This window comes from Chelonoidis abingdonii, chromosome 3, assembly GCF_003597395.2.
Source record: "Chelonoidis abingdonii isolate Lonesome George chromosome 3, CheloAbing_2.0, whole genome shotgun sequence".
NCBI lineage: Eukaryota > Metazoa > Chordata > Testudines > Testudinidae > Chelonoidis > Chelonoidis abingdonii.
This window is the reverse complement of record NC_133771.1, coordinates 165,578,855-165,650,943: the sequence shown is the minus strand read 5'-3', so window position 1 is coordinate 165,650,943 and position 72,089 is coordinate 165,578,855.

Below are 72,089 nucleotides of genomic sequence, written 5' to 3'. Positions count from 1 at the left end.
GTGCTGAAGCCATTTAAGAGGGTAGAGTTGGCAGAGTGGCATATAAAATGAGGAATAGGGATTAGAGTGCTGAGCTGTAGGGATGGATGGCAACATGTAGAGTCTTGAAAGTGAGGATGAGGAACTAAAATAAATTCAATGATAGAGACAATTGACATGGACAGCAAGGAAGAATAATTTAGCTGTAGCATATTGAATGGATTGGAGAAGGGAAAAGAGCAAGGCATAGAGCTAGAGAGGAGGAGATTGCTATATTACTTGCAAGAGAGATCCGGGTGCAGGCCAGAGTTCTTTAGTGAGGACAGGCAAAGGGGTAAACATCAACATATTTGACATCAGCTTGCGTCATGGCTGTTGTATTATATATGGACCAAATTCTGCCTGCAGATATGCTCAAGTTGAAATTAATAGAAGTTACTTGCATACTGGTATGGGCAGAAGTATATACAATATATTGAAGTATATATTTTTTCAAAATAATAAACACTATATTAGGATCACATCTCAGCCACAGGCTTCTTTTTTAAATTTAAAAAATAATCAGAATAGAAGCTATTCTGCTAATCATCATCACAAGTTTTATTTCTGTACAAAGAAGTCAGCAGATATGTCTAATTCTGCTATGTGCTCCTATTTTCAGATGCTGGAGTTCTAACAATTTGTTTTTATTGACTACATCACTGGTTTATATAATGATACTTCTATAAACTTTCCTCCCCAACTCATCTCCCTCCATTTCCCAAAAATTAATCCCCTCTGCTGACCATGAAGCTCACTGAGGAGAATCAAGGAACAAGAGATTTTTGGTCATTTTGGTTGTCCCCACCGCTGTTAGTCCATCTTCTTCTGCACTACTGTAAATCCACTCTGTCCCACATGAAGCTAAATTCTTCTCTCACATACACGGTTATGCTGTAATGCTAATTAACTTCAGTGGGGCTGCACCAATGTAACAAAGGGCAGATTGCAGCTTATAGTACAGGGGTCAGCAACCTTTCAGAGGCAGTGTGCCGAGTCTTCATTTAGTCACTTTAATTTAAGGTTTCACGTGCCGGTAATACATTTTAATGTTTTTAGAAGGTCTCTCTCTACAAGTCTATATATTATATAACTAAACTGTTATATTGTAAAATAAACAAGGTTTTCAAAATGTTTAAGAAGCTTCATTTAAAATTAAATTAAAACGTTGATCTTACACTGCCAGCCCGCTCAGCCCACTGCTGGTCTGGGTTCTGTTCATCTAGGCCAGCAGAGGGCTGAGCAGGGCCTGCGGCCGGGACCCCGGCTGGCAAGGGGCCAGTGGCCAGGACCCCAGACCAGCAGTAGGCTGAACGGCTCAGCCCGCTGCCGCTCAGGGGTTCCATCCATTGGCTCCTGCCAGCCAGGATCCCGGCTGCCAGACCCGCTTAACCCGCTGCCGGTCTGGGGTCCCGGCCCTGCCCAAATGCAGTGGATTCCTACCTTCTCCCTGGTTCTGGCCCATTTTCTTCCTCTCTTTGTGCACTGAGCTGAGGGTAGGAGTGCACTGAGCACAGGGCGGAGGGTGAAGGATCAGGCTAAGGGTTGGGGTGTAGGGTCTGGCCAGGAGCAGGGCCTCCCAGGGGGAGGCAATTTACCCTGGGCCCCACAAGGGCCGCATGAGCTGCTCCGGGTTTTCAGTGGCGGGCCCTTTACTCACTCTGGGTCTTCAGCGGCAGGTCCTACAGTGCAGCGGAAGACTCAGAGCGAGTGAAGAACCCGCCGCTGAAGTGCTGCTGAAGCCTCAGCGCGCCGCCCAGTGAGTACAAGTACCGCAAGCAGTGGGGGGAAAAAAGGGGAAAAAAAGCAATCGACGGCACTTAGGCTGCTCTACTGCCACTGCTTCATTCTGTGGTGGCAATTCGGCAGCGGGTCCTTCCCTCCAAGAGGGACCCGCCACTGAATTGCCGCTGAAGATCCGGCCCTGCCCCAGGCCCCCTGAATCCTCTGGGCAGCCCTGGCCAGGAGCTAGAATGAGGGAGGGGGCTCAGGGTTGGGACAGGAGGTTTGAGTGTGGAGTGCTTACCTGGGCAGCTCCCATTTGGTTCAAGGGGTGCAGATTGGAATATGGAGGGGCGTGCTGCAGGAGCTCCTGTCTGGTGCTCAGGGTGGGGGTGGGGATGTGGGGGATGCAAGAGTCAGGATGTGGGGGGGCTGGGTATGTGGGGGCATGCCAGAATCAGGGCTGGGGTCGTGGGGGGGTGAAGGAGTCAAGCAGAGGGCTGGATGTGTGTGAGGGGCATACAGGGCTCAGGGCAGGGGCCTGGGGTGTGTGCAGGGTGCGGGGCTCAGGGCACGGGCCTTGGGGGTGTGCGGGGCTGCAGGGCTCAGGACAGAGGACTGGATGTGTGAGGGGGAATCAGGGCAGAGTGCTGGGTGTGTGGGCTGGGGTCATGGGGTGCTCATGGCAGGGGGCTGGGTGTGTGTGAGGGGGTATCAAGGCAAGGGCTGGGGGTGTGGGCTGGGGTCGTGGGGTGCTCACGACAAGGGGCTGGGGATGTGTGAGGGGGGGTCAGGGCAGAGGGCTAGGGGTGTGGGCTGGGGTCGTGGGGTGCTCACAGCAAGGGGCTGGAGGGGATATGCCCCTATTCCACCATCTCCCTTCCCCAAGGCCCTGTCCCCACTTCTTCTCTGTCTCCTCCAGGAGCAGCGAGCATGCTGACTCCATTCCTCCCCAGCCCCTCCCTCGCAAGGGCCATCAGCTGAAGGGCTGGCAGGGAGGGAGGGACGGAGAGGAGAAGGAGGGGCAGGAACCCAGCACACTGTGGGAAGAGGCAGGGGAGCCGGCAGGACCAAGCTTCTGCCCCCTGCCCCTGTGGGAGGGGGCAGAGGGTGGAGAAGAGCGGGCCAGGGCAGGCTGGGCTGGGTGGGATTTTTAATGGAACGCTGCTGCCTGCCGAGACTCCATGCCATCTTTGGCACGCATGCCATAGGTTGCCGACCCCTGATATAGTACTTGCTTTTGCAATCTGAGTAGGGTATTGTTGGGTAGAATGGACAGAGTGCAGCGAATCAGGGAGATTAGTGGCAATATGGGTAGCAGCATGAGGATCTCTGTAAGTGACTTTGAGAAAGGCACTCAAGAGGATAGGAAAGAGAAGAATCAACATCTATTATAACTTTTCTAGTTATGGGAATTGCGCTGTCTCTCCCATCTCTTCTAGGTATGTTTCCCCCGGGCTAGCCCTTTCCCCTTACTTACCTACTGTAAATATTACTTGCCATGTGCAGCTGCTTTCTTACTGAAGTGAGCTTGTCTTTTTTGCTTCCCCAGACTTCAATGGTGTTCTTTAGGGAAGCTGTTGAACACACTACAAGGGCTGCTAGAGTCTTTCGGCAACCAGGCGGCCACATGATGCTAGTAAGAATATTCATTTTTTAACATTTACATAATTCTAAATTTAAAAAAATTAAGAATCCCAATGGAAGTGGGGTTTTATGCAGACTTTCAACTTGCTGTACTTACTAAGAAGATTCACCTAAACTGTATTAATTCCTAGCAAGATAAAATCAGAGCTAGCACTTGTATCTTTTGAGGTTACCATCTTTAGGAAAATAAGCTGGACTTTGTACTGTATTTTAAAATAAATTATTCTGGCACTGAATAATGTTATCCATCCATCCACGTTCCCTGTATGGCCATGGCATCCCAAAAGTCTCCAGGAATCTTTTACCTTGAGAAGTCTTTGTTGGAGGCAGTTGCCCCCTTCTCCTGTAAGTTTCTGGAAGAATCAGGTAGTCATTCCTCCAATCTTATATTTCGAGAAGGGCATACCTTATGTAGTTGTTGCACCCAGACATGTAAAGAACTTTGTGGAGGCAGCAGCTGGAAGCTACCAGTTCCCCTACTTGGCAGAAGCAGGGCACAAAAGCCTTCCACTTCCTATACAGCACTCTGTACATATGTGAGGGTCTCTGAGGTGTCTTTTAGGCCTCAGCTAATACCTCAGGAAGGCCATGAACATTTCCTGCTCTGGTTCTCCCTAACGAGCTGGACAGCCCCAGACCATACAGGCTCTTTCTTCTTTGAGTGGTTGTTCATGTCCATTCAAAACAGGTGTGTGTGCGCCGCGTGCACGCCAGCCGGAAGATTTTCCCCTAGCAACGCCCGTAGGGTCGGCCCTGGCGCCCCCTGGAGTGGCGCCACTACGGTGCCCTATAAAGGGGCCCGCCAACCCTCCGCCCCTTCAGTTCCTTCTTACTGCTGGTGACAGCTAGCTGGAACTTCGCTTGCTGATAGCAAGTTTAGCAGTGTCCATAAACCTCGTGTATATAGTTCGTGTATGTAGTTAGTCTATCTAGATTAGTTGTACATAGTTCTTTACTGTTGAGGGTTCCCCCCCTCACCTACTCGTCACCCCGCCGAGGCATGCCCAGGTCTCCTGGGTTTAAACTCTGTGAGAACTGCGGAAAGTTCATGCCAAAAAGTGACCCGCACTCTGCTTATCTGCGGTGCCTCGGGGAGAACCACCAAAGGGACCGGTGCACTATTTGCAGGGGCTTCTGTCCCAGAACTCTCAAAGACAGAGCACAAAGACTTAGAGCTCTTCTGATGGAGGCTGCCTTGCGGCCACCTTCGGACATGGAGCCAGCTGACGTGGTGTCCAGCACGTCATCATTGGTGCGGAGCACCCCGGCACCGGCGTCAGGACTTAGGGCCCAGCCAAAAGCCTCCAAAACCCAGCACTGGAGGGAGTCAGGTCATAAGAAGTCGGCCTCAGTGCGGCACTGCTTGCCCTCCCTGGTGCCCGCTAAGACGAAGAGGTCGGTGAGGGAGCAATCGCCCCGCCAGGACCTTCAGAGGCCGACGCCGTCTGCCAGTACAAGTGGACAGGCTGGGCTACAGCCCCTGGCTGCTCCATCGACTCCCACACAGGAGAGAGGGCGGTTGAGTCCAGAGCGACCAACATCCCTGGGCCTTAGCGGAGATGTGCTTCCCCCCTTGACGCCAGAGGCATTCGAGGTGGCCTCAGACCTGCTGAGACTGCCGGTACCGGCCTCCCTGCATCGTGGCAGGGAGTTGCCGATCATAGCTTGTCCCCTAGTACAGTCTAGGGGCAAGCCAGCCATACTGTCGCCTCCCTCTCCGTCCCACGCCACCTGAGTGGCAGCAGATCAGAGAGACAGCTCCCCACCTCCGCGCCGCTCTCCGGTGATGACGGGTGCCGCTCCCCTCAGGTCTTCTTATCCAGAGACCTCAGACTCAGAGGCAGACTCCTATCACTCCAGGTGGTCACGGAGCAGAAAGTCAACTTCGGGGGTGAGCCACCAGCGGTACCCACCACAGTGGCGGCAGCAATGGCAACCGCCCTCCCAGTGGCCGTTTTGGACCCTCTGGGCCTACCATCAGTCGGTGGGCCAGGCGTTTGATCCTCACTCCAGGTCAGCCTCGGTCTCCTCGGCATCGATGGCCCCGGCGCAGTTGCCTCCTCCACCGGCACCGTCGCCGGGCAGGGGTGTACCGCATCTAAGTTCAGTACCCCCTAGCTGGGCATCGGCACTGGCGGTGACCACGGCTCGGGCTCAACAGGTGCCGCCAGACACTCCAAGCCGTTCATTGGTGACCCCAGTACTGGCTGCGGTGCCGCATTTGGAATCGGCACTGGCCCCACAACTTCGGTACCGTGTGCCGCCGGACCCCGAAGGGCTGGAAACGGAGGATGGCCCGGTCCAAGTGATTTCCTCCTCTTCTTCCCCAGATGAGGCGGTCACGGGCATGGCCATGGCACTGGCCCTGGAAGACACTAGGATCCTTCAGCAACTGCTCAGGTCAGCGGCTCAGAGCCTCACAATCCAGGCTGAGGAAATTGAGGTGGTCGTAGATCCTGGCTCCATCGGGACCATCCAGGGTGGCCCTACCGTTGATCAAGACCATAGAGGACACGTCCAGGACCTTATGGCAAATGCCAGCATCATTGGCCCCTACTTCCAAGAAAACAGAAAGGCGTTATTTTGTGCCCTCTAAGGGGCATGAGCATTTGTATACCCACCCTTCCCCGGACTCCCTGGTGGTAGATGCGGCCAACCAAAGGGAGTGTCAAGGGTTTCAAGGGTTAACGCCAAAGAACAGGGACGCCAAAAGACTCGACCTCTTTGGTAGAAAGGTGTACTCCACGGCGGGCCTTCAACTACGAATAGCCAACCAACAGACTGTCATAAGCCGATATGGTCATAACACATATTCGACCATGTCAAAGTTTACCAAGCTCCTTCTCCAGGATTCAAGAGCAGAGTTTCTGGCCTTGGTGGAAGAGGGAAAGCTCATCTCCCGAGCCTCCCTTCTGGCTGCCCTAAATGCAGCGGACTCGGCCTCACGCTCCATGGCAACAGACCTGGTCATGAGGCGGAGAGCCTGGCTCCAGGTCTCGGGCCTCCCCTATGAGGTCCAGCAGACTATCCAGGACCTCCCCTTTGAAGGGCAGGTGCTGTTTTCGGACAAAATGGATAAGCGTCTGCATAGTCTAAAGGACTAAAGGACTATGCTTCGCTCACTGGGCCTGCATACCCCAGCAACCCAACGTAGACAGTTTAGGCCACAAGCGGCCCCGCGCCCTTACCAGCCTCAGAATCATCCAGAGGTTGGGCGCAGACAGGGCAGGAACGGCAGGAGGCGCCACCAACGCCACCCCTCTGACCAGGCATCCGGCCAACTGAGACCGATGTCGGGGCCTAGGCCCCCTATTTGATGGTACGGTCGAGGACAGCCTACCGATCAGGACTCTGGATCCTTCTTTTCCTACCTTTGGGTCATGTATGTCCCCCTTCTACCATGCCTGGTCCCGAATCACGTTGGACAGTTGAGTGCTTCGCACGGTAGAGAGGGGATATTCTATCCAGTTCTCCTCCCTCCTGCCCCACCAGCCCCGCTCCCCGTCCCTCTTCAGGGACCCCTCTCACAAGCAACTTCTAATTCAGGAAGTGCGGTCCCTCCTCACAGCGGGGGCGGTGGAGGAAGTTCCTCAGGAGCTCAGAGGCAGAGGCTTCTACTTCTGGTATTTTCTAATACCGAAGGCAAAAGGGGGCCTCAGACCCATCCTGGACTTGCGGCGATTGAACAAGTTTGTGAGAAAGGTCAGGTTCTGCATGGTCTCCCTGTCTTCAATCATTCCCTCCTTGGATCCAGGAGCTTGGTATGCCGCCCTCGACTTAAAGGACGCATATTTCCATATTGCCATAATCCCCCAACACCGTCAGTACCTCAGGTTTGTCATGGCCGACGCCCATCTGCAGTTCACTGTGCTCCCGTTTGGCCTGCTGGCGGCACCAAGGGTCTTCACGAAGTGCAAGGCAGTCGTGGCAGCCTTTCGGCACAGGCGGGGTATCCAGGTATTCCCCTACTTGGATGATTGACTTATAAAGGGTCACTCTAAGAAGCAGGTGGAAGCTCAGGTGCTTTTTGTCAGGCGGACCTTCCTCGAGCTCGGCCTCCTCTTAAACGAGGCCAAGTCCACGCTGTCTGCTACCCAAAGGATAGAATTTATAGGGGCAGTTCTGGACTCAACACACGTCAGAGCGTATCTTCCAGAGTCCAGGTTCTGGTCCATGTCCAAAATCATTCTTGGTCTGCAACGCACCCCGACCACCAGGGCAAGAAAGTGCCTCAAGCTGTTGGGCCACGTGGTGGCGTGCACCTATGTGGTGAGCCATGCCAGACTCCGGCTTCACCCACTACAATCCTGGTTGGTGACGGTATACTGCCCGGCCAGGGATCCCCTGGACTAAGTGGTAACTCTTCCCCAGCTGGTGCTGAGCTCTCTCCAATGGTGGCTCCATCCACTGAAGGTGTGCTTGGGTGTTCCCTTCGCCATCCCTCTCCCTGGTGACGGATGCCTCGCATCGGGGATGGGGAGCGCACTTGGGGGACCTCAAGACACAGGGCTTGTGGTCGCAGGAGTACCTCAAGTTACATATCAATGTCAGGGAGCTGAGAGCTGTTCGTCTGGCTTGTCTTACCTTCCAATCCCACTTGGCCGACAGATGTGTCTCAGTCCTCACGGACAACACATCAGTGGTCTTCTATATCAACAAACAGGGGTGTGCACTCTCCTCTCCCCTGTGCAGGGAAGCCCTCGTGCTGTGGGACTTTTGCGTTCAGAATGCTACCCACCTGATGGTGTTCTACCTCCTGGGGGAACAGAACGGCCTGGTGGACACCCTCAGCTGCTCTTTCCGGGGTCACAAATGGTCACTTCGTCAGGATGTAGTGCGCTCAATCTTCTGGCTCTGGGGTCGTCCCCAGTTAGACCTGTTTGCTTCAAGGGGAAACAGGAAGTGTCGGCGGTTTTGCTCCCTCCAGGGCCACAGCCCAGGGTCTCTGTTGGATGCCTTCCTCCTGTCGTGGAAAGAAGGGCTGCTCTACGCCTTTCCTCCAATTCCCTTGATACACAGGGTAATTCTGATAGCACCGGCGTGGCTGCATCAACATTGATACACGTCGCTCCTGCACATGTCCACCCAAGCGCCCCTGACACTGCCCCTGCTGCCAGACCTGATCACGCAGGACGAGGGCTGCCTCCGCCACCCGAACTTGCCATCACTCCCCTCACAGCCTGGATGCTCCATGGTTGAACCCGGTGGAGATGCAATGCTCCCAACAGGTCAGACAAGTGCTTCTCGGTAGTAGAAAAGCTTCGACCAGGGCCACTTACCTGGCCAAATGGAAACCCTTCTCCATCTGGTCCGGTCAGCGAGGGCAGGAAGAGTTGCGGGCCCCGATTCCCGTTATCTTAGACTATCTGCTCCACCTGAGACAGTTGGACCTTTCCCTCTCCTCGGTTCGAGTTCACTTAGCGGCCATCTCAGCTTTCCACCCGGGAGAAAGGGGCACCTCGGTGTTCTCAAATCCACTGGTTGGTCATTTCCTCAAGGGCATGGACAGGCTGTTTCCACATGTCCGTCAACCAGCTCCTACCTGGGACCTCAACCTGGTCCTCTCTCCTCTCACGGGGCCTCCCTTCGAGTCCCTGGCTTTATGCTCTCTGTTGTACCTGTCATACAAGGTCGCTTTTCTTGTAGAGATCACCTCGGCCAGGAGGGTATCGGAGCTCAGGGAGCTGACATCCGAACCCCCGTACACTGTCTTCTCTCAGGACAAGGTGCAACTTAGACCTCACCCGGCTTTCCTCCCCAAGGTCGTCTCCCAATTCCAAAAGGGGGTAGATATCTTCCTACCGGTGTTTTATCCAAAGCCACACTCTTCCGGTAAGGAGTGGAGGCTGCATTCCCTGGATGTCTGCAGGGCCCTAGCCTTTTATGTTGAACAAACAAAGCCGTTTAGACGGTTGACCCAGCTCTTCATCGCAGTGGTGAATAGAATGAAGGGGCTCCCGATCTCCTCTCCGAGGATTTCTTTGTGGATCGCAGCCTGCATAAGGGAATACTATCATATAGCTAGAGCCCCTATCCCTCTGGTTACGGCCCACTCTACCAGAGCGCAGGCCTCCTCTGCAGTGTTCCTGGCTCAGATCCCGACTCAGGAGATTTGTAGAGCTGCCACGTGGTGCTCCATCCACACGTTCATGTCGCACTATGCCATCACGCACGAGGCTAGGGGTGATGCCACCTTCAGTCGTGCAGTGCTTCAGTTGGCAGTGACCTCCGATCCCACCTCCTAAGGTTAGGCTTGTGAGTCACCTACTTTGAATGGACATGAACAACCACTTGAAGAAGAAAAAATGGTTACCCACCTTTTAGTAACTGTTGTTCTTTGAGATGTGTTGTTCATGTCCATTCCAATACCCATCCTCCTGCTCCTCTGTCGGAGTGCCGGCAAGAAGGAACTGAGGTGGTGGAGGGTCGGCGGGCACCCTAGTGGCGCCACTCCAGGGGGCACCAGAGCTGACCCTACGGGCACTGCTAGAGGAAAATCTTCCGGCTGGCATGCACGCGGCGTGCGCGCACCTACTTTGAATGGACATGAACAAGACATCTCAAAGAACAACAGTTACTAAAAAGTGGGTAACCATTTTTTCAGGCTTGGGGGACAGCTGATGAAAGATATCCAATAAGTATGATATTAAGAAGTAAGTAGTTATCAAGCCTGAGTTGTGAAAAACCTGGAATTTATTTTTTTTCCAGATTTTATTTGAATCTCTGTGTCCCTCTGAAATATTTACAATAATAAAACATATATTAGAATGTTTTTATATTAGAAACATTACACTATAATCCTGGTCTATGAATGCAAACTTAGAATAAAGTTAAAAGTTAAGTGATGAGAACAGTAAAAGATTCTTGCTACGTCTATCTTCTCCATTATTTACTGCTCATCTGCAAACTTGATCAGTGAAAAAAATGTTGACTAGCACAGGGTAAAGAATCAGTTCCGGTGGGAACCCACTAGAAACATACTTGCTCAATGATGATTCCCTATTTACTATGACATTTTGAGACATATCAGTTAGTCAACTCTTAATCCATTTAATGTGTGCTATGTTGATTTTATATTATTCTAGTTTTTAAATAAATAGTTTAATGCCTTACAGAAGCCTAAGTATGTTATGTCAACACTATTACCTTTCTCAACCAAACTTGTGATCTCATCAAAAAAGATATCAAGTTAGTTTGACAGAATCTATTTTCTGCAAACCCATTTTCATTGTCATTCATTGTATTACCTTCGCTTTAATTCTTTATTAATCGAGTCCCGTAACATCCGCTCTATTATGTTGCCTGGAATTAATGTAAAACTGACAGGCTTAAAATTACCCAGGTGATCCAATTTTCCTTTATTAAATATTGGCACAACATTAGCTTTCTTCTTGTCTTCTGGAACTTTCCCAGTATTCCAAGCCTTATTGAAAATCCACTTTAATGGTCCAACAAGCTCCCCAGCCAGCTCTTAAAATTCTTGAATGCAAGTTATCTGGACCTGCAGATTTAAAAAAAGTCTCTAGTTCTTGCTGTTAAACATCCTCCTGAGATACTAGTGGAATGGAAAGAGAGTTATCATTATATGATATAACTAAGTCATCTGTTTTTTTGCAAATACAAAACAAATATTTATTGAACACTTCTGCCTTATTATTGATAATTCTACCCTTTCTATCTAGTAATGGACCAGTACCATTACTAAGATTCGTTTTGTTTCTAGTACAGCTTAAAAACTCCTTGTTGCTAGCCATAGATTTCTCCTGGTGTCCCTTTGCTTCCTTTAGGAATTGTGGAAAATTGATATCTTCTGATATATTTATTAATATCAACTTCTCTTATGATAGTCCTTAACGTGAATATATGATAAACACAGGATCTTTTGGACCTGAATCCAGCTTGTCCTTTTCTAAGTTTTGGATCCACTGTCTCTTTCATCCTGTGTATTATCACATTGCAGAAGATTTTCCCTACAACACAGAGTAGTAGAGTAACTCCTCTCCAATTGTTAGTCAGTGAGATCACCCTTTTGAGAGTATTCTGACAATGACTCCATGTTTCTACTGGGTCATAATCATCCCTTTTTTCTCAGAATTCATTAAACAATTCTGTCAGTTTTGTTAGGTTGGTGGTATCAAGTGCTTTTAGCAATTCTGCTGTAATTTGATTGTCTCGTGCCGCTTTGTTTTTCAGCTGCTTAATTACAGTCTAAACTTCTGAGAATTTTGTTGGACCAGTGTTAATGTCAAGTTGATCAGATTTGCTGAGGTGGGGTTGTGGCTGTTGAGGATTTCTTTGAAATGCTGTGCCCATCTATGTTTCTGTTCTACATCAGTTGCAAACATTTTTCCATCTTTGCCTTTTATTGGCCCATTTCCCATTTTTGAAATTTCCACATAGGGTTTTAGTAACTTGGTAAAAAGCTCTGTGATTTCCTGTCATATCAGCAGTTTCAGCCTCCACTGCTAGATTTTCAAAATATTTCTGTTTCTTTCCCGGTGATGCTTTTCACTGCTTTGTCTGCTTTTTTTTATTCTAACCATCATAGAAGAGTGAATGGAACTACATTACCTTGGGCACAGCACACTAACCAGCAGGGATCTCAAGAAGCAAGTAGCATCAAGAGTAGGACAGGCATCCGTAGTGTTCAGTAAACTCAACAACATATGAAATCAAAGATATACTGCACCATAACAAAATTTAGAATTTTCAACACAAATGTAATCTCAGTGTTAACATATCACTTGGAAAGCTGGAGACCTACCAAAACGCTAGACAGAAAACTAGACACTTTCGAAAATAACTGCCTATGAAAGATTATGGGCATTGGATACAAAGACTTCATTATTAGCTAACATATCCAATAAATTGCCAACCAGCAGCTCATCACCACCAGAATCAGATGGAAGCACTGGACATATTTAGGGCATGTACTCTGGATGCCAACACATAGACTCCCACATGAAGTCATCAAGTGGAAACCAACTGGTGTGAGAAAATGCAGGCACCTAAGAAACTCCCTAAAAAGAACCCTTAGCAGGGGAGACGGTAGAACAGTTGATCTCAACACCACAGAGCAGATGGAAGCAGCAGTAAGTAATGGTGAAGAATGTAATAGACTATTTTTTGCCCTGTGTGCCAACACTGGCATGGGAAGGATGTTAAAAAAAAAGGCTATCAAATTCCCTTTTATTATATTTGTTATGAACATTATTTATTTTTTATAGCTGTCTTCACTTCCTCTCTAAACGATGTTGGTTTATTAACCAATACACCATTCTACTTTAGCTGTGGGAGTGTGGCCTTTGGGGCATCTAGTAAAGTGTTGTTAACAATTCCCAATTATCAGTCACATTTTTCTAAATAAATTCTTCCTCCCAGATGATTTTGCTCGTAATTGTTTTCAGCTTACTGGTTTCGACCTTATTCTGTTTGCATATTGTAAATGTGTTCAAGTTATGATCATTTGTACCTAAGCTACCATTAATTTTTAGTGCTGTGATCAGTTCCTCGTTATCTGTGATGGTGTCTAATATAGAATTTCCCTGTGTTGGATGTGTTAGGGAGGATCAGAAATTTTGGCCATGCTTGGCATATGCCATTTGGTACCAAAGCATTCCTCAGTACCACTGGGGCATGAGTGAGGAGCTAGAGACTCCAAAGACAGTGGTACCATCTGCAACATCTACTGCTTCTTCAGTGCACAGACCTGTCATCCAGCAGATGCCACCGTACTCTGCACCATCGTTGGTACCACAGATGCTTCTGTATCTGGGACTATCAAGTTTCTGCATACAATCACTCAGTATCCCAGAAGTTCAGATGCTTCAAAGACTTATTCGTCTCTGATGAACTTGAGCCTCCCTGATTGAGCTCAGACCCCCAGTACTGCAGCTTGCATGATCTCTAGTACCTCCTCTATCGCCAATACCACTGGGTTCCCTGGTACCAATGGGGATGGAGGGACAGACAAATACACCAGCATCATCTGCCTCCCCTTTGGACAATGCAGATGATAGCTCTTCAGACTCTCAAATGTCTGTTCAGGGCTCCTTTGCTCATCATCCTAGGCCTAACTTCACTGAACCTGCTTCCTCAAGGAACACTTAAAGACCCATGTGAACTTGGTTGGTCTGTTCAGCATCCTCCTTGGTATGACCAAGCCTGGATGCCTCCTCCATTTCCTTGTGGCTCTCCACAATGCCCATATTAGGATCCCTGGGTGGCCTGCTATCAGCAGCTCTCCAAGGCACCTAACTCTCATATGAATGTCAAAGGCAACAATCTCCTATTCCCTCTGTTTCTTGATATCAAAATCCACCACAGGAGGAAATGTTTGAGGAACAAAAAAGAAGGGCTGATGAGGAGGCTATTTCATCCTCCTCCCTGGATAAAGCATTTATGCCCCTTCCATCTCATGTAGATGATTTTAAACAGTTTCAGAACTTGGTGAAGCGAGTGGCATACACTCTCCAAATACCATCATAAGTGGTCCAAGGGATCCAACATAAGCTACTGGACTTTTTTTGCACACCATATTCAGCATGAATGGCACAGCCTGTAAATAAAGCATTGTTGGAACCTGCCAAAACAATCTGGCAAACCCAAACCAGTAAGAAGGTACATCAAAAAGTACTACGTCCCAGCTAAGGATTCTCAGAGTTTTATTTTCCCATCTTGCCCCTAACTCTTTGATGGTCAATGCAGTCAATGAACAAAACAGGAAGCATTGTTCAAAGACCACCTGGCATAATAAGGACCAAAAGTTATACCTCTTTGATCGCAAGAGCTACTAATCTGCCACCCTGCAATTCAGAATTGCTAATTGCTAGGTGATTCTTGCTAAATACAATACAATAACATAAGCTACACAAAATTCAATTCTCTATAGAACATATTCCACAAGAACACAAGGAACAGTTTCAGGCTACCCTTGCTGAGGGCCAACTCCTGGCAAGAATGACTTTACAAGCTTCTCTTAATGCAGCTGACACTGTAGTTTATTCCGTCTCGACATGTGCTGTTAGGGGCTAAGCTTCATGGCTACAGTCCTCCCATGTGAGGTCCAAAATATTTCAGAAGACCGTCCCTCTGATGGGCTCAAGTTGTTTAGCGAGTCAACCGATGAATCCCCACATTCTCTTAAAAACTCAAGGGCAACTCTGCTCACTGGGAGTATACATACCTACAAACAAAAGGAGAATCAGTTGCTCTTAGACAGTCCAGAGATCCCATGCACCTCAATTTTCTGCCTATTACATGTCACCAAAATCACTCCAAAAAAAACACAGAATGTAGAAGGGAAAATTCTGAACTGCTCCACCTGTATCAGTACAACAGCCATCATCAGCCAAGAATTTGTTTTTATGCCTTGGTTGAGAGTCAAGAACATCTCCTCATCCTCGATCTGATGCTGCATCTTCCAACCCAGTCTATCTTCTGACTTTTTGGAAAAAATCTTTCCCATTTCTACACCTCTTGGGAGCAGATTACTTCTAATAGACTTTTTTTGAGGTTATAAAATTGAGCTACTCCACTTATTTCCATTCCATACTCTCCTTACCCATCCCTTTTCAGGGACATGTCTCACAAACTTCTACTGAAGCAAGAGGTTCTGTTCTTCCTCCACATTGCAGTTGTGTAGCCAATTCCCTCTCGGTACAGAGGAAGGGGATTCTATTACAAATACTTCCTGGATCCCACAAAAGGAGGACAGATGGAGATCGATCCTAGATCTCAGGATGGTGAGTACCCTTGTCAAGGTATAGAAGTTCAAGATGGTGACACCTGCAGCTAACAAACCATCCCTAGATTCACAGGATTGATTCACAACTCTCAGCCTTTAAGACACATATATGCATATCACAGTACACCTCTCTTGTGAGGTTTCCACACTTTCTTGTTGGTTAGAACCAGTATCAATATTGGATCCTGCCTTTTGGACTCTGCCACTCCCTGCATGTTCACAGAATTTATGGCAGTAGCTGCCACACAGCTTCGTCGATGGGGAATGATCTTCCCCTAGCTTGATGGTTGGCTTCTCAAGGGACATTCCTACATCGAAGTTTGAACTGCTGTAGAGAAAGCTGTGACTCTGTTCAATATGCTTGGCCTTCAGCACAACACCAGAAAGTCCTGCCTCTTACTTGTGCAATGGATAGAGTTCACAGAGACTATTTTCGATGCTACAACATCCAGAGCGTACATACCAGAGGATTCCTCACTCTATCACATTTACTGCTGAGTTGAATTAAGCTCTCAGGCAGGGACGGCTCCAGCTTTTTTGCCGTCCCAAGCGGCGAAGAGAAAAAAAGAAAAAAAAAAGCTGCAATCGGTGGCACTTGGACAGCTGCTCTACCGTACCGCTTCATTCTTCGGTGGCAATTCAGCGGCCAGTTCTTCCCTCCGAGAGGGACTGAAGGGCCCACCGCTGAATTGCCGCCGAAGACCCAGACGTGCCACCCCGTTCCATGGGCCGCCCCAAGCACCAGCTTGCTGTGCTGGTGCCTGGAGCCAGCCCTGCTCTCAGGTAGCTGCCAGGTCATGTCTACAATTCCTTGGTCACATGGCACATGCACCTTTGCCACCCTACATACTCACCTAGGGTGACCAGATAGTAAGTGTGAAAAATCGGGAGGGGGGTAATAGGCACCTGTATAAGAAAAAGCTCTGAAAATTGGAACTATCCCTATAAAATCAGGACATCTGGTCACCCTACACTCACCTACATCTCTACTGCTTCCAGGCCTGATTCAGAGCAATTTACATCCCCAGCAGACACAGTCTAAACAAACTTCTTTCCATTCCATGTCGTATGCTACTTTCCCTCTATTGGTGGAAGAATCCAGACAAGATATGCTCAGGGATATCAAAAACCACCTCCATCCTCTCCCCCCACCCCTCCACTGTCACAGTAGTTTTGGACACATCCCTTCGAGAATGGGGAGCTCATCTGCAAGATCATACTATCAGCGGCAGCTGGACTATTCAGAAGTCCATCATTCTTTTGACATTTTGGAGCTCAGGGCCATAACTCCACTCTCATGATACAGTCAGTCCCTACAAATAATGAAAGATATAAGGGCCAGTATGGATTATAAAATTGTCATAGGCATACAGATACCTGGCATGAAGCTTCAGTGCACATGTTCAGAAACAGAAACATAGCTGATTAGGGAACTCTTACTGCAAAAAAAATAGACGTACTGTGATTTTTAGGTACCTACAGGGTTCAAGGGCAGGTAACCAGAGGGTTGATTCTGTGATTTAGGGTACCTGAAGTGGCAGTTAGGCATCTAAGTCCTTTTGTGAATCTAGCTCTAATACTACAATATCTGATGATACAATATCTGATGATAATTTAGACGGCAAGGTGGTTTAGAATCTATGGCAAGAACCTGGAATTTAGAAGATCTAGGTTCTATTTTTGGCTATACCAGTGACTCATTTTATGACCATGGACAGACAGCTTAACCTTTCCATGCCTCAGTGTTTCTGTCTATAAAATGAAGTTAATAATATTTATCTACTGTTCTAAAAAGTGTTGGAATCCCTTTACAAGGAGTAAATGTTATTATTGATGAATAAAAATTGCCTGAAGTAAATGGAATTGTATGAAGGTGTTTAAATGTCTGTCATGTCCCGCTGCATAGCATTTATGTCATCTCAGTACTCTAACTGAAGCAAATAAACTGGTGCACAGAAAAAAGTGGAAACAACTGCATGCTACTTTCCAGAGCTACACATTCAAGTGCAGAACTGCTTCAACAACTGTCTGCTGAACTGATAGTCATCTCTGTAGTTGTATGCAGTGTCGTAGCCATATTGGTTCCAGGAGATAGACCTGATGGGTGCAGTAATATCTTTTATTGGACCAACTTTTCTTACCAATGGAAGTTGGTCCAATAAAAGATATTACCTCACCTTTCTTGTCTCTCTAATATCTGTAGTTATACAGTTATTTCATTTTATATTTTTCTTCTCAATCTATAGTGAAGAGATTCTCAAACCATCTGCATGAGTGTGTGTGTGTGTGTGTGTGTATGTAGATAGATAGATAGATAAAATAACTAATATCTTTCTGCAGATTGGCCTGGATGGAAATGGGAAAATAACCTGTGCAACCCTTGCCTGTTATTTAGCAAACTGTAGTCTCTTTCGGTTGTCTGTTACCCACAGTTACAGCTACACAGATTTCATAGAGGATCTGAAAAGAGTCTATAGACAAACAGGGCTGGAGGGCCAGAACACTGTTTTGCTCGTCACTGATTCAGATATAGTTCAGGTAAATGCTTTCTTATTGATGTTTTTGCTAAAGTTAGAGTACTTGCATGCATGCTTGTTTTAGGTGTGGCTCACACTGGGAGGGGGATCGATCTAAGATACGCAACTTCAGCTACGAGAATAGCGTAGTTGAAGTCAACATATCTTAGATCGACTTAGAATCACTTACTTCACATCCTCGCGGCACAGGATCAACGGCCGCCACTCCCCCGCCAGCTCTGCTTCCGCCTCTTGCCCTGGTGGAGTTCCAGAGTTGATAGGGAGCGCGTTTGGGGATTAATGTATCGTGTCTAGATGAGATGTGATACATTGATCCCCGATAGAGCGATCACTACCCGCCAAACTGGCAGGTAGTGTAGACATACCCTTAGAGTTGTACCATTGTGCGGATACAAATATGTTTTGTACAAACAAATGGAGACCATGGGCTGAAAATTGGTCTGTTTAAAAGTTTGGTCCTGCTTCCTTTTAAACTCAATAGCAAAACTCCCATTGATTTCAGTGGTGCAGTATTGGGTTCTGCCTATATGCTATATAGCAGGGGTCGGCAACCTTTCAGAAGTGGTGTGCCGAGTCTTCATTTATTCACTCTAATTTAAGGTTTCGCATGCCAGTGATACATTTTAACATTTTTAGAAGGTATCTTTCTTTAAGTCTATAATATATAACTAAACTATTGTTGTATGTAAGGTAAACAAGGATTTTAAAATGTTTAAGAAGCTTCATTTAAAATTAAATTAAAATGCAGAGCCCCCCGGACCGGTGGCCAGGACCTGGGCAGTGTGAGTGCCACTGAAAATCAGCTCGTATGCTGCCTTTGGCACGTGTGCCGTAGGTTGCCTACCCCTGCTATATAGTGAGAAATGTCCTTTTTCCTAATCTGTGTTCCTATTTCACAGTGATGTGAAAAAATAGGCACCAATTTGAACAGAAAGAAAAAAAAGAAACATTTAAACGCGATCATACACTTCAATAAGTTGATTAATTACCAAGATAAATTCACAGTTCACCCATAGTTGAAAGAACGAGGTATTTGACTTTATGCTTGAAAAGGCACTCATAGCCACGGGATTCGTGGTGCACATGCATGCATCGTTACGTATATTTTTTGTACTTGTGTATATTATATGTATGTGCCCAATGAAGACAAAAACCTAATATTTGGTGCTATCAATGATTGGGAATTTTTTAATATTTTGCTCTGGTGCTTGTGCAGAGCAAATCTCTTTGCTCTGACAACTGGACTGGAAACCTGACAGGAGTAGACCTTCATATAAAATTTCAGCACTTTTGTTAATGGGGACAGAGGCAATAAGAAAATGACCTCTTTTGTGGTATTTCTTTTTCCAGTTTTAGCCAAAAAAGCAGGATGAGAAAGCATATGAAAATTAATAGATAATATAAAGTTAACCAGTTTTTTCGCCTTAGAGAAGTTTCAGGTTTCATCTGAGTTGCAGGCAAAGATTTAGGTTAATTCCTCTTCTTCTAAAATGGTCCAACTGTCCTAATTGTAATCCAAATACAGTAATGCTTAGGGCTACAAATTTGTCACTTTATTTTTTATCATAAATCACAGAGCAGTCTTGGTAAATTTAGTAAAAGTCATGTATTTAGGGGGCAATGGTGTGTAAAGTCACAGATATGAAAAGTCAGTTATATCTTTTTAAATATAGTCTACATAAATCCCTGCAGAAGGGGCACCAACCTCCCACAGCTGCTCCCTCCACCCCAGCACTGCAAACCTAATCCCCACCCAGTGCAGAGGGGAGGCCCTAAGGTGAGTCAGGAAAAGCTGGAGCCTGTTCTGTACTCATCCCACAGTGGTGGCTCCTGTCCCATAGGATTGGACCTGGCTCCCCAGTTGAGGCATTGCGCCCTGGCACACAAAGTTACAGCACCGTTCAGGTTTGGCCTGGTCATCCCTCTGTCATGACAGAAATGTGGCTGAGCCAAACCTGAGTGAGTAGTCCTGTGACACTGACAGGTTGTAATGCCACTCAAACAAATTTGGCCGGGCAGTGCTGCAACCCTTTGTGTCAGGTCACATTACCTGAGAGGGGAACTGGGCCCAGCATATGGGACAGTGTGAGTCAGACTCACTTTCCAACTCCTCCCTCTCCCTGACCTCTTCTGCACACCAAGCCAGTGACTCATTTAGAACCTCCGCGGAATCTACTGGTTTGCAATCCACTGTTCGGGAAACTCCCCTTTATTAAAATCACAGACACAAAAAAAAGTCACAGATTAACCAAAAAATCATTGTATCTGTGATATTTTTACCACTGTGACAAACCTTCAGCCCTAAAAATGCTTTATGTTATACTGTATTAGTTTTAAAAGGAAATAAGTAACAAGTTTTGCAGGGATTACTAATTGTTGTTCTTTACCCTAGGATTCTTTTTTAGAACATTTGAGCTGCATTCTGAATTCTGGAGAAGTGCTTGATTTATTTGATAAGGAGGAGTTGGAAGGTATTGTTGTGAAGCTTACAGCTGTTGCCGAAAAGGCTAACTACTCTAACAGCAGAGAAGCTATTCTTTCATTTTTCATGCAGGTACTGTTTCAAATACATTAATTTTAGGGAATTTGAAACTTTTTTATCAAAATGTCCAAAGGCTGGACCCTGTTCCAGTTGAACAATAGTTTCGCCATTGTCATCAGTGTAAGCAGGAGTAGGTAGCTGTATCTAAGACCATTTCAAAGATACCTACCTAAGTCAAAAGTTACTGAGGCACTTAAATCACTTTTGAAAATGGAACTTAGTCACTTAAATGTTTTGAAAATTTTGCCACATGTTTATATTATTACATATAATTTTTAGTAGTAGTAGTTTTGAATTTTAAAATTTATATTTTGCATCATATTTCACTCTTTGTTTTTACATTCAACAATCTAGGATGCTTACTTAAGTATTTGATTTGCTGAAATGTTTTTTCTTCTTCATAAAAAGAAAACTAAAGAGATGGTCTGTGTGACATTCCACAGGGTACAGTCTGAACTGATGGACTGCTATGTCCTCTTAGCTGTCCAACCTAGGATGCCTTTTACACTGCTTTGCTGATGAACAGCAACCTCTCCTGGCTCTGCTCACTCACAGCCGCCAGCATGTAAAGTCACTCCGAGCTGAATATATGAATGCTATGCCCAGCCATTCATGAATTACATATAGAGTGACACCCACATATTCCCAGTCTCAGTCTTATGCACCAGAAATATGTGTTTTATACTGCTCAATAGCCCTCTGAACAGTATAAGCTCATAGATAGTCCAACATTTCAACACTGGGTAATATTTATGCACCAGGCTTGTTGACCTAAGTAGAGATTCTCAAGCACTTCAGCCAAAACAATTGTGTTAACGGAGAAAGATGGTTTTTAAGTGATTACAAGTGATAAGGCTTAAAAATCAGAATTAGTTAAAAAGAAATAAAAGGATAAACACACAAACTAATACCTAAACTTTATCAAGGGTAATAGGTTTAAAAGCAGAAAGAAGTTTTTCTCAACGAAAGCTTACAGCAGTCTGTGCTAGCTTGAAAACCGCCAGGCCAGGACCAGTCCTCCAGTTCAATGATGCTTCTTTTGTCTTTCAAGCAGTGCAGTTGCTGTCAATACAGACGGAGGGGAAGTGGTAAGGTGGAGGTCACTGTCTCCCATTCTTATATCCCACTCCCCTCTTTGAGGATTAGTCCTACTGGGGTACAGACAAACAGTCTCCTGTGTACGTGAGGTTTGAAAAGTTTCTGGGAGGAAATGTAAATTCTTTGTTTATATCTTCCCGCCCTGATGGTGAATAGCCAGTTAAGTAGGAATGGTGCTTTAGCACTTTGCTGGCATGCCACTGTGTCTTTGTCTCTGAGAAATTGGTTTGTGGGTGTTACTGAAATATGTTGTAATTCTGGGTAACAGTCATACAGTAAAATCTCACCACTTTACACAGTGTTGTTACACACATCTTAACAGGACAATGATATTCAACAGATTATAAATTTTCAAATGATACATCACAAGGCATACTTTGTACAAAATATATCATAACCATATTAACATGGTGAACATGGAGTACTGGGTGTCACAGTATGTCAACAAATTTCCATCACAACTGTCCATATGAATGTGTAACTCCCATTTACTCTAAGAATTAAGCATGTGTAGGGACTGCAAGATCAAGGATATTATGAGCTAGCAAATTCACTAAGTATTTGAGCTGTCTGCCTTTTCTTTTAGGTATTTTAATATTTTGTACTGTGTTTTTTATAGTCAAATGCATGACTTAAAAATGATTAGGTAAATTTTTACATTGTTGATCATGTATTAGTACAGTATTGTTTTCACTTAAAAAAGAGAGCATTACATTAGTAAAAAGTAGTAATCTTAACATAATTTTTTTAATAAAATAATTCCAGCCAGCAAACAGGTTTGGGAAAAGAGATATGTAACTGTAATTCCCCCTGCCAAAATTCAACCTTTATTTCAGAGAATACGTAGCAAGCTTCATATTGTTTTGGCAACAAGTCCTGCAGGACTTAACTTCCGTCAACTTTGTCGGATATATCCTTCCATTGTTAATTGCTCTACCATTGACTGGTACGACAACTGGCCTGAAGAAGCTCTCCTGCATGTTGCAAAAAGCTACTTTAGCCATGAAGACATTTGTGATGACAATGAGGTAGCGTAATAATAGAACTTACCTTTTTTTAACTGTTGTTAACACTTCTTCATTTATTGTGCATTTGATACCAGATTCAGACAACATGGAAATAGCAGAGCCAAATTCAGCAGTGATTGAAATGACAATCTAGGTCTGGACCTGAGTTTTGCATTTGTTACATGAATACAAATCAGGAATAATTTCATTGAAGCCAATAGGGCTAAACTGGTGTAAAACCAGTATAACTGAGAAAAGAGTCAGACCCATAGAATGTATGTCAGATCATTGTTAAAACACTAATTTGATATAAAATGAGACCTACATGATGAGGTGCAATAACAAGGAGCAGTAGAAAAAACAGTTGTCAGGATGATATAAAATAAAATTATTACTACATTGCAAAAATGAGTACAATTATTTTTCCCACTTCCATGGTGATGTACAATTTTTGGCTTGGCTTATGGTGAATTTTACAAAAGCTGTTTTGCTATAGAAAACTGCTTTTCATTAAAGGAAATTTTAACCGAGCTACAATTGATGTGAAGTGAGTTTTCATTTTTTGCAAAAACAGTGACTAGGAAAATTTTGCCATTCTCAATGTAAATGTTCACATATTTTTCCAGGGCCTAATTGTCAAACATGATGGGTCAGCGTCTTCCCTCACTTACATTGGTGCAAATCTATTGGCTTCATTTTTATCATTATAACTAAGGCTAAGATTTTACATGCATATTTTTAGTAAAAGTCATGGATAGATCATAGACAATAATTAAAAATTAATGGAAGCCTGTGACCTGTCCCTGACTTTTGCTAAAAATATCCATGACAGAATGGGGAGCCTGGGCAGCTGGGGGTAGGCTGGGAGCTCCAGGGCCCCTACCACCCATGGGGGCTCAGAGCTCTTCAGTCCCCCTCTGCTGGCGGCTCTGAGCTGCGGGGGTCCCCCCTGCCTCCCATGGTGGTCGGGAGTGGCGAGGGTCCCCCCTGACGGCCAGGAGCAACAAGGGTCCCCCCTACCATCCGGGGTGGTAGAGAGCGGCAGGGGTTCCCCCTGCTGCCCGCAGCAGGGGACCCTGCAGCTCTCATCCGACGCTGGCTGAAGTCACAAAGGTCTTTGGAAGTCACGGATTCTGTGACTTTGACAGAATTTGACCCTTTGTATTGTTCAGTGTCCTCATTTGTAATAAAATTGTACAGGTTTTCACCTGGCAACACGAGCTGAAATTCTTATTCAAGTATCCTTTTCATATTCCCACTCATGGGACATGTCAAATGGTGCAGTGTAAATGGTAGAACCTTCTTATAGCAGTGTCCCAAAGGGTATGTCTGCACTGCAATCCAAGGTGTGAGAGCAGCATGGATAAACCTGCTCTGGCTTTGCCCACACTACCATGACTAAAAGTATCAGTGTAGATGCAGTGGCACAGGCATCACTGCAAGCTGTACAAGCATACTGTGGACCCTGGGTGTGTATCATGTGACTAGCCCACCTTGAAGCCCGTGCTGCCTCATCTACAGTACTATTTTTAGCTACGATAGCTATCTCTATCCGTGCTGCAGTAACACCTCAGATTGCAGTATAGTTGTATCCTTAGAATGCTCAGGCTGTCCTCCAACCCCCTCTCCTCCACTTTCCCAAACATTCTGGGGGCAAGCCTATAAAAAGAGAAGCAATAGGACACAAGGAGAAATCGATTGCCAATAGAATTTAAGATAGGAGGAGGTTTTTGATATATTAGGAACAAAAAGAATCCTGAGAATGGTATTGGTCCATTACTAGATGGAAATGATAGAATTAACAATAATAATGCGAAAAGGTAGGAGTATTCAATAAATATTTCTGTTCTGTATTTGGGGAAAATTTTAATTGTAAATAAGGAATCATCTTTGAGTAGGTTATGTATTTCCAGGGGTCCTGCAACGGTCTTTGCCCTACACTGTTTAATACTTATATCAATGATCTGGAAGAAATCATAAAAACATCTCTGACAGAGATCTCAGGTGACACAAGAATTGGGTAGGTGCAGAAATAGACAATTGAGTAATAATTACATAATCAGCTAGCCAGGGAGGAGTTACAGCTCCCTCCCACTTGAATGGGACATCACAGAGACATATTAGTCCTCGGTGATTCACTTTCACTCCAAGGCCATAGGGGCTTAATTTTCAATATATAGATACATTATTCCTTAAATATTACCTGTATGCACATCTCACAATGATTAGGAGTATCAGTAAGTTACAAGTATTTGGTAGAAACCTCACCTGTTGCCCTTTATGAATAAGTACCATAAAAGCAGTATATTTGGTGTAGAGAGTTTGTCAGGTCTGAGGCAGGAATTGCTCTTAAAGTACAGTGAACCCTTTGCCAGTTGACACCTATGGGCCTCTGTGTCACACTTCCCTAGACTTCATGCTTAAATAAGACTCAAAGACATATACTTTAAACACTAAGAGTGCTTTAGCTCAGTGGGTTCTCAACCAGGATCTGGGGCTCCTGGGGGGCCCTGAGAAGGTTTCAGGGGGGTCCATCAAGCAGGGTTAGCATTAGACTTGCTGGGGCCAAGATCAGAAAACTGAAGTCTGAGGCCTTGAGCCCCACCGCCCGGGGCTGAAGCTGAAGCCTGAGCAGTTCAGCTTCATAGGGATCCTGTGGCACGAGGCCCTGGGCTATTGTCCATCTTCCTACTTCCTAATGCCAGCCCTGTCTTTTATATGCAGAAAATCAGTTGTGCCACAGGTGGGCCATGGAGTTTTTATAGCATGTTGTGGGGGCCTCACAAAGAAAAAGGTTAAGAACATCTGCTTTAGCTTACTATCTTAATAGGGCTAAGTAATTTTGTAAGTCTCTTAATCTCTTTATTTCATGTTCTGACAATCCTAAAGGTCACATTACCTCTTCACAATCATTATCTAGATATGTTAGACCAGGGATTTGGAGCAATCAAATTTTTGAATTGCTTCACTCCAGCTTCAGGCTCTACTCCAAAGCCCTGAGTTAGGCAATGTATGGAAAAACGTTAAAGATAGCATCCATTCCACCCCATGATGGGGTTAGGCCATCGTCAGGCTATCCCTTGATATGAGGATGATGTCTGCCAGGCAAAAAGTCATTGATGAAACTTAAGATGGCTAAGGAGTCCAATTTGTGCTTTACATGTTTTTTTCATATATGTGATAGGTGGTTGCTTGGAAAGAGCACAACTTCTGGCCAGGATGCTGTATCTTTTCCTTCCTTCTCAGCCATTTCTCAGCCACTTGAGCAAGGCAATTCTCTTCAAAACAGGCTGAGGCTTGATGTATGATGCAACAATATTGCAGTCTATTGCCAGTCAGCTCTTCCCAATTGGTGCAATGCCTCCCTTCTTGAAATATATTTTCAGGGTGTTCTTGTAGGTTTTCCTCTGTCCCTCACTGATCCTTTTCCCATCACTAAGTTGAGAAAAGTGGACTTGCTTCAGAAGGTGAGTATCAGCCATCCGCACACAATGATCAGCCCAGTTAAGTTGATGTTTCATAATTAAGGCTATGATATAGTCATGGATATTTTTAGTAAAAGTCATGGACAAATCATGGGCAATAAACAAAAATTCATGGCCCATGACCTGTGCATGACTTGTACTATAAATATCACTAACTAAATCTTAGCTGGGGTGGGGCATGCCCCTGGGGCCATCCATCCCCTACTGCTCTCCCACCCCTGGGACTACTGCCAGGGGCCACTCACCTGCCGCTGCTGTGGCCACCCACAGGACCACTGCTCAGGCAGACTCCAGGGCCAGCTGCACCGATTGCTGCTCAGGTGGTCCCTGGGGCCAGGTGCCTGGGGTTACCTGAGCAGGGCCAGTGTGGCTGGCTCCAGGGCTTCTCCAGCAGTGGCCGGTGTAGCTGGCTATGGAGCTACTCCAGCAGCAGCAGTGTGGCTGTCCCCGGGGCCACCTGACCAGCTGGTCCCAGGGCCAGCTGCTTGGGTGGCCCTGGGGTCCGCCACACTGGCAGCTGCAGAAGTCACGGAGGTCGCAGAAAGTTACAGAATCTGTGACTTCCATGACAGACATGGAGCCCGATTCCTAATCTTCACCTCAACATGCGATGTTAGCTGCAGAGAGAATGCTGGTATTGGTGCAATGGTCTTCCCATCTGATATGGAGAATCTTCCTAAGGCAGCATTCCAGATGCTTAAGAAGGCTTCAGTATGTCACTCATGTCTCGCACCCATAAGGAAGGGTAGGGATCACTATGGTATTGTAGACCAGGATCTTAGTTTCCATCCGCAGATCTCTGTCAGTAAAGACACAACGGAGCAACTTTCCAAAGGACACATTGGCACAATGGATGCTATGTTCAATCATTACATTGAGATTGGCTGTCTGGGAGAGGTGGCTACCAAAGTTAAGAAATGTTCAGCTTTCCAAGGGTCCACCACCGGTGACAATTTGTGGGAGAATGGGGGCAACTAGTGTGGGGACTGCCTGAGCAGCAATTCTAGGGGCAGCCGGAGTAGTGGGGGAGGTAGCACCAAGGGTGGCCAGAACAGCCACTGCTCAGCAGTCCCCGGCAGCTGGTGCTCTCCTGAGCAGCTCTCCCCTGGTCCACTCTCCCAGAGCAGCAGCACCCCAGCTAAGATTTAGGCAGGAGTATTTATGGTACAAGTCATGGACAGGTCACGGTCCGTGAATTTTTGTTTATTGCCTGTGACTTGTCCATGACTTTTACTAAAAATATCCATGACTAAATCATCACTTTAGCCATAAACAATGGCTGGTGTTGTTCTCTACACTTCTGTTGGATCTGTCATGCAATAAAAATCATGTTGATGGTGCTCTGAGACCATATTTGGATTCTGGAAGGACATCTTCAGCAAGAGGGAGGAGACAGTTCAAAAGGATGCAAGCAAGGACATTCCCAGAAATGGAGAGGAGGGCAATACCTCAGTAACTCCTACACATTGACTTGTCCCCTTCGTTAAAAATTGTCACAATATTGGCATTCTTTAGGTTGGATGGAATTTCCTCATTAACCCAAATTCTAACAAAAAGTTTGTGCAGTTTTTGCACAAATGCTATCCCAGGGGTGAAAGTAACTTACAGGATTTACTGGTACTGCCGGAGTCTCGAGGGGGCATGGCCTCATCTGGAAAAGGCGTGGCCTCGACCGGAAGAGGCGAAGCCTCTCAAGATTTGAATACCCTGGGGTACCAGCTGTGGCTGGGAGCCCCAGGGCCTTTAAATCAACCCAGGGCTCTCAGGCAAATTAAAGGGCCTGGAGCTCTGGCCACCGCAGAGCTCCAGGCCCTTTAAATCCCCACCGCAGCTCCAGCTGGGATTTAAAGGGCTCAGGGCTCCCACAGCTGCGGGGAACTCCGAGCCCTTCAAAGCCCGGCCGCTGAAGCTGCAGGCGGGATTTGAAGGGCTCTGAGCTCTCCGCAGCGGCGAGGAGCTCTGAGCACTTTAAATCCCGGCCCCAGCCCAGCCGCTGAAGCTGCGGGTGGGATTTAAAGGGCTTGGAGCTCTCTGTCGCTGCGGGGAGCCCAGAGCCCTTTCAATCCTGGCCGCAGAAGCCGGTGTGGTCTGCCACAGCGTGCTGGCTCTTGCCGGTATGCCGAACTGGACCGGACCAGCTTACTTTCACCTCCGGCTATTCCACCACCTTTGAAAACCTCCCAGGGATGCCATCTGGGCCTGGCACCTTGTTGTTTCTTGTCTGAGTGATGCCAAACTTCCTCAGAAGATGGTAGGGGGTAGCAAGCGGTTCTATTACTGGATGCTGAGGAATGGACTCAGTGGTGGCAGCTGAGACTTCAGATTCATGGTTCAATAGAGTCTCAAAATGTTCCTTCCAACATTGCTTGAAGGCCATTGTCCTTAAGAAAGATGGAGTTGTCCTGAGATCACAGAGGGATTGTGCCATTTGAACATAGATGGCTTTTGTTGCTTGAAAAAAGCTTCTCATGTCATGCTGATCAGCAAAACTCTGGATCTCCATGACCTATGCTTGTCACCACTGATTCTTAACGTCATGCAGCTTCCTTTGAACACAGCTTTAAGCCAATGATAAGTCTCTGGTATTTGCTGATTAGAGGATTCATTTTGCCAAGTGCAAAATGCACTTCTCTTCTAGTGAATAAGTGCTATGTTTTCCTTATTGTTGTCATCAAACCAATCCGTATGGCAGTGAGTGGACTATCCAATTGATTCAGCACATGCCTTGTAAATGATGGTCTTGAATTGCTTCCAATGTGTTTAGATGTTGTTGATATTGTCAGGAAAGTCAGAGAGCCTCTCAATGAGGTGTTGCTGAAGAGTCTCGCAAATAGCTTGTTTTTGAAGTGCCTTAATGTTAAATCTCTTTCACATTCCTTTTGGTTGTTTATGGTGTTGTGGTGCAAGCTGTATGTTCATGATTGATCTGACTAAGCGATGAACATAAGACCACTTGGAAACACCCACATGCCAAACATTGGCATCTTTTTCACTGTCATTGTCAGAGCCTGTGATCATACTGTTGTCGATATTACATGAGCCATGAGAGATATGGATGACTGCTGGACCATCGCTGGGGTTAGGACCAGAGCAATGGGTACTGCTATGGCATGTCTTAGAAATGTTCCAGTTGCTGAGATCTGTAAGGCTGGTACAGGGAGCTCTATACATACATTTACAAAACACTGTTCCCTAGATCTACTGTGTAGATCAGACACTTAGTTTGGTAAGGCACTACTTCATTTTCTATTCAGTTAGAATTCCAAGTCCCACGATCCATTCATGGGGTATTGATTGCCAAATTCTCCTGTGAGTGGGAATATTCAGAGGACTCTCCAAGAAGGAATTAAGTTTAGTAACCTGTAACTCAAGTTTTTTGAGATAGACTCTGCATATTCACATTCCCTGCCCACCTTCCTATCTTCTTTGGAGTCCTAATAAAACTTGGCTCTGGGGAAGTGGTGGAAGGAGTTGAGCTGGCAGAAGGTGTCATGCTCCCTTTTATAGCTTCACCCTCAGAATATCCAGGAACAGAGAAGAGGGGTAGGAAGAACACATGATCACTCTAAGAGACACTGCTACAAGAAGGTTTAATTGCTTAAGTTGCATCCGCTAAGACAGGGGTAGGCAACCTATGGCACTGGTGCCGAAGGCAGCACACGAGCTGATTTTCAGTGGCACTCACACGGCCCAGGTCCTGACCACCAGTCCAAGGGGCTCTACATTTTAATTTAATTTTAAATGAAGCTTCTTAAACATTTTAAAAACCTTATTTACTTTACATACAACAATAGTTTAGTTATATATTATAGACTTATAGAAAGAGACCTTCTAAAAGGGTTAAAATGTATTATTGGCACGCGAAACCTTAAATTAGAGTGAATAAATGAAAACTCGGCACACCAGTTCTGACAGGTTGCTGACCCCTGAGCTAGGACAATCCCTGAGTGGGGATATCCAAAGTCCATCTCAAAGAATTCTGGTTACAGGTACATAATTTAAATTTTCTATTAACTTTGCATGCCAGTATATGAAGCATTATTTTATTACTTTATGTTATTATAACTATGAATACTAATATAAGCATTAATTAATATTAATAAGCATCATTTTATTAATTCATTATTTCCTGTGCATTTAACAATGTTATGTGAACCAAAATATAAACAAAAATGAATACTATGACTTAAAAAATGTGAAGATTTTACTTTTTCATATTTATTTAAAATCATGTTGCCTTCCAGAACTTAACAAACACAGTTGCCCAGGTATGTGTTGAAATCCACAAAAGTGCATCTACAACAACTGAGAAATATTTGAAGGAAACTAAAAGGCACTACTACATCACTCCTAATAGCTATTTGCAATTCATAGACACCTTTTCAAGCATATTACAGAGTACAAAAAAGAAAAGTCTGTTTAACAGGTGAGAAATTAATAACATTTTCCCATTGTGCTCTGCTGCAATGTACAGCCACATAAAATATCCTACTTCAAAGGAGCAAAATATCAAAACCAAACACAATGGGTCAAATTTTCAAAATTGGACACCTAAAATATCCTTGTAAAATCTATGAGCGTGTATGCACTAATATTGTGCAATAGAATACAGATGTGTAGGAGTGATTTCATGCATAATTACTCATTTAACATGCATAATTTTATGTGTGAAGTTACCGGATATTATTTCTAGGACTGTTGATTAATCACAGTTAACTCATGTGATTAACTCAAAAAAATGAATCGCAATTAATTGCAGTTTTAATCACACTGTTAAACAATAGAATACCAATTGAAATTTATTAAATATTTTGGCTATTTTTCTACATTTTCATATATATTATATTCTGTGTTGTAACTGAAATCAAAGTGTATATTATTTATGATTACAAATATTTGCACTGTAAAAATGATAAAAGCAATAGTATTTTTCAATTCACCTCATTCAAGTAGTATAGTGCAATCTCTTTGTCGTAAAAGTACAACTTACAAATGTAGATTTTTTTTTGTTACATAATTGCACTCAAAACAATGTAAAACTTCAGAGCCTACAAATGCTCAGACAAACAAGTTTGTTTACATTTACAGGAGATAATGCTTCCCACTTCTTATTTACAATGTCACCAGAAAGTGAGAACAGACGTTCACATGGCACGTTTGTAGCCGGCATTGCAAGGTATTTTTGTGCCAAATATGCTAAACATTTGTATGTCCCTTCATACTTTGGCCACCGTTCCAGAGGACATGCTTCCATGCTATGACGCTCATTAAAAAAATAATGCGTTAATTACCTTTGTGACTGAACTCCTTGGGGGAGAACTGTATGTCTCCTGTGCTCTGTTTTACCCGCATTCTGCCATATATTTCATATTACAGCAGTCTCGGATGATAACTCAGCATGTTGTTCATTTTAAGAACACTTTCACTGCAGATTTGACAAAATGCAAAGGAAGTACCAATGTGAGATCTCTAAAGATAGCTACAACAGTAGACCCATGATTTAAGAATCTGAAGTGCCTTCCAAAATCTGAGAGGGACGAGGTGTGGAGTATGCTTTCAGAAGTCTTAAAAGAGCAACACTCCGATGCAGAAACTACAGAACCTGAACCACCAAAAAAAAAAGAACCTTCTTCTGGTGACATCTGACTCAGATGATGAAAATGAACATGCGTTGGTCTGCACTGCTTTGGATTGTTATCGAGCAGAACCCATCATCAGCATGGACGTATGTCCTCTGGAATGGTGGTTGAAGCACGAAGGGATGTATGAATCTTTAGTGCATCTGGGATGTAAATCTCTTGTGAAGCCAGCTACAACAGTGACATGCGAACGCCTGTTCTCACTTTCAGGTGATATTGTAAACAAGAAGCTGGCAGCATTATCTCCTGCAAATGTAAACAAACTTGTTTGTCTGAGCAATTGGCTGAACAAGAACTAGGACTGAGTGGACTTGTTAGTTCTGAAATTTTATATTGTTTTATTTTTAATGCAATGATTTTTGTTCATAACTCTACATTTGTAAGTTCAACTTTCAAGATAAAGAGATTGCACTACAGTACTTGTATGAGGTGAATTGAAAAACACTATTCTGTTTTTTACAGTGCAAATATTTGTAATAAAAAATAAATATAAAGTGAGCACTGTACACTTTGTATTATGTGTTGTAATTGAAATCAGTATATTTGAAAATGTAGAAAACATTCACAAATATTTATATAAATGATATTTTATTGTTTAACAGTGTAAATAATCGCACAATTAATTGCGATTAATTTTTTTAATTGCTTGAAAGCCCTAATTATTTCTAAAGATCCCAAAGTCAATATAGAATAACTTATATTTTACTTAATCTTCACACTGTCCATATATTAGAGGATGTTTCAAAATATTACAAACCACCTAAAATATATTTGTTACACTAGAGGCACCCAAGCAAGTGTAAGTAGTTGTAAATTATATTTTCCTGGACAAGCTAATCTCTCCCTGGGGCAACAAAATTACCCCCACAATCCTGTGTCTATCCTGCAATACTGTCTTTACAGTTGGGACCCCATAGTAACCCTGCCAGGTATGATTCCTCAGTGGATGTGGTAAATCAGCTTACCTCTGAATTCACTTCCCAGACCATCTCTCCAATCCATACTGCAAATATTTGGGCTGTGTTGGCCTTTTGTGGGCCTTCATTGGAGGGGAGGTTGTAGCAGATTTCCACTGCTACTGTCTACCTCTCCACTCCTTCAGTCAGATTTTCCCAGAGCAGAAGTTAGCATAGACCGTTGAATGAAACTGGTTGTTATCTTTAATGACAAATAAAATAAAAGTACACAACTAGATAATGCACATTGCAACTTAATTTTTATTTGTAGGGCTTGTTTTCACAATGGTCTGACCAAGCTTCTGGAAGCAACATCACTGGTTGCAGAAATGCAAGAAGAGTTGCTTACCCTTGGCCCTCAGATAGAGCAAAAATCAAAGGTATGTTTTAATTACAAATTACTTTCTGTAGTGGGCTTTAAAAATCTTCTGTGACCTCCCATTCCACCTCCTCCTCTCCACAAAATTCAGGACCTAAAACCTACTTGTTATATCACCCTTGCCAGTGAGTCACATTATTTGCTTTCTCCTTCAACACTTCCATGGCTGACAGGAGATTCAGACACAGTAAAGACAATTCAGTTTTCTGATTGGCTCATGAGAAAAAGAAAATGTTTCAATCTTCTCACTATTCCGTCATCTCACCACGTGTATTTGAAATTCTGCAATCAAAATGTTTTGCAAAGGAAAACCGTTTTTTTTTTCCTGTTAGGAGATAGAAGAACTCGTGGAAAAACTTCATAGAGACTCACAAGTTGTAGAGCAGGTTCGAACTCTTGTTAAACAGGATGAAGAAATCATGACTGAGGAAACAAAAGTTGTGGAAGAATATGCTCGGGTACTGAATCTCTTGTGCTCTCTTACAGGTTTGGTTTCTGTGGGCCTAGTTTTACAAAGCATTAAGAACAGCCTGGGCATTAACAACCTTGCACGATCCAGTTCTATTTATGGTAAAAATAAGTAGTTCCAAAAAGTGCAGAAATTTTTATATGCCTTCAGCATAGATGCTGGTTTTTTTAGGAATCTTACCATATTATAAAATGTAAAGTAATAAAAACTGGAAGATATCTGTTTTAGTTCTTTCAAGCATGATTCTGATTAGATAAGTAACTATGCATGAACAGCATCTTAGTACTTCACACATCATCTTTTTGTGTGTCTTACTCGCAAAACAAACATTTTCCTACTGGTGGTTACAGAAAATTGGTTTTGTTCAAGTACATATTGCCAAAAGAAAATGCCAACTCTAACTTTTTTCTGTGGGCTGTGGGGTTTTCTTTGTTTGGGTTTTTTTTTTTTACAATGTAGCAAGCAACTGAAGAGCTAAATGCTGTATTGCCAGCTTTAGAAAAGGCCCTCGCTGCTCTAGATGCATTGGACAAAGCTCACATTGCAGAACTCAGGTAGGTCGGTTTTGTTTTAAAACTTTGCTATTAGTTGGAACATTGACAATCTTCAGTTCTGGAATAATAATGCTGGCAAATTACATAACAGGGCAAAGATTTCCACAGGAGTTCCTTCCATTCAGAACATCCATAACTAAAGAAAATGATTTTGAAAGTGCAAACAATGCCATCTTGCCTACATTTCAAGCTCACTCACTCTTAGGCCTGGTCTACACTACGTGTTTAAACCAATTTTAGCAGCGTTAAAGCGATTTAACGCTGTATCTGTCCACACTACAACGCTCTTTATATCGATATAAAGGGCTCTTTAAATCGGTTTCCGTACTCCTCCCCAATGAGAGGAGTAGCACTAAAATCGGTATTACCATATCGGATTAGGGTTAGTGTGGCCGCAAATCGATGATATTGGCCTCCGGGCGGTATCCCACAGTGCACCACTGTGTCCACTCTGGACAGCAATCTGAACTCGGATGCTGTGGCCACATAAACAGGAAAAGCCCCGCGAAATTTAGATTTTCATTTCCTGTTTGCTCTGATCAGCATGGGTGGCAATGCAGTCCCAAATCCAAAAAGAGCTCCAGTATGGACTGTACGGGAGATACTGGATCTGGTCGCTGTATGGGGAAACAAATCTGTTCTATCAGAGCTCCGTTAAGAAAATGAAATGCAAAGCATTTGAAAAAAAAAAATCTCCAGGCTACACAGTGCTTGTGCGTGACAAGCGTAATCCTGCACCAGCCCCCGCCCCGGGAAGCAGAGATAATGGATACACTCATGGAGGGAGAGGTACTCGAGACTCCGCTATCCACAGTCTACACATTGTCTCTCACAAAGTATTTGCATTCTTGGATGAGCTCCCAATGCCTGTCAGGTTCGACACACTGTCCGGCGTGGGTTCATTGGAATAATCTCAATTTAACTCCCCCACACCACCGACGTGAAAGAAAAGGAAAGAAATCGTTTCTTGACTTGTCTTTCAATGATCACCTATGTTACTGAATGCTGCTGTAGACGCGATGCTGCAGCAGGAGCGCGTATTCGTCCTCTCTCTTCCTTGGTGGCAGATGGTGCAGTAGGAATGGTAACGGTCCTTATCAGCGTGATGCACCTTGCTTGATAACTGCGATACTGGCTGGCCTGAAGTGGGCCGGCCGGGGGGGGGGCGCCTGGGGTAAAATAGGATGATTCCTGGTCATTCCCATAGATGGCTAAGAACCGCTGTCTTCATGCTAGCACTGGGGGCTGAGCTTCATCAGCCCCCTCCTTCAATGTGCGTAAAGAACAAGAGTCGGTACTCCTCGGACTTCATAGCATGGGATCTGGGCTCCTCTCCCTACAACCGTTATGTCCTGCCTGGACTATATAGCACCGGAGGCTGCCTCCCCCTCTTTTATGTCACTAAAAACTCAGTGTTTTCTTATTCCTGCATTCTTTATTTACTTCATGAGACAATTGGGGGGCACTGCCACGGTAGCCAGGAACGTTTGGGAGGAGGGACAAATGTGGGGGGTTGTTGGCAGGGGCAAAACCCCCGTGAAGGCATGTCAGCTCATCATTCTGCGGGATCTGACACAGAGCACCTGTCTCTCTGATACACTGGTTCTCTAGTACCTTGCCCATATTAGGCAGGACTGACTCTAATTTGAAACCATAAGGAAGGGATTGACTTGGGAGTATTCCCAGTTTGCTTTTGCCCCCAAGACGATTGCAGCCAGGGGCACGTGATAGCAGAGACGTACAGAGGGGAACGATAACCGTACATCTATTGCAAATTTATGGCTGCAGCAGACGGTACAGACTACTCGATAACCGTTCCGCTATATTGCAAAAGCACAAATGAATGCTGCTGTGTAGCGCTGGAGTATGCGCCTCTGCCGTGGCTCAGTACACATACGGTGACTTGTAAAAAAAAAACAGCTGAAGCAGGCTCCATGGTTGCCGGCTATGGCGTCTGCCAAGGCATCCAGGGAAAAGGGAGCCAAAATGCATTGCTGCCCTTGCTTTTCTGGAGGAGGAGGAACTGACGACATTTCCAGAACACCGCGACAATGATTTTTGCCCCATCAGCCACTGGGCTCTCAACCCAGAATTCTAAAGGGCAGGGGAGACTGCGGGAACTATGGGATAGCTATGGAATAGCTACCCACAGTGCAACGCTCCGGAAATCGACGCTAGCCTCGGACCATGGACGCACACCGCCGAATTAATGTGCTTAGTGTGGCCACGTGCACTCGACTTTATACAATCTGTTTTATAAAACCAGTTTATGTAAAATCGGAATAATCCCGTAGTGTAGACGTACCCTTACTCTTACTTCTTTATGCTTTCATGTGTCAAATTAGTTCCTATTGGTTAGTTTATTCTCTTTCTAAATCAAGACACAGACACACCCACCACCCCTATATTGGGTCAAAAGGGGCTTGTCAGAAATTTTCATTTTCTACACTTTTATACACAGACCTTTTTCAGGGAAAAGGGGTGAAGGATGGTGTCATCAGATCTCAGTTGTTTTCCTCTCTTAATATAGGGGGTTTTTTTCTTCTCCATTCTATTAATATAACAATATAGTACTTTGTAGTATAGTTATATACTAATTAGTAAGAACACAGAAATTAATATTAATTTAGAAACTAAAATAATAGTTCAGACTATTGAACCATCTAATACAGTAGCCTGTCTTTGAGGTGGGCCATTACTGGATGATTTAAATGAAAATATACAGCACCATATTTTGTATGAAACTGCTGATTGTTATCAATTTCTCAAATGTTTCTTTGTTTTTTTTACAGAGTATATACTCATCCTCCTCCTCTTGTACTAACTGTTATGAATGCAGTTTGTATTCTTCTGCAAAAGAAACCTAGTTGGGCAACCGCAAAGCTCCTCCTTGCAGATGCAGGATTCCTCAAAAAATTGGTTACCCTGGATAAAGATAATCTACCAGAAAAGGTAAAGGGATGGTATAGTGCTCAATAATTCATCTTCACTTCTTCTAGGATTCTTCAAAGGATGTTGATTTTGTCTTAATAAAGACTGAATTTTGTATAATAACTTTGGGCCAGATTCAGTCCCATATTGCAACCCCTTTATGCCACTATGGCAGGATGAAGGGGCTACAAAGGGGAGAGAGGCAGAAACAACTGCTGCAGAATCCTACTGTCATGGATAGGCTTTTTCTTCCCAGCATAGACCTGGGATAATACCTTTATGGTGGACTCCCTGGCAGCTCCAGAAGTATGGGCCATGTCAGGGGCAGGGTGAGAGAGTGAGGAAAGAGAAAGTCATGAGCACACTGTGCTGTGTGCCACTGTAATTGTCCTTGGAGGGCTATTACAAACTGGCACAATTTAGATTAGCTCATGGGCTGCTCTGAGTTGAGATGAAGACTGGGGACAGAACAGAGGAGGTGCAGATGTGGTTTAAAGCTTCCTTTCTCCCCAACTCAACTGGTTTAGTGCTCGATGAAGAACTGGAGGAACACAGAACCTTCCCCTTTCTATCAATATATAGAAAAGAATGAATGAGAGTAATGCTTTTAGAAAAAATTAAACCAGTAGTTTCTTTTTTGAGTGCTTGTTGGTATATATATTTCAGTTTTGGTGCACATGCTCCCCATGTGCTTTTTTGGCCAGCAGCATCTGTTTGGGGCTGCACTGCACCCTGAGTGTCCTTGTGGTCTCATACTGAGGGCATCAAAGGTGGAGGTCGTCCACCTGCAACTCATTTCCTTCTCACTGCCTGTGGCTGTAAAACAGAGCTTCCTAGTATCCATGACACATCTCTTTGTAGCTTATTATACTAGTTCCTTTGAACATAATTAGTGTTAATTTAGGAAAAGATAGGCTTAGTTACCTGTTGGCAATTTTTTTTTATAAGTTTTTGTTGTTCAGGAAGTTTTTAAATCTCACTTCCCTCACCAGAATTTTCTTCTTAATATCAAGGTTTAGGGGTATTGTAATGGTTTGGGGGAGCTGCCTACATACAACTTCTGAATTCTGTTTGATATTTTGAACTCAGTATACATCTATATTGAATAATAACCTCCATTTTGTTTTCTAAGCACCATTGCAATTGTAAAAATTGTTCTGTGTCTTCATCTTATGTGAGGCAAACCCACAACCAGACTACGACTGCTCACTCAGCTGCCGAGATTCACCCCTCCAACAGAGCCTGCAGTGACTCAGCACTCAGGCATGCTGTAGCAGCCTATCCCTGAGCAGGGCCTGGGTCAAATAACCCCAAGGCACAAGTATTTTACTGATGGCACTAGATATCAGGTTAGTCTGTGCTATAGCACTACCCAGCCAGGAACCCTCACGCTGTCTCACTGTGTTATAGACTCCCTCTGCTTCCAGCCTGCCTTTGGTACAATTCCTGCCCCTAATGCAATTCCTGCCCCAGCCTTACCTGAGCCTTGTTCCAGCTTGCTTCAGCCTTGCCCGTGCCCTAGTCCAATTGTGCTCCAGCCCTGTTACTGACCCACTCCAGCCCTGCATCCATCTCCTGACCCCTCAGATCCTCAGACTGACTCCCACCCAGCTTCAATCTTTGGCCTGAATTGGGACTCCAACTATAAACCTGATTTGGTTTGTCTTTGGACTCTGACCTCAGTTCTGACCCACAGCCTCTCCCCAGTTCAGCCCAGACCCAACTCTATGGCTGTCTTTGACCCTTATACCTGTTCTTGACCACTTCTCTAACTACCAGGTCTGCCCGCCTCAAACCAGAGCCTGACAGTTTGCACAGACTCTGTACCAGGCACTGGTGAGGACTCAGCTGGAATATTGTGTCTGCACTTTCAGAAATATATGAACAAATTGGAGAGGGTCCAGAAGAGAGGAACAAAAATGATAAATGTTTTAGTAAACATGACCTGTGAGGAAAGGTTAAAAAAACTGGGTATATTTTGTCCTGAGAAAAGAAGACTGAGGGATGACCAGATAACTGTCTGCAAATATGCTAAGGGCTCTTATAAAGAGAATGGTCCTCTTAGGATCCAGGAAGTCAGCAGGCAGAAGCCCACTGCTAAAGAACATCCCCTCTGTTTAAGTGGGGGATCCACAGGACCTGGACGCCAAGTGATGCCGGGGGGACAACTAATGAAACAACAGGCACAGGAGTGCGGTCAAAGGGTCAAACGAAGGGAATCTGATGGGGACACCGAGCAGAGAACCTCGGGGGAAAAAAAACCTAACAGGACAAATATACCATTGTCTATAGATTTAAGATGAAGTCCAATTTTTCCATCCTGATCTTTACACACAATTATTTCATGGATGCCTTGTTTAATCTCTACTCTGCGAATTCCAACATCATTTCCAGTTACTGGTGCTACCATATAATTCACAGCGGAGGGTCTCATTACCGGCTGCCCCTGAGATTGTGTACCTGCAACCATTGGCAAGTTTTTATGTACCCCTTCTTCATTAAGACTCAGACCCATGTATTCAGAAAGTTCTGGGTATAGTCTGGGATAAAGACTTCCATCTTGAGGGATGGGAGCAAAAGCTTCAGACAAAATTGCTAGATTGGCAGGGTTTGAATAAAAGGCAATCTGAGCCTGAATTACCTTGTCCACTGTCAGATCTTCCAGAGTAGGATAGAGAGACATTTTTGTGCAATTTTCACAGCTGAGGCGGAAGCGGTGGCAGTGCTGGCAGCTGCTGTTCCCAGGCCGCTATCAACGGTGGCTCTAGGTCCTGGCAACGCGGCTCTGCTAAGGGAGTGGCATTGTTGTTGTTCTCCATGTTCACTGAAGATAGAATAAGAAATAATTGACCTAACTTTCAGAAAGGGAGATTTAAGTTAGATATAAGGAAAAACTTTCTAACTGTAAGGATAGTTAAGTAATGGAATAGACTACCAAGGGATATCGTGAAATCCCTATGATTGGATGTTTTTAAGAACAGGTTAGACAGACACCTGTCAGTGATGTCTAGGACTACAGGGTCCTGCTTCGGCACAGTGGAATGGAATAAGTGACGTCTCAAGGTCCCTTCCAGCCTTATATTTCTATGATACTATATAGATCTAACTGAAGACAGTAACATTTCTATGGATTTACATCAGTGAAAATGAGATCATAATCCTGCCCAAAGTATTTATAGTGGTTTTTTCCCATCTTCACGTAACTAAAAAATATCCAAAAAGATTTTCCATTGTCTTCTCCTTAAACAACAAAGAATGCTGTAATAATTCTTCAAATCTGTGGGACCTCTAAGTCATTGTTCTAATATTTAACCTGTTCATTTTTTTAGGTGTTCCTGCAATTGAAAAGATATGTAAGATCACCTGACTTTAGCCCATCAAAAGTGGGACTAGTGTCTATTGCGTGTTGCTCCATGTGTCACTGGATTTTAGCTTTAGATCACTACCATGAAGTACAAAAGGTATCTTATTTAATAAAATTATCATTATTTCCAAAAACTCTTCTAATATTCCCAGTAAAATACAAGTCCTTATAAGAATACATTTGGTAGACGATCTTCTGTTTTTAGAATATGATCTTTCATATACAAAGGCATTCAACAATAAATGAAATTAGCTATTTTAGTAGGAACCTTCATATGAAACAGTTATTCTACTGGAATACTGATTCAGCCTCTTAATCAAATAGTTACCCATAATAAAGCTCATGGGCAAAATTCTGTTCCTAGTAATATCTGTGCAATCCATCTAAAGGCAGTAATCTCAAAATAGAAATGGTGAAAATGAGTTTGCAAAACCCATGCTACTTATATTCCAAGAACTCAACTAGATGCCTTAGAGAATGTGGAATAAAAACAGAAATATTAAAATCTGTGCTGACTCAATTTCACTTCCATGTTATGCAAGCTCATAGAAACTGAGCATGATTAAAAAGCCAAATAAATTGAGTACCAATTTATTCTTTACTCTCTCACATCATACATAAATCTTTCTACATCTGTGACCATCCTTAATGTACTTTCCAGGATCTTTTCATTCTTGTCTTGTTAGAAGTTTCAGTAGAGAGATCTATGATTTAATAGCCCAGAAAACCAATCTTCTCTCTTTTTGAGGTTCTCTTTCTGAATCAGGATTGAGATATATTTGGTGAAGCCATATTGTTCCTGTACTGTGGATAAAGAGAGGTCTAGCCCTTCCTTCCTTCCTTAGGTCCTACCTTCCTATCAGACACTTTTCACAACCAGTAAATTCACTTTTAAATACAAAAATGGCTTTTAAACATCTTTTATAGAAATTCAATTTTAAGCAAGTTCTAGGTAAAGTAGAAATAGGAATTTAACACTGGCTAAAGAAGAGGGGCAAGATTCAGGTCCCAAGTACTTTTAGATCAGACAATGGACTTGTTTTCAGACCAACTATAGACCCATGCACTTTCCCATGCAGATTGCTCATTGGTTGTTTCTGTAAAAGAAGCAATCTACCATACATCTCAGACATACATTGCAACTTCAGAGGTGATTTTTATTGTTATTTACATCTAAAGAAATAAACCAAGTCAGAGAGTGCACCTTCTAAAATATAGGGTCCTGACCCCACGACCCACCCTGGAATATTACTCTCCATAGCTCCAGCTGCAGAGGACCTGTGAGGTGTGAACTCTGCAAGATTTGGGGAGTGAGACACAAAAATTACACCTTATGATTCCCCTCAGGCCATTTTTGGGCATATGTTGTGTGCCATCTGAGCCTTGAATTTAGCTGTAAGAGTGTTTTGCACAGTATAGTTATGTTCTTGAATAAAATTCACTTGGCATAAACAGTTGATTCAGTAGACTAGGGTAGTTTAATTCATTACAGCATGTTTAATTTGACTAAACTAAATATATATAATAACATAACCAATAACATTTAGGTCTGTCAAGTGATTAAAAAAATTAATCACAATTAATTGTGCAATTAATAGCACTGTTAATAGAAATCCAAAAAATTTATATAAGTGGTAGTTTTCCACATTTTCAAATATATTGATTTCAATTACAACACAGAATACAAAGTGTACAGAGCTCACTTATTTTTATTATAAATATTTGCACTGTAAAAATAAAAGCAATAGTATTTTTCAATTCACTTAATTCAGTACTGTAGTGCAATCTCTTTATCATGAAAGTTAAACTTACAACTGTAGAGTTATCGAACAGGAATCGTTGCATTAAAAAATAAAATGATATAAAACTTCAGAACCAGCAAGTCCACTCAGTCCTAGTTCTTGTTCAGCCAGTCGCTCAGACAAACAAGTTTGTTTACATTTGGAGGAGATAATGCTGCCTGCTTCTTGTTTACAATATCACCTGAAAGTGAGAACAGGCCTTTGCATGGCACTGTTATAGCCGGAGTCGCAAGATATTTACATCCCAGATGTGCTAAAGATTCATATGTCCCTTCGTGCTTCAACCATCATTCCGGAGGACATATGTCCATGCTGATGATGGGTTCTGCTCAATAACAATCCAAAGCAGTGCAGATCATGTGTGTCTGATGTCACCAGAAGAAGGTTCATTTTTTTTTTTTTGGTGGTTCAGGTTCTGTAGTTTCTGCATCGGAGTGTTGCTCTTTTAAGACTTCTGAAAGCATGCTCCACAACTCATCCCTCTCATATTTTGGAGGACACTTCAGATTCTTAAATCATGGGTCTATTGCTGTAGCTATCTTTAGAAATCTCACATTGGTACTTTCTTTGTGTTTTGTCAAATCTGCAGTGAAAGTGTTCTTAAAACGAACAACATGCTGACTCATCATCCAAGACTGATTTAATATGAAATATATGGCAGAATGTGGGTAAAACAGAGTGCAAGAGACATACAGTTCTCCCCCCGAAGAGTTCAGTCCTAAATTTAATTAACATGTTATTTTTTTAACGAGTGTCATCAGCATGGAAGCATGTCCTCTGGAATAGTGAAAGCCAAAGCATGAAGGGACACAAGAATGTTTAGCATATTTGGCACAATAATACCTTGCAATGCTGACTACAAACGTGCCATGTGAACGTCTGTTCTCTCTTTCAAGTGACATTGTAAATAAGAAGTGGGAAGCTTTATCTCCTGTAAATGTAAACAAACTTGTTTGTCTGAGTGACTGGCTGCACAAAAAGTCGGGCTGAGTGGACTTGTAGACCCTAAAGTTTTACATTGTTTTGTTTTTACGTGCAGTTATGTAACAACAAAATCTACATTTGTTAGTTGCACTTTCACGAAAAAGAGATTGCACTACAGTACTTGTATGAGGTGAATTGAAAAATACTATTTATCATTTTTACAGTGCAAATATTTGTAATAAATATAATACAAAGTGAGCACTGTACACTTTCTATTCTGTGTTGTAATTTAAATCAATATATTTGAAAATATGAGTGAGCACTGTATACTTCGTATTCTGTGTTGTAATTTAAATCAACATATTTGAAAATGTAGAAAAACATCCAAAATATTTAATAAATTTCAATTGGTATTCTGTTGTTTAACAGTGCGATTAATCACGATTAATTTTTTGAGTTAATCACGTGAGTTAACTGTGATTAATCGACAGACCTAATAATAATTCGATTATAGAAATATATACATGGCATGAAAAGAGTGTGTACAATGTATTTATTGGGATTAAACATTTCAACAGTTATCTCATAAGGACAGCACAATAATTCTATGTGTATATTCAGTGTCTGTGTACTACATACATATTCAAATACATACACAGAAAATGTAATACAAGCAGTTGGGTCCTGTCTTATCCCTTGAACTGTGTGAGGATCCCCAACCCTATTCTGAAGGCAGTTCCATTTCCTTGCACTTCATGGAAAACTGTCCATCCAGAGATCTGCATGGTTGGAGGAAACAGGCAGTTGGGCAGGTCCAGCTCTAGGGAATGATGTGCATTGTCCATATGCCAGGCCTCTGTTAATTTGGCAGGAGAAGTAATATAGCCTATAAATAAGGTCTCAGACCATCTGCAAACAGGGAAATCCCTGACATTTCAGCTCCATTGGGTGCATGTTCCCAAAAAGTCGAGGTGAGACACAAAGCCTGCCTACTGTCTAGTCCACACCTGCAACAGTTTCAGAAATTCAAACCCTGCCTCCCAATTAAACAATGTGGGAAGCTCTTCATGAGGGAAAGTTTGTGGAATCTTCCTCTCAAGGCCCCTATTTGTGGGGATGTTGAATATGTGTACATGAAGAATGATGATTTTTTATTCCTTGTTCATTTTTTAATAATGTAAGAAACCACCTTTTATTTAACCCTCTCATAAACTGATCTTCAGAAGAGGGAATCTCACCAGGTATTCTGTTTGGTATGTAACTAGTGGCTAGAGGCAGAGAAATAGATGGAGCAGGAGCTGAAGCAGAGCATCCAGACCCAAATGGAGATTTAAATAGAGTGAATAGGAATGGAGAATAGAGCCAGGACATAGGGAGGTTTAGGTGAGATGAGAGGTGAAGGCAATCTGTGTGGGAAGGCAGTTATTTGATAGGCACAGCCTGGGGGCCAGGAGAAGGGTCAGATGGGGAAGTAAGAGAAGTGTATGGGCACATTAGATTAGGTAATTGGAAGAAAAAGGAGTGGAGACAAAGGAGAAGCAGTTACTAGGGAATGAAAGTTGGAGAAGGCTCTAGGGTTCACATAAAATCAGGGAGCAAGAGTAGAAACTAAGCAGAAGTGTTAGGAGTAGAACAGGAGGACAGGTAGAAGTGCTTGAGGAGACAGACACTGACAGGAACACTTAGAGCTCTTTGCTTTCAGATCCTCACTGTGGTGAAGGGGATATTGGAATTAAAACATATTAGTTAGGATGAATACATTATATTAAAACTAATACATATGTATTGCAACTGCATTATCTTCTGACATTGCTCACAATTCAGAATTTGGCTTTGCATTTGAAATACTCTTCCCTACATGTATGAAGTGCTTTGTCTTTATTTTCTGCCAGAAAATTACACCTTAGATCTTCAAAAGGAGATAAGTTAACTTTGGTCTGGGAGAACCAATGAGTAAAAGATTTCATGTTACAGTCACATGACCATGGATTATTGTGCAAGAAGACATCTTTAATAGCTGAAATAGAAAAATGGTAAATGCAGCTTAGTAGTTGACATTTGTCAACTAAAATTTGTTTTTGCGTTTAGTAAGAATTGAATATATGTTTGAGAAGTATCTTTCAAACTTCTAGAATCCCCAGACTACTCTCCTACTCTTAATTTATTTCCTAAGTGTCCCTCTGATCTCATCGGTATGTGGTCCCTTAATCTCCTGGATCATTTGAAGTTTCCTCACACACCAAAAAGGTCACACTCAGATTTGGCTTCACTAAAAACTACTCTCTTTGATCTCACCACCATTAAGTTTCCATTCTTTGACTTCATCTAATTTAACATCACTCACCCTCTTACTCTCTAGTCTTGCCATATAGACCTTCTCCAAACTTCAATCCATCAGTATCCCCGATTTCTCATAAATAGTCAGTCCTGTCTCCTCCCTTTCCAATTTTCAACTCTTTTCAGCTCTAAACTCATCAAGCTCACCATACACAACTGCTGCTTTAAGTTCCCTTTCTCTAATTCCATCTTGGATCTCCTCTATTGTAGCTTCTGACCTCTTCACTCTGTTGAAACAACTCTTCTTAAGGTTTCTAGTGACCTGTTCCTACCCACGTCTTGGAAAAAATACTACATCCTCAATCTTGACATCTCTCCTAACCTTGACACTATAGTCACTCCCCTCCTGATAGACATTCTTCCCTCCCTTGTTTTTTCTGATATTGTCGTCTCTCAGTTCTCCATATGCCACTCATACTATTCCTTCAGCATCTCTTTCAATGCGTCAACCTCGTACCCTTTTACACTCCTTATGCACATCCCACAGGGGTTCTTTTCCTCAGTCCTCTTCCTCTTCTTTCTCTAGATTCTCTCCTTGGCTGATTTTGTCCTCTTACATTTCAAATCTACATCTGTTTGCTGATGGCTCTGAAACTCTGCCTGTACATTCTTCCTGCCTCCCTCCCATCAGACCCATGTCTCTGTAGTCTTGACATCTTCTCTGGATCTCTTACCATTCAGCTCAACTTACATGGCCTAAAACTGAAATCCTTGTTTACCAAAAGGTCAGTTCCTTTTCTGACCTTCTTGTTTGTTACCCCCATATCTATTCATCCATCGATTGTTACTCCCCCTTCTATCCACATCAGGCTTGATTCTTGTCTTTTTTAAGGCCTCATCCTAATTATCTTTCAATGACCTATTTCTACCATGATGCCTTAATTGACAACTCTTTTGATTTTATACTGAGTCCCCAAATTTGGTGTTTTTCCTGAGGTGCAACTCCAGGAGTCATTTATTACCTGAGAAATCTCAATTTTAATTTTAAAGAGTAAGCCTTAGCCCTCATGGTGCAGAGAAAAGTTTGAAAATTAAACCCTAAGACTCATAACAGAGAAGAAATAAAGAATCCTATATTATTGTAAAATTTCAGGTTCTTCTTGGAGTGCTTGCTCATATCCATTCCAGTTAGGTGTGCCCGCACGCGTGCATGTTCGTCGGAAGATTTTTACCTAGCAACACTCGGATGGGTTGGCTGGCGCCCCTGGAGTGGCGTGCCTATGGCGCCAGATATATACCCCTGCCGACCCAGCCCCCTTCAGTCCTTCTTACCGCCCGGTCGGTCGTTGGAACAGTGGAGCGCGCTTAGCTGACCTCCACTTCCTAGCTACTCGTAGTTCTGTGTATAAGTTATATAGTTATAATCCTTTATATTATTTATATTATACTTTATGTTTTTTCTTTACTAGCATAGTTAGTTTATAATAGTTGGCGGGGTTCGGGAGTAGCCCCTTCCCCGCCCGGTGCCGGAGCCCATGCCCGGCTCACGCGTTTTTAACTGTGCTCGGCCGCCACAAGCCGATGCCGACAGGAGATCTGCACGACTCCTGTTGAGGTGCCTCGGGGAATCGCACTTCACAGCTAAGTGCCCCATTTGCAAGCTTTTAACGGAGAACAAAATGGAGCAGGACTTTCACTTACCCTCCACCTTCGGCACCGAGTCTGGTCATCCGGCAGCAGAAGCGCTCCCGGCACCGGACTCCACCGGCACTGCCAAGGCCTTCGACACCGACCGCGCGGCACCGAAGTCGACTTGGCACCGCTCCTCTCTCGAGGTTGAGAAAGCCCACGACTCCCTCCTCCGTGCCTGACAGCTCCCGGCACGCGCCCATGGTTAAGCTCCTGCTCCTGCTGCTTTCGTGCCAACTGCACCACAGCCGAGAGCTCGTCTAAGTCGGATCGCCCCACCACACTGCAAGCACGATGACATGCACTGTCGATTCTGGTCCCACGGGCCGTCAAATCCAGTGCCTGACGCTGCCCCGGCACGCGCCATGGTTGAGCTTCCTGCTCCTGCTGCTTCTGTGCCAACTGCACCGCAGCCAGAGAGCTCGTCTAAGTCGGATGCACCTGCACCGACACCTGCCAAGGCACCGACGACGTGGCACCGTCGATCCTGGTCCCAGGCGCGTCGAATCCAGTGCCTGACTGCTCCCGGCGCACCCGTGGTTGTGCTCCTGCTCCTGCTGCTTCCGTGCAAACTGCACCACAGCCAGAGGTCTGTCTAAGTCGGATCGGCCGGGCACGACACCTGCGAGGCACTGACGACATCAGCTCCATCTCCCGGCCACGAGGCATCGTCTGTGCCTGACAGCTCCCCAGTATGCACTGTGGTGAGCTTACGTTCCCTCCACGCCAGAGACATTCCAACGGCGAGGGATCTCATTGCCATGACAGAGTGAATGCTGCCTGAACCCCAGACCACTGATGCGGGTAATACAGTTCTCTTGGCAAGCATCCCTTGATACGACCATCCTCTGTGCACAGCAGAGCGGCACCGTTCATGATCACGGTCCTGCAGACGCTCCAGGTCCCGTCGGCACTCCACTCCCAATCACTTGCAGTCCCAATGCTGTTCTCTCGGTACCGGTGCACTCGCCACACCGGTTTGTGTCCGTCACCGACCCGCTAATCTCGGCACTGTTCGCGCTCCTCACCGCTACAGGCACCGTGACTCCTCGTAGCCACTCCCGACCTTGAGATCTCGGTCGACCTCCCGGCACCGCTCTGGTCCCAGGTCCGGATCTCGTTCCAGGTACCGGTACGCCTTCCAGTACCAGTCCCCAGTGCCGAGTTGGGCAAGGTCCGCGAGATCAAGACTCTGCCCATGATTTTTCAGCACCTCCATGGCCATCCGGACACGTCATCAGTGTCTTCCCACGTGGACAGCTCTATGCTCAGACCGCGTTTGATGTGCCCCAACAACCTGAGAGCCCATCAGGACCTCCTAAGGAGAGTAGCACTCAATGTGGACCTCCAGGTGCAGGAGGTCCCAGAGGTAGGGGACCCGGTAGTGGACATTCTATCGGCGGTTGCCCCACTAGAGGCGCCCTACCCGTTTATTCGGACCATCCAGGCGAATGCCGATGCTCTGTGGAGGGTACGACTACTTGTATGTCCGTCCTCCTCCCTGCTCACTAGTTGTTCAGTCCATTAAGGAGAGGGAACGGCATGGCCAGCAGGTGCCAGCCCCAAAATCAAAGGAGGCTAGGCAAATGACCCTGCTCAGCTGCAGGGTGTACTCTGCAAGGGCCTTATAGCTCTGCGTGGCAAATCAACAAGCCTTGCTTAGCCCCTATAATTATAACACCTGGGTGGCGGTGGATAAGTTTGTGGAGCTTCTCCATCAAGACTCCCGCCAAGAGTTCACTGCCCTCTTGGAGGAAGGGAAAAAGGTGGCCAGAGCTTCCCTCCAGACCTTGAGAGGAGCTTCTCATGGCTTCAGGTTTCAAACCTCCGGCCAGAGCAGCAGTATACCATTCACGACTTACCATTTGATGGTAAAGGCCTCTTTGTGGCGAAGTCAACCACAGGGTGCAAAGCCTGAGGGACAACAGGGTCCTAATGCGCTCTCTCGGCGTGCATACACCGACGACCTAACGCAGGCCTTTCCGTCCCTAGCCACAGACAGGACTTTGGCAGATGGCGCAGCCGAGGTGGTCGCAGACAACCGTCAGGACCCCCAGAGGGCCAAGATCGAGGTTCCTCGCAATCACCACCGGGACCAAAGACAAACTTTCGAAGGTGCGCCCGAGGGCGATGTACCAGTTACAGGTGGGATCCCACTCCTACTTCCTCTTGGCGTGGTCCCAGTTAACTTCAGTTCGCTGGCTCCTACACATGGTGGAGTATGGGTACCACCTCCAATTTGTTCCAACCCTGTCCCTCTTCAGGGACTCCTCTCAAGAGCAATTCCTCTTACAAGACGTGCAGATGCCAATGGACGAAAGGGGCAAGGGGTTTTACTCCTGTTATTCCCTAATCCCCAACTCGTACGGAGATCTCAGATCTATCCTAGACCTACAAGGACTCAACCAGTTTATGATAAGGCTGAAGTTTTGCATGGTATCCCTGGGAACCATTATCCCGTCCTTGGATCCTGGGGACTGGTATGCCACCCTCGAAATGAAGGATGCGTACTTTCACATCGCCATCTTCCCTCCGCACAGGAGATACCTCCACTTTCTAGCCAGCCGTCGGTACTTCCAGATTACGGTCCTGCTGTTTGGCCTTTCTGCAGCCCCACGGGCATTAACCAAGTGTATGGCCGTAGTCGCCACCCACCTCTGCCGACGTCGGATATGCGTTTTCCGTATCTGGATGACTGGCTTATCTGAGGAGACTCCGAGACACAAGTCACTCAGCATGTGGGCATCGTCAAGGACCTATTCACACGTCTAGGCCTGATGATCTCTATGGAAACATCCACTCTGGTTCCCACGCGGAGGTTAGACTTCCTAGGAGCTATCCTGGATTCCGACCTAGCCGGAGCCTGCTTACCACAGCCACGGTTTCAAGCAATGGCACCAATCATCCGAGGTCTGCAGACTTCCCCAACGACCTCGGCTCGCACTTGTCTCGGTCTCCTGGGTCCCATGGCTGCCTGCAAGTTTGTAGCCAAACATGCCAAGCTTCGCCTCTGTCCCCTCCAAGTTTGGCTCAAATCGGCGTACCGCCCGGACAGGGACCCAATGATCACGGTAGTCACCATTCCCTCGAGCACTCTATACTCCCTAGAATGGTGGCTAACTCCCTCCCTGGTGTGGACAGGGATGTCATTCCATCTGCCCCAGCCCTCACTGTCCCTGACAACGGACGCATCATCTCTCGGCTCGGGTGCTCACCTCGGTCACCTTCGAGCTTAAGGCCTTTGGTCTTCTCGGGAGCTGGCGTTCCACATCAATGTCCAAAAAAGAGCAGTCCGCCTGGCATGCCAGAGGTTCCAGCAGCAGCTGCGAGGCCGTGGTGTCTCAGTGTTTACAGCCAACACAACGGCCATGTGCTACATAAACAACCAGGGAGGGACATGGTCCTCCTCCTTTTGTCAGGAGGCCATCCATCTCTGGGACTTTTGCGTAGCCACTCGATAAATCTGGTAGAGTCCTTTCTCTCAGGCGTTCGAAACGCCTTGGCGCTTCGACTCAGCAGGTCTTTCCTGTCTCACGAGTGGTCGCTCTGCCGGATGTGATGCATTCTGTTGCCAGAAGTGGGGATTTTTCCCCACATATAGACCTGTTCACTTACCGCGAGAACAGGAAATGTCCGAGGTTCTGCTCCTTCCAAGGTCTCTCCCCGGGATCAGTCTTGGACGCTTTGCTCATGCCGTGGAAGGGCCAACTCCTTTATGCCTTCCCACTGTTCCCCCTGGCTCGTTGGGTCCTGCTCAAACTTCGCAGGGGCAGGGCGCGCATCATCATGATCACTCCAGCGTGGTCCAGGCAGCACTGATACACCACGTTGCTCGACGTGTCAATACCCAACCCAATTACCCTGCCACTCCACCCAGACCTCATACCTCAGGACCACGGCAGACTTTGCCACCCGGACCTGCAGTCTCTTCACTTCACGGTGTGGCTGCTGCGTGACTAAATCGGGGTAGCAGGAAGCCTTCCACCTGGTCAACGTACCTGGCCAAGTGGAAGCGTTTCTCCTGCAGGTGCGAAACGCTTGATCTTACTCCTGCTGAGGTCTCGATCCCCTCTATTTTGGACTACCCTCTGGCCTACAACAGCAGGGCCTAGCGGTGTCATCGCTGAGGGTACACTTGGCAGCCATCTCTACCTTCCACCCAGGCTAAGGTGGTCGTTCTGTGTTCTCACACTCTATGGTTTCGGGGTTCCTCAAGGGCTTGGAGCGCATACACCCTTAGGTACGCCGCCCAGCCCCAACCTGGGACCTCAACCTGGGTTTAACCAGACTTATGTCTCCTCCATTCGACCCGTTAGCGACCTGCTCGCTGCTATACCTGTCTTGGAAGACAGCTTTCCTCGTAGCCATTACATCGGCCAGACGAGTCTTCGAGCTCAGGGCTCTTATGGTGGTTCCACCATACTTTATGTTTACAAAGACAAGGTGCAGTTACGTCCACACCCGGCTTTCCTCCCTAAGGTGGTTTCAGCTCTTCATGTTACCACACTCAACGTGACGGGGACAACAGTTGCACTCCCTGGACATCTGTAGAGCGCTCGCTTTTATGTTGAGCGGACAAAACCATTTTGTAACACGCCCCAACTCTCGGTCGCAGTAGCAGTCCGAAGGAAAGGCCTACCTGTTTCCTCTCAGTGGATCTCATCTTGGGTGATAACGTGCACCCGCACTTGTTATGATTTGGCTCACATTTCCCCAAGCCACATCACCATGCGTTCTACCAGGGCTCAGGCTTCATCTGCCGCCTTGCTAACTCGTGTACCTACCCACGAGATCTATCGCGCAGCTCCATGGTCCTCGGTCTATACCCTTGCTTCGCATTATGCTCTGGTTCAACAGTCAAGAGATGCTGCAGCCTCTGGCTCAGCAGTTTTACATTCTGCCACATTTCACTCCGACCCCACCGCCTACATAAGGCTTGGGAATCACCTAACTTGAATGGATATGAGCAAGCACTCGAAGAAGAAAAGACGATTACTCACCTTTGTAACTGTTGTTCTTCGAGATGTGTTGCTCATATCCATTCCAAACCCACCCTCCTTCCCCTCTGTCGGAGTAGCCGGCAAGAAGGAACTGAAGGGTGGCTGGGTCGGCAAGGGTATATATCTGGCGCCATAGCGGCGCCACTCCAGGGGGTGCCCAGCTGACCCACCGAGTGTTGCTAGGGTAAAAATCTTCCAACGAACGTGCACGCAGCGCGTGCACACCTAACTGGAATGAATATTAGCAACACATCTCGAAGAACAACAGTTACAAAGGTGAGTAACCATCTTATTTTTAATACAATCAACTGATTTTTGTTGTCCTGATGCATGTTTTGAGTATTTGGAGTTTGCATTCTACACATGTAAATATTTTCATTTATACTGAAAAAATAAGTCATGGAACTTACATTTGTGTTTATTGATTTTATTTTATGGATGTCTTAAAATAGTATGAGAAATATGTGAAATTCTTAGAGAAACAGTTGTTCTTACCTTGATGAACTATCTGAATTAGAAGCCACACAGATACTTTGGTTAATCAATAACTTCTAATAATATGTGTTTATTAAAACACAATTGGCATTTTACAAACTGAAAAAAAATGTTAATCTATACAAGAGCTTTTGCTCAAATGTTCTGCATGTATGAAAACCCCAGAAAAGCAGACAAAACAAGCAAATGCAGCCAGTAATAATATAAATCAAAAGGAGGCATATACCCATGAAAGAGTGTATGGAGTGATAGCACAGAACTGCAATGAATTTAATATAATTTATGCACAGAATGAAAGATTTGGGCAGTCACTTGTTTGATTTGGACATTCTTTTGATTCACTTTTAATATTGACTTTTCAGTCCTTTTAGAAAGTACAATTGCCACATTTTTTATGACTTGAGCTGAATATGTCATATAACTATACTATAAGAGCTGAAGTTTATTTTTCTTGGAAACTTTTTTCAGTAATATGCACCTAGGTTAATAAACATGGCCTTAGGATATCAAGGTAGGTATTTGCTTATGTCTACCAGCTAAACAAAGAGGGTACAGTGAAGAAATGGGAAAATGTAGTTTATACGTGTCTAGGTCTGCATTAGGAAATAAGATGACCAGCAGATTTTTCTTTCATATCAATACAAATATTAGCAACCAATACCATCACCAACTAACTGATAACCACTAGTATTTCAGGATGCCCAGTTTTGAAAATATTGCAGGAGGACTGCAGGAGAAAGGAAAAGTCATTTTTCAGTTTTTTGAATACGTTCAAAATATGTAGGTGGTTTTTAACAAAACGTATATTTTCTTCATTCAAAGTGAAGTATAGCCTATGATACATATTTTTATCTAGTTGGTGAAGCCAAAACAAATCCGAGTTACAGAAGCTCAGGAAGTACTAAGACTTGCCCATCAAAAACTGGATGAAAAACAAAGAAGTTTGGCCTTGGTGAGACATTTCTCATTATTATATGTTATTGCTTAGTTATTGAAGCATGTAGATATTCATATTTTTCTTAGACCTTACTAAAACTTGTACAAGTTTTTTTAAAAAAGCTTTAGAAGGGGGAGACATTCCTTTACTGGAGAGTTGGGACCCAATCCTACAATCCTAAGAGTGTGGAACTCCTGTCTGATGTCTCATTTACTTCAGTGGGAGCTTTACCTACACTAGGACTGCAAGATCAGGCCTTTGATCAAACTTCAGCAAAGCCTAGAAAATAGTGATTTCTTCAGAGAAATAGCTTCCCGTGCCTCCTAGTTTGCTTCATTCCTCTCAACCAATTTGGGACACTGGACTTTACAGTGGGAGTGAGAGGAGGACTTATTAATTCAGGAAGTGTTAAACAACAGAAAAGTGATCAGTAGTAATAAATAACTCCAAAAGAACAATTTCAGTACCAAGGGAATATGTTGCTCCAAAATGTAGGAAAGGCCCACTTGAAAATGAACAATAAAAATTTGTGTTGTGCCTATACTTCAGAAAGGGTAAAGACTAGAACTGACTTAGCCTCTAAATTGCTGTGACCATTCGTGTATTGCCATCTTACTGTCAGACAACGCATAATGAGAAGACTGAGTTTTAGAATAATGCAGTGTGAAACAACTGTCAGTCACTACAGTGTAAGCTCTTACTTTCTTAAATATTCTCAAGCCTGTTACATTGGTAGCACATGTAGTGATAAAAGCAATGAAGTAGATCTATTAAGTCTAATAAATGGCAGGCAGGCACCCCTTAGTCAAAATAAAAAATAAAAACCTTGATCTATTATCTGCCAATTGATTACTAGATTGAAGAACATGAACAGAATTTAGAGGCAAGCTATCAAGAGAGCATAGCCCAGAAAGAAATGCTAGCAACTCGAAAGCAACTGGCAACTCAGCGTCTACACAGAGCATCTATATTAAGCACAGCTCTGGCGGATGAGATGGTATTGCCTTTCATTTTTTGTATTGTCATTTTTTGGCCTCAGAACATTCAAGCATAAGACCGTCATAGGAGCTTTACTGCATCTACATTTTTCAGGGGTGGGAAGCTGCCTCCCCTTTTCAGATAGTGCTTCCCCTCTCCCACATTACCATATGGCTTAGCATGGTGTTGTGGCCTTTTGTGCTGGCCTGTCCAGTTTAATAACTAGATCCCAGCCCTGGGCAGAAGAGAAGAACTGCCTTTCTGAGGATTCTTGCCCAATAAAACCAATCTTCCTACCTTTCAACAGCTGCACCTTAGTTTCCTCCCTCCAGCAGGTACAACAGTATTTCCAGTCCCTTGTACTGCAGGGCAGAAAGAGGCCTCCCCTGTTATGACTTGTTCTGCAGAGCAGGAGGAAGCCTTCCCTATTATGATTAATAGATTTTGAGGTGCTGCAGTAATGATGCCTTTCCTTGGTCCAGAGTTGCAACTGTCACTTTAATTAAACTCCCAATTCCTATTCCACATAATTGTAAATAGTAAACTTTGATACTACATTATTAAAAATGCATATTTACATACATTTAAAAACAGGTACATTTTTATTGTAAATGATAATATTTCATTTGGACGTGTTAGGAGCGATGGAAAGAATCAGTTAATAACCTGGATGAAAGGCTGCAAGGTATTATGGGTGATGCCCTTGTTTCAGCAGCATGCATCGCCTACAGCGGAGTGTTATCAGCAGAATATCGTCAGCAGCTAATAAATGAATGTCTGAGATTGTGTAATGAGAATATCGTTCCTGTGTCTCCAAATTATTCCCTAATAACAGCTATGACAGAAAAAAATGAGGTAATAATATGAGCAGATGGTGAGGGGCATAACTGATTTTTTTTTATATCAAAGGCTTTATCGGGACTTCCCCCTTTCAGAACACTTGATTCCAAACTTGATTTACTAAGAGTAAAATTCAGAGGTCCAAGTATTTTAGTGAGATTATTTACAATATAGATGGTTGTGTTTTGTTACATCACATTGTTTATGTCTTTATATGTAGTTAATTGTAAACAATGTATCCATGAAATAACAAGGATTGTCAAAAATATAAAAATATTGAAAATTGAAACTTTTCTAGGTCAGTAAATGGCAAAATGAAGGTTTGCCTCTCGACCAGTACTCCATTGAGAATGCTATCCTTGTTAAGGATGGACAACGATGGCCTTTACTAATTGATCCACAGAAACAGGCTTACAGATGGATTTGTCAAATGGAGGGAGACAGGCTACAACAAATTCATGCTTCTGATTCCAATTACTTAAGAACTTTAGAAAATGCCATGCGAATTGGAGACTCCATTCTGCTACAGGTAATTTGCTTTAATTTGTGGGGGGGGGTTTCTGAGTAAATAACAAGGAAAAAAATCCCATCAGAAAACTATAAATGTAAGAAGAATAGAATGCGTTTGAATGTTAATTTCCCTTGTCAAAGGTGTAAAAGTAGGAGAGCAATGGAAGCGATGGAACTACTTTGTAGTTTTATTTATTTAAATTTAATAATAAATATCTGTCTAAAACTCTAGGAACCTGATTCTCCTCACTGACACTGATGTAAATTAGTAGTAACTCCAGTGATGTCAGCGGAGTTACACTGCATTAAAACTGGTATGGAGAACTGGCCATAAGCACTGACAGTTTCTTGATAAAACAACATACATATGAGAAAGTCTCAGTCAGCTACATGGATTCCTATGGGATCAAAAGGCCAGAGCCATCTACACTGAGGACCTATGCTTCTGCACTAGCTCTGTGTCCTTGCCATCCCCACACTTGCATTACTAGGCAGCATGATTCCAATGGAGTCTCACTGACAGGTCATCTCTAGAACCCACTATCCCTGGGTCCCTCTTTAAGGGGAGTTCCCAGCTGGGCACAAGGGACATGAATATCGTTCCAGAAATTAAATTTAATGATAAAATGCAAGGTGTATATCTGATTTCAAGCTCACAAAGCTAAATAATTATTTGAGCGTATTAATTAACCATAATGATTGCTATGTAGACAATACATTTATGGGTTTTAGGATCTTGCTGAAGCTTTGGATTCAAATTTAAAGCCAATCTTAAGAAAGGAAATCTACAGTACAGGAGGTAAAGACCTCATCAGGATTGGAGATGCTGAAATTGAATACAACCACAACTTTAGGTAACTGACCTCATCCACGACAATTTTTTCTAACTACTATTGTATTAGGTTGTACAATATATTAAACTACACTCTCAAAATGCATTTTAAGAACATTATTAAAGTAGCAAAGTAAAGTGCTCAAAAGTTAGAAAATGCCAGAATTAAGGTTGCCTGTGCAATCTTAATTCAACTCCCTTGTGCATGTCCATGATGATACTGTATTGATTTATATGATCACATATTATTTTTTCCGTAGAACCCCTGCTTCAATCAGTAAGAGCATGGATAGTGCTCTCTTAATGAGTAGCTATTCAATATGTTTTATTCTCTTTGTTGTTGATTGTGTGCCACATGCCTTATTTACTGCACACTATTCAAAATCTGCTCTGAAAACAGAATAATTGGTTTCTTCATGGTCTTTTCTATGGTGCTTATCACTGTGGTATGCGATTGCTTCACAAACATTAAATAATTCATTTTAACAAAACCTCCGTGAAAGTGAGTGGTATTATCCCCATTTTACAGAAGGGGTATTGAGGCACAGAGACATTAAGGTCAAAAGTAACCACTAATTTTTGGGTCCTCAATCTGAGATACCTAGTCCTTGATTTTTCAGAGTGTTAAACTTAAGACCAGCTTTCTCTTGACTTTAAGTGCTCTAAATCCACATGGTTACTAGGATTGCCATGAAATTTGGTGTTCCTCATGGGGCACAGTGTTCTGTTAGTGATCCAAAATTGGGGCCATTTGACCAAGTTGTTCCCAAGATACAGCCCCCAGAAAACACATTATGACACTTTTGTTCACAGGTAGACATCAAACCAGGGCTCAGATCATCACACTACTGTTACGCTCAAGGGTTGTCTCAACTGAGTGCGTGGCACCTACCAGCCTTTTGGGGAAAATATTATTAGAAATAGGGTTTGCTTCTCCAGTTAGGCACGTGCCAAGCAGTTCTAAGGCTCATGCACCTATTAACACTCCTAATGGATCACACTGGACATGTGAAGAGAGAGGCTAACTACAGTATTTAGAAAATTACCTCTGTGTTACAGGATCTGTGTGGCTCTGTGATATGTTATTGAATCTGAGCACTCCCCAGGCACTGAGGGTATATCTTCACTGCAATTAAATACTCGGGGCTGGCCCGTGCCAGCTGACACAGGCTCATGGGATGCAGACCTTGGGATAAGGGGCTGCTTAATTGCAGTACAGATGTTTGGCCTTGGGCTGGAGCTCAGGCTCTGGGACCCTGTGAGGTATGGTCCACCTCTACACCTCAGTTAAACGGCCCCTTAGCCTGAGCTCTGCAAGCGCAAGTCAGCTGGCGCGGACCAGCCATAGGTTTTTAATTGCAATATAGACATATCCTGAGAGTTTAAATCTGGCCCAGGGCAGAAATCTGAAGTGAAAAAAGCAGGCATATTGCTCCAATCTGCCTCTGACAAAAGGTTTCATTTTTATTTACTTTGTGGAAAATGTAACGTGAATACAGTAGAATATTCAGAGGTGCTAAAACTATTTTTGGAAAAGAAAATAAATTACACAAGCAAATTCTTGTTGGGAGGGGAGGGCGAGTAGAGGCGAAGGTGTGGGTGATAATGGGGAATGGGTATGTGGGATCTGGTGATGGGGATTGGGCAAGGATACCAATTGTGGGGGCAGAGGAGGGTGGTAGCTCCGCCTTCCCCCAGTTTCATACAGGAGGTGTGCTAGTTCCCTGGCAGAGCTCTTAACAACAGAACAACATTAGTGTGCAATTTAAGTTCTAGAAAGGAGAGGTGCCCCTGGGGCAGGGAGTCAGTATTTTGTTTACAAATGGAGGCAGGGGGATTAAGAAAGGACTGGTGATTAAATTAAGGATATGGAAGTTTAGCCTGTAAAAGAGGAATCGCTCTGTGGACAGGGGAGAGGAAGGAGGAAGGGTTTTTTTAGAGAGAACACGGGGCACTCAGAAAAAATACACCAAAGCACTGAGCCTAGGTTGCATTCAGAAAAGGGGGAGGTTTGGGGGGCATAGGTGAAAAGAAGGGGTCAAACCCAGGGAAGGGCTAGCGGTGTATAGAGAAGTTTCCACTCTACTTGTGGTACTTATGTGGCCCCATCACCATAGTATTTGAGCTTGCACCTCACAATATCTAATCTAACCTATTTCTCCTCCCCGCCCCTTGGTGAGGTAGAGCAATGCTGTTATCCCCGTTGCACAGATGGGGCACTGAGGCACACACAACTAAAGGCCAGATTTTCAAAGGTATTTAAGCACCTAATGAGATTTTTCAAATGCACTTAGAAGGTTAAGTGCTTTGTAAACCCCATTAGATGCCTAGCTGCATCTTTGGGTGCCTAAAAACCTTTGAAAGTCTGTCCTTAAAGCACTGGCCTGGGATGAGAAAGGAAGTCCATGGAGGGAAGTAGAACCTAGGTCTTTCAAGGCTAGCTCCCTATCCAGCAGACCAGCCTCTCTCTCTGCTGCATGCTGCAATAAAGAGGACTCCAACAGATGGGAGCAAAACCAAAGCGGCCAGTTCTCTGAGACTCTAGCAAACAGTCCCAGGATGGATGCCATGGTTGACAGCAGGAGACAAATAAAAAGAACCCCAAATCTGTTATTTTTACATACTCATATCTTATGATTTTAAAAACCAATCACATGATTTTTGGTGAGCTTGATTCATGATTTTTGAACATTTGGAATTGGCAATACTGTGAAAGTGACTTGAAATGTCAGTTTCACTTCTGTCTAAGGTTATTTTCTAGTGTATTATTTGTAGTGAGGTAACACCTCTAGAGCCCCAGGCAGGTGCAGTATAAATTCATAGTGCCTTGCCATAGTAGGATGTTTCAGTTAAATGATCTAGTCTAAGAATGATGAACTGCAAAAAGTGATAGAAAGTAATCTAGATTTTCTACAATTTTTTTCATTTGTTGTATTCAAGAGTTAGTAACAAAGAATATACATTAAAATTTTAAACTTATTCAGTGTTCCTTAAGTGACTTGACACAAGATGTGAGAACATATTAGTATTAGAGCTGAGTGGGTCTAATATTTATTAAATCTTCTTTTTTTATATAGGAATTAGATACACTACTCCTATCAGCTAATTTCTAAGTTATTATCTGCAAAAAAAAACCCATAGAGTTTTCAGGTGCCTAAGTAGCCTTTGGTATCATGGTTAAAGTTGCCCTCCCCACACCTACCAAAATCTGAAACGATGCCCTAGGGCAGGGCTTCTCAGACTTTTGTACTGGTGATCCCTTTCACACAGCAAGCCTCTGGGGCGACCCCCCTTACATATGAAAAACACCTTTTTATATATTTAAAGCCATTATAAATGCTGGAGGTGAAGCAGGGTTTGGGGTGAAGGCTGATAGCTCATGACACACCCCATGTAATAACCTCATGACCCCCTGAGGGGTCCCGACCCCCAGTTTGAGAGCCTCTGCCCTAGAGAATGGAGGAGGGCTTGGGACACTGAGAAGAAGAACGTGGGAGAGGATAGGGACAGAGGCATCTGTCAGCCCCACATTCTTTCCCATATGTGTGCCACAATCTGGGACCCTCCCCAACCCATCTACAGGGATATGACCCCTTTCTCTGCCCCTCCACATGTGAGCCAACTTCTGGAGGAGGCTTACCTATTTGGGGAGTAGGATGTTCTGAGCTGCTCTCCCTACCCCCCATGTGAGCTGGGATCTGGGGTTCCCTGCTCATGTGTGGGGTTTGACCTCCCTTGCATGTCCTCTTCATGAGCCAGGTTCTGGAGAGAGCTAGCTGTTCTGGAGGTGCTTGAGCGCCATTTCCTATTCCCCTCAGGTGATCTGGGATGCCTTGACCTAAGGAGATCTGAGCCCCTCTCCCTATCCCCCACATATGACCCAGAACCTGGGAAAGCCCTGCCCCTGTGGATGAAGAGCTTAGAACAGACATGTTGCTCAGAGCATACCCCCAAAACACAGTTCTGATACTGGGGTGAGGAGCTGAGAACAATTATGCTTGATGCATATCAGAAACTCTCCAGCACTGGGGAGGAAGGAAGGGAACATCCACTGACATGAATGGGAGTGGGGCGTCATACTTCTCAGAGCCATTGTTTTAGGCTGTATTTATCTGCATTGGTTATTCATTCAGCTGAGAATCTCATTGAAATGAATGAGCCACTTAATACCCCTCTGAGCCTGCTGTACTGCTGATGAATATGTAGAGCCCCTCTGCTCCATTCTCCCTATAATTTCATAGAATATTATAATGAAGTGCTAGCTCTTCTTTAGCTAAGGTTGGGAAGCCCTTCCTGTGTAAAAGACAGCTCTTCTAAATGCTCTAAAACCTGCATGCTTATACAGATTATCAGTTTAGGGGGTAGAGTTAGCTATGCAAATGTAGGTCATTTCAACAAGTTACAGACCCCAGGGAAAAAACAGCATTTCATTAAGTTCACATTCTAGCAACTTTGAAGTTTGAAACCCTCCATGAGTAGAAATCTGAGAATGAACAGTAAACATTTGAGAAAAATCTACCTTTATCAAGGTGTGTTTTTGTTTTATTTTTTGAGAAGTACAATCTGAATACAGAATATTCAGAAGGCACTGGAACTATTTTTGAAAAGAAAATGAATTACATGAATGAATGAACACTGGGATGGTAGGGGTGGTTAAGGGGCAAGATAGGTGGTAATTGGGAGGAGATGTTTGGGTCTGCCATGAAGAATGCAAGTATTCTGGAGAGAGGGATAAATAGGAATGGGTGGTAGGGGAGGGAAGAGAAGCTGGGGTGCTCAGGTAAGAGGGAGAGGGTAAGGATTAGAGGGAATGGGAGGGGAAAAGATGGGTTGGAGAATGTGAGGAGTACCAGAGGTAATTGGAGTTTGGCAGGGGGGAGACTTTCTGCCCTGAATTCTCTCCTTCCGTATGTGTGCTGGGATCTGGAGGAGCCCTACCCCTGTTCAGGGATGTGAGCCTCTCTCCCTACCTGCTGTGTGTTCTGGGATCTGGGGAACACTGCTCCTCTTGGTCTGTTTGAGTTTCTTGATCTGCTCCTCCATGAGAGGTCACGGGGGAGGAGGAACTGAAGGTAACAGATTTAGACATCTGAAATCCAGAAAATGAATAGTTAAGTTACACTTCACTGCTGTGTGGGGATGGAGCTTTTGAAAGTGTATGAGGGACAGGCTCAGTTTGGAGAAGGGGAAGACTGGGGGACCTGAGGCATGGCTGGGGAACCCTGGCTGAAGTAGGTGCAGGAGTTCCATCTGCAAGTAGGCAATGGAAGTGAGGTGCTAGCTCAGGTGGCATAAGCAAAGTAGTGTGGGACACTCCAGGAAAGTGCTGATTGTGATATTTGTAATCAGCAGTATGGGGCAGGAGACAGCAAGGTGCAACTTCTTACGTATTAATGGCTTCTGCCATGCTTACGAATGGCTTAATGGGATGGGAAGGGGAGGGGGAACTGGAAATGTTGGCAGAGGGCTATATGTTCCAGGGAATGATGGGGGATCAGGAGGCGGAGAAGGAGAGAGACATACCATTTTTCTCTCTCACGCTTGAAGCTACTGTAACAACCATGTAATAAAACTATTGAGGATTTAGCGCATAGATATAGGTTAGATTTTTCTCATCAGCTCTGTTAGCAAATACACATTGACAAAATTTCAAAGCATGACCATTATCCCCATTCTACTCTAACAAAATTTCAAGATGGGGGAGGTGCTCTTAGGAATTATGTACCAATAATGTGGTCTAGTGGAAAGACACTGGACTGGGGGACTATTCCTGGCTCAGCCACTGGCCTGCTGGGTGACTTTGGGCAAGTCACTTCAACTTTCTTTGCCTCAGCTTCCCATCTGTAAAATGGGGGTAATGATGTAAAGTTCTACTGCTGAAAAGCACCATAGAAGCTAGAGCTTGATCTGTACTTAAAAATTAGGTTCACATGGCTACATTGATCAGTGGTGTGAAAAAACACACCCCAGCATAGCTATGCTGGCCTAACGCCCAGTGTAGATGCAACTATGTTGATAGAAGAATGCTTTTGTCAACATAGCTAACTTTGTTAGGGGAGGTGGTGTCCCTACACCAATGGAAAAATCCCTTCCATCAATGCAGGCTGCATCTACAATATGCAGTTATGCCAGCATAGCTACAATGATATAGCTATGCCGGTATTGTCTCCATATATCTATCCTATATCTTTTGATCATTACCTAGCCACAGTAACATCAACTGCAAACCTAAATGAGAACTACAAATGCCTAAATGAGCACTAACTCAGAGGTTCTCAAACTTCATTGCACCATGACCCCCTTCTGACAACAAAAATTACTACACAACCCCAGAGTGAGGGGCTGAAGCCTGAGCCCACTGCCCATGGCTGAAGCCCTCAGTCTTCAGCTTCAACGCCAGGTGGTGGGGCTCAGGCTTCAGGCCCCAGCAAGTCTAAGCCATACCTTGTGACCCCATTAAAATGGGGTTGAGTGGGGTCCTGACCCACAGTTTGAGAACTACTGCACTAACTCCTACAAACCAACATTTCTCTTTTTCTGTTTAAAAAAAGGACTACGAAGTTAAATGGCAAAAAACTTCAGTAAGGCAGAGTTAAGGTTGCCTGATGATAGCTTGTGCCCTTCTGCAACACTGAGTTCAGCAAAACTCAAACTGTTGAATTCCAGAAATAAAGAGTTAAGATAAACACCCATACAACCTTAACTCTGCCTTCTTTGAGTGAGACCCCCCCACAACTTCCATAATTCACATACTTGCACTCTGTCTTTGTATGGTAATGGACAGAAGCAAACTGCACTTCCCTATGCTCAAACTCTGAGCCTACTCCCCCAGCAGAATACCACAATTGCAAAATTTAACAATCACTTTATACCCTTTTACAGCCCCTTCACACTTGCCCACAGGTCACCACCTAAACTTATACTTTCTCCTACCCATCATGAAATCAACAAACTTCTCTAATATCCCCCTCACTATGACAATACCCATGGCAAGAAGACCCCAGTACTCTCTACTGAGACAGCCTACCCAATTCTGTATTGAAATGATGCAGACTGGAATCTCAAGGTACAGGTACACTTGCATCTCTTTCCTTTGATAACACAAAAGGGGGAGGGAAGAGGACTCAGAACCAGATCTCCTCATATCTCAATCTCAGCTCTTTCAAGTTGCTCCAATTTATTCCTCCACCATTCACTGCAGTTACACCTAACACAGAGAATGCGGCTGGAGTAAATTCAGATAGTTGCCAGTAGCTATTGCTAGTTCCAGTGAGGACAGAGCTAAGGTTGCGAGGGCATTTACCTTAACTCTATATTTCTGTGTTTTCAGAAGTTTTAGTTTTGCTGAACTCAACATTCTGGAAGGGTACAAGCTATCAGCAGGTGACCTTAGGCTAGGTCTACATGGAGGGGGGGGGTCGACCTAAGATACGCAACTTCAGCTATGTGAATAGCACAGCTGAAGTTGGCGTATCTTAGGTCAATTTACTTGGCCGTGAGGACGGCGGCGAGTTGACCGTTGCCTCTCCCCTGTCGACTCCGCTTCCGGCTCTCACCACGGTGGAGTATCGGAGTCGACGGCAGAGCGATAGGTGATTGATTTTATCGCATCTACACTAGACATGATAAATCGATCCCCGATAGATCAATCACTACCTGCTGATCCAGCAGGTAGTGTAGATATACCCTTAATTTAATATAGTATTTTATATGTTCAAAGCACAGATCCTTTTGACTTTAGTGACAACTGTGAGTGCTCAGCACTTCTGCAGATTTGGCCATAAGATCTCAAGTCAGGCATCCAGAAAGTGAAGAACACCCAATTAGTGGTCACCTGTGTAAAGTTTCATTTAAGTGAAATGATCAGCATAATATAGGAACTCTGTGGCAGGAGCAGGGATAGAGTCCAGTTCTCCAGGACAGCTTTCAACTGCCTTCTCCATAAGACCATCCTTTCTCTTCCTGCAATCCATAAAGTCATTCACCACACAACTTCCAACTACTGCAGCAAATGGGGCAGAGGTCATACAGACAGCAGCATCCTTCACTATACAACCTGTATTCATTCCTAGAGCAGGCCCACGTGAGTCATCAATGAGTTTTGAATCTTTAGATCCACTGCATAGACCTCTGCACCTTGAGCTAATGAAATAACCTATAGCAGTAGTACGTTGTCAGCCTTTATGTGGCCCAGAACAAGAAGGGGAAACTTTTCCAGTAGGATTCACAGATATTTGATGACATCAGGAGACTAGTGAGACTTGGTGTTGTGGGTAGGGGATCCCCTGCATACCCCCAGACCACAATTTATACTGCTTACACAGTCCTTCCCCTGTTGGAGGCGCACAAAGGATTTCTCCAAACAAAACAAACAAAAAGGTACTTTTTCATCTCCTTCCCCTGCAAGAGACAGAATCAGAGTGAAATAAAAAGACAAATGTGGTCAGTCTCTTAGGTGGTCTTTTGGTCACCCCTTTGGAATTCATTTTATCTGCATGTGTGGTGTGCTTAATCAGGGGGTAGGGTCACACAGGGACAGGTTGAAATGCTAGTGTGGCATCTTCAGTTCATGCCCCAGTCTGCCATGGGGTGGAGGAAAATAGCTTTGTGGTGGCTGACTGCTCATTGGGTAGCACCTGACAATCTGGATACCTTTTTCATTTACTTCAGTCCTGGCTGTGAGACAGCTCCCATTCCTGCTCCTATTTAACAGGGATAAAGCTGGGGCTAGGGCGAGAGAAGAGAAATCACTGATTTTCTGAAAAAAATTAGAGCATTCCTGAAGCTGTTCTGACTTATAGTGGGAGTCAAACCAACTCCCAGACAGGATCAAGAGGACATAAAAGTGATGTATAGCCATCTTTGCTGCCACCTCACCTCACCCCACCCCACCCCTTTTGGTTCTGCAAGGGTCTAGCTCAATACTCAATTTATTTTTAAAGTGTTCTTAGTGTTGCTGAAATATGCCAGATTGAAAGCACTAGACAAGAAACATTTGATACTCAAATCCTGTTGTGATGGATGCCCTCATAATATATTTCTTTAGATAGATTTTCATTCACAGAACAGGTAAAGCGTGGTCAAAGAAAGTACTGCCTTCTTTCACCTCACCTTGCCAATGTGCTTCATCCCTAACCTGAAGTTCAAATTAAAAGAAAACGTATGAGTAAGATATGTTGATATGTGCATTATTACTTATTCCTTTAACACTTAAAATGCTTTGTGGTTTCAGATTATACATAACGACGCAAAAAGCCAACCCCCATTTTCTTCCTTCAGTTTGTAACGTGGTCACAATGATCAACTTCACTGTAACATTCCAAGGTTTGCAGGACCAACTGTTGTCCACTGTAGTAATTCATGAAACACCCCAGTTAGAGCAACAACGTTGTGAGTTATTGGAGAGTATCTCTGCTGACCAAATCACACTCCGAGAACTGGAACAAAGGTCACTTAAACTGCTCCAGAAAACAGAAGGTAAGCAAAAATGTTACAGAAATTGAGGACATACTGTGCATCTGTTTGAGGAAAGTATATAACAAAATTGCTTACTATGCTATACAGTATTGTGATAGTGAACATGGATAAGTTCTTAATGTGCGTTGCAGAGAGTAAACTTTTGCTTCAGTTTCTTCTGTTAATTCTTGTGTGTGAAATTATCAGATAACTTTATTTCTGTGCATTTATTTTCATTACAGTTTATATAAAGTATTAAGATAAATATAAATTATGCAGCAAGACAATAAATTCCATATAAAAACAAATAATGTGAAATACAATACTAACATCAGTTACGTTTAGTGTGACACTTTGTTTTTGTTTTTTGGGTTTTTTTTAAATAAATGTATGACTACAGGGATAGTTTATGAAGTAACCTCCATAAAATACAGCCTGGCTTATTTTTAAAAAATGTGTTCATTTGTCTGCTGCATTCTAGTTCACAAATTTTCAATTTGAATAAAACCTTTTTCACATTTTAGGACACATATTAGATGACCAGGACCTCATTGACAACTTACAAAGAACAAAAGTTACTTCAAAAGAGATTTTTGAGCGTGTAGAAGCATCAGCAAAAACAGAGGCCGCAATTGAAAAAACACGTAAAAACTATCTCCCTATTGCAACTCGAGGTGCTGTGCTCTACTTTGTAGTGGCAGATCTTATTAAGATCAACTACATGTATCAGTTTTCATTGGAGTGGTTCCATAAAATCTTTGTAGAATCTATGGATTTGGTGAATAAACTGCAAAGTCAAATTTCTCTGTCAGATTCGACTTCTTCTGTATGTGGAACAGTACGAGCCCTTAGCAGGCAGAGAAAAAGGCATTTCACCCAAGAGCACTGGGAAGAATGTGAGAATGAGACAGACAACTTTAACAGGCATCTTAAAGAAATAATTGACACGTTGACGAATAATGTTTATAAGGTGAGGTGTCACCAAAATACAATATAGTTACTTACTCATGAATCTTAATTACTATGAGAAGCTTTGTGTCTGAAGCTATGTCTACACTATGAGCTATGGGTGTGAGTCTCTTGCTTATGGACTCATACTGCTTCCATGAGTGTAAATATCAGTATACCTACAATAGCTTGGGAAGCCACAGTGGAAGCACGGCTCAGTTGTGCTGAGTATGACCCCCTCTGTACATACCCATATATACTCAGCATGGCTCAGCTGTGCCTCCATTGCCTCTACCAGTGCTACTGTGGCTTCACTGCTATTTATACTCAGGCTAGCAGTATTCAAGCAGGAGAATCACACTTCTAGTCTGTAAAGTAGACATTGCCTTAAATATCTGCTTTGTGTGTTTTCTAAGTATATTACACTATTAGTATTGACACACCTTTCCCCCTCAACAGACAGTTTGTTCTGCCCTCTTCACTGAAAACCAGCTCTGCTTCTCTTTCCTACTCTGCACTAAGATCATGCAGAATAACTGTGGTGAAAATCAAGCCCAAGACAACCTTGGATTCTTACCTGAGAATGAGTGGAACTTCTTCCTCTACTCCAGCATGTTGGCAAATATTATGGATACACAATCAGAGTTCGAAAATGACGGTAAATAAAGCTCCTATTCTTCAGTTAGACTTATACAATCCCACTGAAATTAAAGGGGCCTCATGAGTGTAACTAAGAGCAGAATTAGGTACCTTTAGAGAAACACAAACGAGATAATAAACATATATATTTAAATGTCTTTCTTGCCTCTGCTGCCAATAATACTTTCTACTCTGTTACAGTGAAGTCACTGGAATTTCTCTGGTTTTACATCATATAACTGAGAATAGAATTTAGCCCTTGTAATAGTAGAACTGAAAAGTTTGAAAAATCTCATCAAATGTTCAATAGAGAGTCTGTTGTTATTGTTGTTTGTTTTTGCTTCTTGAACTGAGTTTGACTGTAAATCTTGACTAATCTGCTTATATCCAATTTCACTTTCTGATTCTGATACTGCCATAATTCTGTTGTGTGTTAGATTGCAAATATTTCAGGAAAGTATTTAAATACAAAAAACATACTTGCATTTTTGTAAACCATGAAAATATTTAATTAACACAATTTTTGTAAAATGCAAGTCTTTTATTCTTATGTTTAATATAAAACCTAAAATTTGGGCCTGGACTGCATGACACAGTGCCGTTGTAACAACAATTCTTCTCTGAGTAGTGTTCCTATGGGTTCTCCACTTCTGGTGCACATGCTCCATGTGCCTTTGATCAGAGATTTTCAGTAGCAGTGCCCATTCAGCCTGAGCATGCACTCCAGACATCCTCATACCTTCTTGTATCAAGATATGAGGATGTCTGTAAAGCTGTGTGGACAAACTGTCTTCAGTTCCTTCTCAGTTGCCCTTCAGCCTGAGGCAGAGCGTTGAGCATGCCCACTTCACTTTAGGCACAGTTAAGTATAGTTATTCTTTTATTTCTTTAGTTTAGTCTAGTTCATAGTATTTCGTTTTTGTGGTTCTGTTGTTTGTTGTTCCCCCCTTTCTTTTTTCCCACTTCAAGGGTTATTCTGTATATTGCCATTTTTTTGATATGCCGAGATCCTTAGGTTTTAAATGTTGTCCCTCTTTCTGGGAAGCTATCCTAGTCCATGATGAGTCTCTTTCCACAGATTGAAGAACCCACCGCAATATGGGATTTGAATTTTTTCCTCAATTCCCTTATAAAATGTTTCTTTTGAGCCATTAGCTACATTCTCTTTACTTCACCTATCCATTGAAACAGCATTCTTGGTGGCTGAACCTTCCGCCTTCAAGGAACAGAGAAATGGGGGCATTAATGGCGGATTCTCCCTTTACAGAGTTTTTCAAGGGAAAGGTTTTGTTATGACTACATCCCAAATTTCTACCTCAAGTGTCTTCTGAATTTAATAGTAGTCATGTCATTCATCTCCCAGTTGTTTTCCAAAAGCCACATCAGACCAGGAAGGAAGCTACCTTCCATACCTTGGATATCAGTAGGGCATTACCTTTCTATCCAGACAGAACCGATCCATTTAAAAAGTCTCCAAGACTGTTTCTATCCAAGGAATCTGCAGTCTCTGCCCAAAGAGGACCTCTGGATGATTTATTTTGTGTTGCAATCTATCAACATCCAATCTCCTTCTAGGATGCTAGCTCATTCTACAAAGTTTCAGTCTACTTCCGTGGCATTACTCAAAGATGTTCCAGTTGTTGAAATTTGCAAAGCTGCACCTTAGACTTCACTACATATTTTTTCTAAACACTGTGCTTTGGTTCATGCCTCTAGCTCAGGTGCTGCAGTTGGCAGTGCAGTTCTGTCCTTCAGTGTTAGACTTAACTCTGAAGCTCCCTCCTCTTTCCAGGAATAATGCTCAGAAGTTACCTAAAGTGGAGTACCCATAGAGACACTACTCAAAGAAGAAGGAGAGGTTACTTTGTGCAGTAAAAGGAGTTCTTTGGGAGGCGTCTTTCTATAGGTGCTCCACTCCCCAGCCTCCTTCCCCTCTGCTTCAGCATTTCCTTTTGCAGAATTTTGTGGTAGAGAAGGAACAGAGAGTGGTTCACCTGCACAGCTCTATGTATCTTTAGTATTGGGTGCAGGGATGTCTGGAACACATCCATGAGCCGAATGGGCACTGCTACCAAAAATCTCCAATCAAAGGCAAATGGGGTGCATGTGTACCTGAAATGGAGCGCCCATAGGGGAACATATGTCAAAGAACTCCAGATATTGCACGGAGTAAGTACCCTCTCATTCGAATGAAATAGCATTAGCATTGGTAGAATAGAGTAGTAGTAATGTAACAATACTGTTTTAACATCCAAAAAGCATAAACAGTAATCTTTCTACAAAGTCTTCTTTATATTGTCAGTTTATGATCAAACTTAAGTGAACAGACCATAGTTACTTTTTTTGCGTCAGTTAATTTTACTCGTATGACGTGGATGAAAATCTGAGAAACAAAGGATTAATGTGTTCTAATCCTATAATTCTTGTTGCTTAGGTTCATATATGTTTAATAAAACTCCTCATCTCTGGATTACTGAATCTATGTGGAAGGAATGTCAGTACGTGAGCACTCACATGCAACCTTTCAATCTCTTGTGTGACTCCCTTGCATCAAATTCCCAACAATGGAGTTCTTTCCTAAACAGTGGTAACTTATATTATTTACTTAGCACACAGTACAGGCCAACATCATCACAACAAGGTACAAGCTCGTAATTTTACTTTATTTTGTTTAAAACTTTAAGTAATCTTGGGTAAGGAGTCATGTTTCCTCAGCTGTGCCCAGTAAATCTATATGCAGTGTTGTAGCTGTCAGTACCAGGATATTAGAGAAATAAGGTGGGTGAGGTAATATCTTTTATTGGACCAATTTCTATTGATGAGAGAGAGAGAAGCTTTCAATCTTACACAGAGCTCCCAGATCTGAAGAACAGCTCTGTATAAACTCGAAAGCTTGTCTCTTTCACCAACAGAAGTTGGTCTAATAAAAGATACTGCCTCACCCAACTTATCTGTCTCTCTAATATCCTGATACTGACACAGCTACAACAACACTGAATTTGCTAGGCACCTCTACTACCTAGTGAACCTGTATGTCAATCAGGAGGTTTGTGGTGACTTTATAAACCAGAAAAGTAACATTTATAAGGCTTTGATTCAGCAAGATACTTCAGGTTGTGTACACACACAATTTGTACCACTTTGATTATATCAATATACACAGTGGTACAACCTTTGACAGGGTTATTGGCCTAGTGCAATGGTCCCCAAACTTTTCACGGACAAGCCCTCCCTTACACCTGTCAGTGCCCCTGCAAGCCAGGGCCAGGAGTGGGGCCACAGCTCCCCAGGGGAGGTGGGTGTTGACAGGAGTAAGGGAGCCAAGGCTAGGGCTGCAGCTGGGGGTGGGTCTGGGGCCAGGAATGGAGCTGCAGCCAGGGCCTGAGGCTGGGGACAGAGCTAGGGCTGGGGCTATTAGAAGCTGTGGCTGGGGGCTAAGGCTGGGGGTTGGTCTGAGGGCAGGGGCAGGAGCAGAAGCTGCAGCTGGGCCGCAGTCAGGGACTAAGGCTGGGGCTGGGAGCACAGCCACAGCCAAGATCCAGGAGCCAGAGCTGCGGCAGAGCTGAGGGCAGAGCAGGCTGTGTGGTGTTCCCTCCCCACTCCCTGTGGGGGCTGGCTTTGGCCCCCGTCACTTCCCCCCAAACATTCTAGTGGGTGTGTCCCACAGTCTGGGGACCACTGGCCTAGGGCATGGGAGGGAAGCTGTAAACATGATATATCTTTAATAGTGCTTTTGATACAGTTTCACATGACATTCTCATAAGCAAATGTGGTCTAGATGACATTACTTATAAGGTGAGTCAAAACTGGTTGAAAGAATATTCTCAAAGAATAGTTATCAATGGTTCACTGACAAATTAGAAAGGCATATCCTGTGGAGCTCTGAAGGGGTCTATCCTGGGTCTAGTACTGTTCAATATTTTCATTAATGATTTGGTTATTCAGGTGAGAGTATGCTTATAAAATATGCAGATGACGCCAAGCAAGAGGAGTAGCAAACAGGTGGAGAGCAGGATTAGAATGCAAAATGACCTTGGCAAATTGGAGAATTGGTCTGAAGTCAACAAGATTACATTCAAGAAGACAAGTGCAAAGCACTTCACTTAGGAAGAAAAAAATCAAATGCATAATTACAAAATAGGGAATAACCGAAGAGGCAGTAGTATCACTAAACAGGGTGTGGGGGTTGTAGTGCATAACACATTGAATATAAGCCAACAATGTGATCCAGTTGCAAAAAAAGGCTAATATCATTTTGGGATTTTTTAATAGGAGTGTTCTGTGTATGACATGGGAGGTAATTCTCCCATTCTTCTTAGCACTGGTGAGGCCTCAATTGGAGCATTGTGTCCAGTTCTGGGCATCTAGGAGAGATGTGAATAAATTGGAGAGAGCTCAGAGGAGAGTAACAAAAACTATAAAAGTTTTAGAAGTCCTGACCTATGAGGAAAGGTTTAAAAAACTGGGCATGTGTAGTCTTAAGAAAGGATGACTGAGGATGGCACCTGATAACAATCTTTAAATATGCTAAGGATTGTCATAGGAAGGTGTGTGATCAATTGTCCCCCGTGTCTACTAAAAGTAGGACAAGAAGTATTTGGCTTAATCTGCAGCAAGGAAGATTTAGGTTAGGTATTAGAAAAAATCTTCCTAACTATCAGAATAGTT